The 69,217-nt window shown below is 56.8% G+C and overlaps 3 protein-coding genes across 10 annotated transcripts; all 3 read right to left on the reverse strand.

The window, feature by feature from the left end:
- Window positions 1-256: 256 nt before the first annotated feature.
- EFNA2 (ephrin A2) lies at window positions 257-39,729 on the reverse strand. The gene is made up of 4 exons (XM_039696043.1): window positions 39,567-39,729; window positions 5,697-5,986; window positions 2,541-2,606; window positions 257-1,429 (listed from the first exon to the last, which is right to left on the reverse strand). Exons 1-4 carry the CDS (start codon window positions 39,686-39,688, stop codon window positions 1,308-1,310), a joined length of 600 nt encoding a protein of 199 aa, XP_039551977.1. The 5' UTR covers window positions 39,689-39,729; the 3' UTR covers window positions 257-1,307.
- A 17,685-nt stretch (window positions 39,730-57,414) lies between these two features.
- Window positions 57,415-62,884, reverse strand: FAM174C (family with sequence similarity 174 member C). Of its 3 annotated transcripts, none has more exons than XM_039695832.1 (3): window positions 62,021-62,884; window positions 61,246-61,407; window positions 57,415-60,623 (listed from the first exon to the last, which is right to left on the reverse strand). In XM_039695832.1, the coding sequence occupies exons 1-3, from the start codon at window positions 62,530-62,532 to the stop codon at window positions 60,620-60,622; spliced, it is 678 nt and encodes a 225-aa protein (XP_039551766.1). In that variant the 5' UTR covers window positions 62,533-62,884; the 3' UTR covers window positions 57,415-60,619. The 3 variants fall into 3 exon arrangements, with proteins under 3 accessions (XP_039551766.1, XP_039551773.1, XP_039551784.1); XM_039695839.1 differs by having other exon boundaries at window positions 61,231-61,407; XM_039695850.1 differs by having other exon boundaries at window positions 61,246-61,362; window positions 62,021-62,874.
- A 1,467-nt stretch (window positions 62,885-64,351) lies between these two features.
- LOC120495717 (cold inducible RNA binding protein) lies at window positions 64,352-69,078 on the reverse strand. Of its 6 annotated transcripts, none has more exons than XM_039695563.1 (8): window positions 68,835-69,078; window positions 68,069-68,177; window positions 67,857-67,963; window positions 67,284-67,422; window positions 67,108-67,192; window positions 66,938-67,002; window positions 64,594-64,686; window positions 64,352-64,490 (listed from the first exon to the last, which is right to left on the reverse strand). In XM_039695563.1, the coding sequence occupies exons 2-7, from the start codon at window positions 68,169-68,171 to the stop codon at window positions 64,682-64,684; spliced, it is 504 nt and encodes a 167-aa protein (XP_039551497.1). In that variant the 5' UTR covers window positions 68,172-68,177; window positions 68,835-69,078; the 3' UTR covers window positions 64,352-64,490; window positions 64,594-64,681. The 6 variants fall into 6 exon arrangements, with proteins under 6 accessions (XP_039551497.1, XP_039551490.1, XP_039551483.1 ...); XM_039695556.1 differs by having other exon boundaries at window positions 64,594-64,689; XM_039695549.1 differs by having other exon boundaries at window positions 64,594-66,587.
- Window positions 69,079-69,217: the final 139 nt, after the last annotated feature.

Genomic DNA, 69,217 nt, shown 5'->3' on the forward strand with positions numbered 1-69,217 from the left:
ATCGGCCGTGCCAGCGCTGCCAGTGCCAGCGCCAGCCCTTCCCAGCACTCCCAGTGCCAGTGCCAGCCTTCCCAGCGCTGCCAGTGCCAGTGCCAGCCTTCCCAGTGCTGCCAGTGCCAGTGCCAGCCTTCCCAGCGCTGCCAGTGCCAATGCCAGCCTTCCCAGCGCTCCCAGTGCCAATGCCAGCCTTCCCAGCGCTCCCAGTGCCAGCCTTCCCAGCGCTCCCAGTGCCAGTGCCAGCCATCCCCAGCGCTGCCAGTGCCAGTGCCAGCCCTGCCCAGCGCTGCCAGTGCCAGTGCCAGCCTTCCCAGCGCTGCCAGTGCCAGTGCCAGCCTTCCCAGTGCCAGTGCCAGCCGTCCCCAGCGCTCTCCGTGCCGCCGGCGCTCCCGGTGCTGGCCGTTCCTCTGCTCCCCGTGCCAGTTGTCCCCGGTGCTCTCCTGGCTGGCCTCTCGCCGCTCTCCCAGTGCCATCCCCGGTGCTCCCGTGCTGGCCACGCACCCCCAGTGCTCTCCACGCCGGCCATGGCAGTGTCCCCAGGCTGTCCCCAGTGCTGTCCTTGCCCGCTGTCCGGTTTCCTTTGCTGCTCCGGTGTCCCATGGGGACGGCGGTGACACCCGCGGCCCGAGCGGAGGGGACAGGGTGACCCCCCGGTGCTCAGAGGGGGCTGTGTCCGTCCAGGCCCCCCGTGCCCGGGGCAGGGGGTGGCCGGGGGTGGCGGCTCCGGCCCCGTGACGTCCTGTGGCCGGGCTGGGAAGGGGTCCGTGCCCACGGAGCCGGTGGCACCATCGCTGTGTCCGGTGCTCCCGGTGGTCCCGGTGGCTCTGCCCACGGTGGGGACAACGAGGGCTCAGCGGGGACTCGAGCCCGGCCCGTGCGGGTCAGTCTGGCACCAGGGCGACCCGACGGGAGCAACTCAACAAATAAAAATAAAAATATTTTTTCTTTTAAAAAACCGAGCAAAAGCAAAACAGACCAAAAAAAACCAAAAAACAAACAAACAAACAAACAAAAAAAAAACCAACGAAGGAAAAAACACCCAGACGGACGAGGACTCTGTATTTGGTCTAGAAATGTAAAAAGCAACGCCCCACCGGGACAGCCGGAGCTGCGGGGCAGGGATGGAGACTCGGGACCCGCTCCCCGGGACAGCCCGGCTCCGCTCCCGGCGGGACAGCCGCGCCACGGCGGCGACTTCGGGCGGCGACAAAATCCTCGGCGGCAGCAGCGACCCTCCCTGGGCACCATCCAGGCCACGGGGGCGGGCGGGATCCGTCCCCGGAGCCGCTCCCGGTGCGTCGGGGTCGGTGCTACGAGAGCAGGAGCGTCCAGACCACCGGCACCACCGCCAGCGCCGCCGGCGGCACCCTGAGGCTGCAGCAGGAGTTGTTGCTGGTGAAAATGGGCTCCGGGGACTCGTACAGGGAATCGTCTGCGGAGAAGGAAGGGACAGAGGGGGGGTGAGCGCCTGGGATGGCGGCGATCCGGGCTGGCACCGGCAGAATTCCCGCGGGGGGAGCGGGGCGCTGAGCCCTCCCCAAATCCCGGCTTCCCCAAAGGAGCTGCCACCCCCCGGGGATGTGACACGGGGACATCCGGGTGGGGCGGTGAGGTGGGAACGCCGAGGGTGCTCCGGTTCCTGCCCTTTTCCCGGGATTGCGGAGCGCTGTGCCCCGTCCCCGTGTGCCACGGGCAGGTGGCATTGTCCCCGGGGTTCAGCCAGGGATGGGGGGCACGGTCACCCCTGGCACACTGCCCGGGGGTCCCGTGCACACGGGGGGACACACGGGACCCCATGTGGTCACTCCCCGGCTCATCTCACTCCAGTTTGTCGCTGGATTTTGGATTTTTATGCAGGAAAATCAGTCTGGTCCTGCCTGGGGATGCTCCACCCACCTGATCCCCCGTGCCCCCGGTTCCAGAGGGTCCCTCGTGCCAGGGGGAAGTTTCCAGACTCATTCCAAGGCCAGCCCCAGCCAAGGGGTGCCCCCTCAGGGACCCCCCCGGCCCAGCCTCTCTCCCCCTTCCCCTCCCCTCCCCTCCACAAGACAGAACAAAATCCCAATATTATTAAAACACTAAAAAATAATATCGGGAGAGATTTTTTCCCCCATCACCCTGAACGGAACATGATGAGTTTTTACAGATGGTTCTGTTCTGTTGGGTTTTATTTGAAAGCCACCAAAGGAAGGGAGGCGAGAGCCATCGGTTACCCGGTGACATTCCGCTGTCCCCGGGGAGAGCCGCTGCCATTTGCTAATTACACGTTAACAGGAGAAGAAAATTATTAATTTGTTTTTTTTAAATGGCTGATTTATGCGAGTTGGAAAAGTAGCCACTGAGCAGGGATGATTATTGTTATTCATTTTTATTTTTTTCCCTGCGTCTCTGTCTGGGCAGTGCTGAGATGGCTCCAGCACAGCTGAGGGGCCCTGTCCCCATCCCTGTCACCCTGGGGTGGCACCCAAAGGCCACCACTCGCCCCCAACGCACGGGGAAGGACTTGGGGACCCCCCCAGGGACCCCCCAAACCTCTCACTTACTTGTTGGCCGAACATAAACCTTCAGCTTCAGGCAGGGCCTGTCCACCGTGTTCGGGGGGGACGCGGCTGCAGGGGGAAAAGGGGACAAAGGGGGTGGATTGTGGGGACAGCAGCAAAACTGGGTCAAGGCACGGAATAAAAACAATAAACATTGGGAGAGAGGGAGGAATCAGTAATTGTTGGGGTGATTCTTCCTCTTGGGATGAGAAAATGGGATTATTTTATATATTATATATATATAAAGAGATTTAATTTTCTCTTTTTTTTTTAAATTAAATCAGGGTTTTTTTACCCATCCCTTTTGCATTTTGGCACTTCACCCCATGGGGGGAAGGAAAAGGTGCTGAGCTGAGCAGGACCATGAGCACCCCAACTCCTCCATCCCAGCCCCATCCCAGCTCCTCCAGAGCTGCTGCCAGCCTTCCATGGGGGTGGGGTTTTTTTTACCCTCCCATTTTCTTTTCCTTTTTGGCACTGCACCCCATGGGAGGGATGGAGAAAGTGCTGAACTGAGCAGGACCACAGGCATCCCACAGCATCCCATCCTACGGCATCCTAACCCACAGCATCCCATCCCAGAGAATCCCATCCCACAGGATTCCATCCTACAGCATCCCATCCTACGGCATCCTAATCTACAGCATCCCATCCCACAGCATCCTAACCCACAGAATTCCATCCCATAGCATCCTAATCCACAGAATCCCATCCCACAAAATTCCATCCCACAGCATCCCATCCCACAGCATCCTAACCCACAGAATTCCATCCAGCAGCATTCCATCCCACAGAATCTCATCCCACAATATCCCACCCCACAGAATCCCATCCAGCAGCATCCCATCCTGCAGAATTCCATCCCATCCTACAGCAATTCATCCCACAGCATCCTAACCCACAGAACCTCATCCCACAGCATCCTAACCCACAGAATCCCATCCCAGAGAATCCCAACCCACTGAATCCCATCCCACAGAATCCCATCCTACAGCATCCTAACCCACAGAATCCCATCCCAGAGAATCCCACCCCACAAAATCCCATCCCACAGCATCCTAACCCACAGAACCCCATCCCAGAGAATCCCACCCCACAGCATCCTAACCCACAGAATCCCATCCCACAGAATCCCATCCTGTCCTGCTGCAATTCATCCCACAGCATCCTAACCCACAGAATCCCATCCCAGAGAATCCCACCCCACAAAATCCCATCCTGCAGAATCCCATCCCAGGGAATCCAAGCCACAGAATCCCATCCCGCAGCATCCCACCCCACATAATCCCATCCAGCATCATTCCACCCCGCAGAATCCCATCCTGTCCTGCTGCAATTCATCCCACAGCATCCTAACCCACTGAATTCCATCCCACAGAATCCCAACCCACTGAATTCCATCCCACAGAATTCCATCCCACAGAATCCCACCCCACAAAATCCCATCCTGCAGAATCCCATCCCAGGGAATCCAAGCCACAGAATCCCACCCAGCATCATCCCACCCCGCAGAATCCCACCCCGCCCTGCTGCCCCCCAGCTCGGTGCCCAGGCCAGCTGGTGCCCTTGACCCGCTCCGGAGGCAGGAGCGTGTCCCGGTGCCCGCGGGTTAATGGATTCCAACCCGTGGGCTCGAGCAGGAGGTAATTTCTTTTCTTTCATGTCTGCTAAATACGGTTCCTCAAAGAGGCATAATTTCTAATGTTCCGCATGACGGGAATTCTAACCGGGTTAGCAATGATCAGCTTCCCATTTACTCCTGTGTAATCTCTCCCTAACGACATTAAAAAATAAAAAAAAATAAAATAAAATAAAAGCGGGGAGGGGGGTTGTTGGGGGGGAAGAGAGACAGAGAGAGTTGTGGCCGCAGTTATTGCGCCGGTGACATTTCACGGGGGGGAAGAGACAGGGGGAAATGGTAATTTAATATAGATAAAAGGAACAAATTAAGTGGGCTGAAAACAGCTGCTTTAGGAAAAAGAGGAGGAATGATAAGGAGCAGGAGCGTGGCCGTGGCTCCGGGGCTGGGGTCGCGCTGCCTCGCTTGGGTTTGGGTTTTATCCCAGCACCTGCTCCCAGCACTGCTGGATTATTCTTCCTGTGGGCTCCTCTGTCCCTGCAGATGTTCTGGAAGAGGAAATTCCCTGCCAGGATCCCTCGTCCTGCAGCCAGCACCGGAGTGTCCTCCAGAGCAGGCCGGGCAGCTCAGGTTTGGGTGAGAAAGGGAGCCCAGATTCAGGAGAGCAGGGGGATCCATGGGAGAGCACAGGAATTCCATGTGAGAACATGGGAATTACATGGGAGAGCACAGGGATCCGTGGGAGAGCACAGGAATTCCATGTGAGAACATGGGAATTACATAGGAGAGCTCACATGTATGTGGGAGAGCACAGGAATTACACAAGAGCACAGAAATACATAGGAGAGCATGGGAATAGATGGGAGAGCATAGGAATTCCATGTAAGAGCATGGAAATATATGTGAGAGGGTGTAAATTACATGGGAGAGCACAGGAATTCCATGTGAGAGCATGGGAATTACATGAGAGAGCACAGGCATTCCATGTGAGAACATGGCAATTACATGGGAGAACACAGGTGTATACGGGAGAGCACAGGAATTCCATGTGAGAGCATGGGAATTACATGAGAGAGCACAGGGATCCATGGGAGAGCACAGCAATTCCATTTGATAACATGGGAATTACATGGGAGAACACAGGTGTATACGGGAGAGCACAGGAATTCCACAAGAGCACAGAAATACATAGGAGAGCATAGGAATTACATAGGAAATTATAGGAAATATATAGAAATTATACAGGAATGATAGGAATTATATAGGAAATATATGTGAGAGGATGGAAATCACATGCGAGAGCACAGGAATTCCATGTGGCACCACGGGAATATTTTTGAGAGTGCCAAGAATACACAGGAGATTATGGGAACACTCTTGGGGCTGGGGCCATTCCCGGTGCCATTTCCACCGGGGTGACACCAGCACCTCTGGGCAATCCTGGTCATTCTCATGCCCAGAGCTGTGACAGTTCCTGTGGGATGTTTGCCTCGAGCTGGACATGGGGCTTTTTAGGGGGGATTCTGCAGCATTCTGTGTCACCACCAGAACCACCCCATGGATCCCCCCACCCCACTCACAGATGTAGTAGTACTCGTGGCCGGGCCGGAACTCGAAGCCCAGCGAGAAGGGGGTGAAGAGCTGGAACTTCTCGGAGAACTTGAGGGGCCCGTTGGGGGAGTCGGGGCGGTTGCACTCCCAGCGCTTGAAGCCGCGCTGCCGGTGGTCGCAGGACGCGTGGCCCTCGTAGTTGACCATGTAGAGGATGTACCTCTCCATGCGCTCCGGCAGCGGCTCCTCGTAGTGCGGGCAGTAGATGTCCAGGTAGTCGTTGATGCTCACCTCCACCGTGTAGTCCCCGCGGTGGAACCTGCGGAGACGTTGGGTCAGAGGGTCACGGACTTGTTGTCGCCCGTTTGGAGGTTTGGGTTGGAAGGGATCTTAAAGCCCATCCAGTCCCCGTGGGTGTTCTGTTTCTGTGCCCTGCTTGGTGTCCTGGAGCGGGAAAGGAGGGGCAGGTGAACACAGCACCATGGAATCCCAGGATGATTTGGGTGGGAAGGACCTTAAAGCTCATCCAGTCCCCGTGGGTGGTTCTGTTTCTGTGCCCTGCTTGGTGTCCTGGGCTGGGGCTCTGCCAAGCTGCTCTTTTTGGGATTGAAAATCCTCCTTGTGTTGCAGGAAGGAGCCAAGGAGAGCCACTCCCAGGAGATCAAGTGCTCCTCCAGCTGATCCGGGACTATCGGATACGAGTGGGAAAGGAGGGGCAGGTGAACACAGGACCATGGAATCCCAGGATGATTTGGGTGGGAAGGACCTGAAGCCCATCCAGTCCCCCCTGCCATGGCAGGGACACCTTCCACTGTCCCAGGGTGCTCCAAACCCCAATGTCCATCCTGGGCTTGGACCCTTCCAGGGCTGGGGCAGCCACAGCTTCTCCATGACAGGGCCTCACCTCTCCGTGATCCAAAGCCTGATCCAACCCCAACAGCCCCATTAGCCTCCAGACTAACCCAGATCCTCTTTGTTTCATGCCAGCAAGCCGGCACCGTTTGGCAGGAAACCACAGAGAAACGAAGATTCCCGGCGGCGCCGGCATCGCCGCAGCTCAGCAGCGATCCCGGTGTCACTGGTGTTCTTGGCACCGACCATTCCAGAGATTAAGGGATTAGCAGCACTGGAGAACTCCATGGCACATGCCAGCACCCCCCTCCAGCTCCTCAGGGCACCCCTGTGAGCCCCTCCCCAAATTCCAGGCCCCCCCAGCAGCACAGCTGGTGGAGCTCAAGGCCGAGTTCACCGTTCCCCCACGGCAGCTTGGCTTCCCCTCCTCACTGAGTGAGGATTTTTCCTATCAATTTAAGGTTCCCCCCATCTGGTAGCCCCCAAAAACCTCAGCACCACCAGGGACAGTGGTCACCCCACAGCTCCAGGGCTTGGCCAGTGGCTGGAGGGGTCAGCACAGCCCTGGTGGGCTGGGGACAGTGACCACAACCCCCTCAACCTCCCAAAGCAGCATTTTGGGGGTCCCAAACACCCCCTGAGGCTGTGGCAGCTGCTGAGATGGCTTCAGCTCACCCAAAACGCCCCAAAAGTGCACCCCCATCCCTGCAGCAGGATGGTGGTGGAGAGTGACCCCCAAAAGGGAAGGGGGGGAAGAAGGGAGGTGGTGTGGGGAGGGGGGGTCCTGCAGCCCCCCTCCAGCTCATTACCTGCCTCATAAGCTCTCTGATCACACAGGGAAGGCGCTAATTAAGGAGCAGGGTTTCTCCCTCTCCTTCCCTCTCCTTTCCCGAGCCAGTTGTGCCAACCCTGCCCCTGGCAAGGTAACATTGGAAAATGTAAAATTAATACAAAGGGCTGGAATTTACTGGGAAACAATTTTCAAATGCACGGAGAACAATAAAAAATATTTAAAGAAAAAACCAACAAAAAAACCTTCTTCTCGCTGCCTTTTATTTAAAAAAATTATTTATTTTAATGATCGTTACTAAAGCCCAAGCAAAGGCGGGGGGGCCCCCACCTATCAGGGGAATAATAGCAACAATAATTATTACATTTTTGGGGGAAAACTCACTTTGAGGGAGTGACAAATTGCTGAATTAAAGCTGATTAAAGCTGATTAATGGCCCGGACACAGATGGGTGTGGGGGGGCCACGGGGAGGGGGTCACCCTCTTTTGGGGGGCTGTGGGGAGGAGTCACCCTCCTTTGGGTGAGGGGGGCTGTGGGGACCCCCAGCATGGTGCTCCCCACTCTGCATGGGGTCCTGGGCTCCCCCAGTGCATCCCAGTGTGATGTTTTGGGACGGGGATGGTCCCAGCACCAGGGGTGTACCCAGGACACCCCCCAACCTGGCAGCCCCCACCCCATGCTCCCACCCTCTGGCATCACCCACCGAGCCTGGCTCCATCGGGTTTGGCTTTAATCAACAACTTCCCAGCACCGTCACACCCCTGCCCCTTCCACAACAGGAGCAAGAATCCATCGGAGGCAATTTAAATAAAATTCAATTGTCCAGAATTAAAATCTCGGAGCTGGTGAAGCCCCTTTGGCAGCTCCCAACCCCTGTGTCCCCACACCACGCCGGGCAGGGTGGCATCCCCATGCTGGAAACACGTTGGTTTCTCAAGTTTTTACCTCTTGGATATTCACTGTGGAGGGGAAAAACCCTTCCGAGAGGAGAGGCACCTGCAGATGGAGACCCCCTTGCAGGGCAGACCCAACCAGGAGAGCAAATCCCACACCCAAACTCTGGTCCTGGTCCCCCAAACCACAGCCAGTGCCTCAGTTTCCCCTCAGAGCTACAACAGCATCCTCCCAAAATTCCCAAATTCGGGCAGCGACCCAGCACAGGAACAAAGCAGATTTGTCTCTCTACACCCTGCGCGACCAGCCAGTGTCCCAAGGGTTAAATAATTCAGATTTTTCTTTCCTGAACAGCTTGAAAAGAGATATGATTGCGCCCACTGGAATACGGGGAGGGGGGGGATATTATGGATGGAAAAGAGCTATTTAAGCTGAGGAACGGTGTTGGCACATAAACAAATGGGTATGAACCGGCCATGAATAAATTGAGGCTGGAAATTAGGAGGTTTGGAACCACTGGGGGCCTGCTGGGGCTCACAGGGGCACAGGGGCGAGGGGGGGACTGGGGCAGGGGGCCAGGTATGGGGTCCCCCCCTCTCCAAGGGCACCCGTCCTTGCGGGGCCAGGCACTGAGAGATTTAAAATCTCCCTTCCGCTTTCATCTCCCGAAATCTCCTTCATTCAAATAGTCACAGCGTGATCAGGAGTAATAAGCCTATTACAGAGCAAAATAAAACACAGCAGCTCCCCCCTGCCCCCCATCCCAAACCAGCCCCCCCAGCCCTCCTGCCCTCTTTGGGGCTGTTAAACACAACCCAAGGGGAATTCAGCACTGCCAACCCCCCCAGCTCCCCCAGCCCTGCAAGGAAATGGGGACAAAGTGGCTCCCGAAGCTGGGGGGTGGCAGGGAAGGGCCCCCGGGGTGCAGGAGCCCACCGACCCCTTCCTGCAGCTCCTTTCTGCATTAATCCTGTTGCTCGGCCGGCTCCTGGCACGCCCGTGGCCGGCGATGGACTTCACGCCGGGAGCGTTTAAGGCGGTTTTCCATCTGCTTCTCCCTCCTTGGGCAGCCCGAATCGCTGCCGAGCCCGGCGTCATCCCTCGGGATGACAACGGGCAGGAGCCGGCCGGGGCCCCCAGGGGGAATTTGGGCCACGGGCCGGTCCCAGTGTCCCAGAGGCTGATCCCTGTTCCCTGCTCACGAGGCAGAAGTCACCACGGAGCCGGGAGGGGATGGAGCTGGAGCTGGATGCACCTGGACACCTGTGTGCACCCAGCTTTGGTCCAGTGGGTCTGGCCACCCCAGACCCCATCCCACCACCTCAGCAGTGCCAAAGTTGATTTTAACTGTGTTTCCAAATATTTTCCATGGCACAGAGCGAGCCACCACCCAAACTCCCTCCAGGCTGTGCCGGAGGATCCCAGCATCCCACCATGGCCAAGCCCGGCGCTGGCAGGGATGAGATGACATTCAGGGGATGCCCTGTCCCCATCGACCCCAACCCCCAGGAGGGTGGCAGTGACGAATTCCAGTCCCTAGAGATTCCAGTGTGTCCCTGGTGCCACGGTGGGACAGAGCGGGGACGGCGTCGTGGCTCACGGAGCGCCAGTAATGTGGTCCAGAGGGACCCCGCCGTACACACAGCACCTAAATTATTTAATTTCTCCAAACTGCTGCACCTTTATAAATCATTAAAAGCTCCTTTTGATCTGTGTTAATGAGGTTTCCTGAGTGCGGGGCTGGGAAATGCTTCGGCGCCAGAAAGCGACGCCTCTGATTAAAAAAATAAAGAGGGGGTGAGTGGGAGCGTGGGGGGCAGGAGGGGCACGGGCAGGGGCTGGGGGGCACGGGGAGGTGGGCACGGGACGGGGGGCACAGGGGCTCCCCTGGGCCCAGGCAGACAGTGGAGGGGCTTTAGGGATGCCCGTCATGTTTATGTTCTTTCCCTTCCCTTCCCTTTCTCTTCCCCTCCCTCGCCTTTCTCTTTCAGTTTCCCTTTCCTTTTCAGTTTTCCTTCCCTTTTCTCTCTCCTTTCCCCTTTCCCTTTCCTCTCCTCTTTCCCGGAGCTTTCCAGCCAGGGAATCCTGGGAACACGCTGGTCCCAGATGCGACCACATCCCTGGGGAATGCCGGGCAGGGCTGGGGCTCTTGGTGCTCCCGACGCTCTGGAAACAATTCCCTCCTTGGGGAGCAGCGGGATGGGATGGAACCCCCGGGGCTGCCACCGGGAGGGCCCGGTGCCAGCAGTGCCACCGTCGGTGACCCGCTGGGTGACCCCGGCGGCGCCGGCCCTGGCAGCTTTAATGCCGATATTTATCTCTGCTCCAACCTCCGGCTCCACGCTCAGGAGCTCAATCACCGGGATCGGGAATGACGGGGACGGCTCGCACCGACGGCAGCTGGGCTTGGGGCTAACACCGGCTGAGAGCCCCGAGCTGCTCGGGGGACAGGGTGGGACAGGGTGGGACAGGGTGGCCACGTGGATGGACACAAGGACGGGGACAAGGACAGGGATGGAGATAAGGATGTGGATAGAGACAGGGATGGGGAGAGAGACAAGGAGAGGGATGGGACAGGGATGGGAATGGAACAGAGACAGGGATGGGGACAGAGAGAGGGACAGAGATAGGGACAGGGATGGGGACAGGGATGGGGACAGGGATGGGGATGGGGACAGAGACAGGGATGGGGACAGGGGTGGCAGGGGGGAGAGACAGAGACTGATGGAGATGGAGATAAAATCTGGTATAGGGATGGGGAAGGGAATGGGGACAGGCATGGGAATGGCAGCAGAGACAGGGATGGGGTGGGGATGGAATGGGGATAGAGACAGGGACACTGATAGGGATGGAGATGGGCACAGGGATGGGATGAGGATTGGGGCAGGCATTGTGAGCAATGAAAACAAATTCCATGCAGACCCAAGGGGCACCTGCCCAGCCCTGGCAACCCTGGAGCTGGTCAGGGACCAGCACTGCCCCAGCTGGAGCAGGGGAGCAGCACCCCCAGCCTGGCTCAGCCTGGCACTGCCGCAGCTCACACCTCCACTGACGGATATTTCCCTTTCCCTCCTTTTAAGGTAAATGACAGAAAATCCCAGGACAGCCATCAGCCTCCGAGGTAACCTCGTCCCGCCTCGGCCGCGTTCCCACAGGATTCAGCGGCTCCTGTTACCTGGGGCAACGGCGGGGAAATGACGGCTGGCATCTAAATTGCCATCATTATGCTCCAGAGCCAACACTCCCCATTTACACTTTATTGTCATCTTTTGCTTTAGGGAGATGCTGAGATATTACAGGATGGGGTGACAGAGCGGGATGAGATGGGATGCACGAGGAGAGAGGCGCGGAGATAAATGGGGACCCCCGGAGCTGTTATTTCAGCCTGATTGCGGATCCGGAAGCAGAGCCGAGCCCGATCCCGCGGGCTGTGGGGAGGCTTTAGCACACAGAAGAAAATAAAATTTGTTTAAATGCAAGCGCCAGCCTGGCGGGGCCTGGGCACGTGGTAGCTGGGAGAGGATTCCCACCAAAGCGGCGCGGAAGCGGCTCAGCCTCCTCTGGCTGCAGGGATACTGATGGAAAAAGGGAAATGATCCTCCCCAACAGCTGGTACTGGGCTGTGCCTGGGACCACAATGTGGGGCTGGCACCCCTGGTACCCCACTGTGGGGCAGGCACCCCATTACATCTCCTGAACCCCCCTGCACCACTGTACCCCGTTCCAGGGCTGGGCACCCCATTGTGGGGCCACTCCAAGGATATTCCTGAGCACCCCAAAGCAAAACCTGCTCTTGGTTCTCCAAACTCCAAGTTAATCTCCCTCCCTGTTCCACTTTTTTGCCAAGCTGCACAAAGGAAATGCAGAGCTAAACTTGGGATGTCACCACCCCACAGGGTGACTGCAGTGAGGGCCAGGGGTGCTGATGGAGACAGTGGAGGAGGAATGGGGACTTTCAAGTGTTGGCAGTGAAAAAAGAGAGAAAAAAGCAAAGAGTTCAAAAACTGAGCAACTTTCCAAGGAAGAGCCAGGGTGGCTTCGCCCTCAGCCCCACAGGGCCGTGCATGGGAGTGGGATCAGGAGATTCCTCCCCTGAGTGGGACCCTGGAGCTCACAGTGCCTGGGATGAACCCAGCCAGAGCCACGACCCCACGGATGCACCAGGAGCTGGGAGTTCCACATGACCCAAGAGACACAGACAGGCTGGGTGGATGGACCCTGCCGTGATGTCAAGCATGGATCAGACAGTTTTTTCTCCCAGACTCATGACATCACCCTCTTCTCCAAAAAAACCACGTGTCAGCCGGAAATCATGTTTTTGGCACGCAAATATTCCATTTTCCACATGCCACAGCCCGTCCAGGGGGACAAACCCCCTCCCCAGGCAGGTGGAGGCTCTTTTTGGGGAGCTTTACCCTCGCCCCACAACCAAAGCTCCCAGGAATTGCTCCAGCTGCTGCAATTCCCACCATTCACCCCTCATTAGCATGGATGCTCGTTAGCCCAGCGCTGAGACTAATCAATACTGCCATTAACCGACTCCCTGGAATTAATGCGCTTGAACCTGGCAGGCCGCAGGATATTGGTCATTTTTCCACTTAACCTGGCAGGAGGAGTTTTTCCCTGTGCTGGTGGCAGTGGATGACGGAGGGAAGCTGGGACAGCTCATCCCTTCAGCTCCTGGCTGCTGCTTCACCACCAGCTTTGGGCTCACCACCGTTTTTTGGTCATCCTGAGGTTGTTGGATGCTCCCAAAGCTCAAGGAGCACCATCAACAACAGGAGAACAGCCCTGTCCCAAACCATTGGGTTGGAGACCCTAGAGAGGGGTCTGGGGTCTCCATCGCAGCACAGGGACACCCAGATCGTGACCCTGTGGTGCCACCCCATTCCTGCAGCTGCTCCATCCCTTCTGCCCCAGGTTGCTGGCCCCGGAGCCCCGGGCAGGCAGAGCCAGGCTGCTCTCCTGGGCACCCCAGAGCCACCCTCCCCTGCTGCTCCCGCCGCCTCGCAGCGCCTCTGGCTAAACAGAGATCAGAAATGTTAGATCTTTCTTAACATCTCCTGCCAGCACTGTCAGTGGCCCTCTCCAGAGTACCAGGGCCCTCTGTTATGTAAACACAGCACATTCTCTGTCAAAGATTAAAAAAAAAGCCTCATTTGCACATAAAAGCAGCCTCTGCACTAGTTACGGGCACTGTGGCATGTAAGGAAGACTGTAGGTTAAATTCAATAATAAAGTGGGGCGGTGCAGAGGTCCTGCTCCAGCTCCTTCTCCCTCAGCCCAGCCCCGGCTGAGGCCACCAAGTGGTGCCAGCCACGAGCCCCTGGGATGGGGACTGAGGGGGCACCCGGGCTGGGCTGTGGGTGAGTGACCCCCAGGCCCCTCAGTGCCCCATGCCAGGCCACCCTGAGACCCCACCCTGGCACTCCTCTGTGCCCCAGACTCCATCATCCTCATCTCCTCCCCTTGGCACCCCATCCAGCCAAAGGGAGGATGGGTCCTGCTGCCCTACGTCCCTCTCCACGCATTTTTGGGAGCTGGCACTGCCCTCACACCCCAGCACAGCTCTGCCACCACAGCAGAGCAGCTACCGAGGCACCAGGAGCCACACAGATCACGGATGTGACGCCGTGGATGTGACACCCCTTGCTGCCAGCCCTCGGTGACGCGCTGCCCACTGAGCTGGGACGGCACCGGGGGGGTCTCTGGCCACGGCTGCCCCTCGCAGGGAGTGCCAGCAGCCAGCAGGCCCCGGGGATGGCGGCAGCCAGCCGGGCCCGCGGCCGGCTCCGCGCAAATCGAATCAGAGCAGAAACTCAAACTGATGGAGAAACGAGGGCTGGGAAGTGTCACGGTAATTGTGTTAGTGCCAGCAGCGCCGGGAGACGGGGCACGGCCAGGTGGGCATGGTGGGATGGGCACAGCAGGGTGGCACAGAGCGATGGGCACACGGGGGTGGCCACCATGGGATGGGCACGATGGGATGGGCACGGCAATGCCAGCACTGGGGCTCGCTGGACACCCAGATCTGCCAGGCCCAGAGGAAGGAGTGAGGGTCCAAGAGGCATCAGGGCGAGGGCCAGCAGACCCAGACAGCTGCACAAGGGGCAGAGTAGGTGGCAGGAGGGGACACAAGGGGGGTTGACAGTGAGGTGACAGTGGCACCATCTCCAGAGGAAGGCGATCCATTCCCAAATCACCATCCAGCACGTCCCCATGGCCATCAGCCTGGCACAGGTGACCCCGCAGACACCAGGTGCCCCCGTGCACACTCAGCCCTGTGCACGCCAGCCCCGCTCACGTCCCTCGCAGCCGGGCGCCGGGCACGCGCCAGCCGCGCGCGGGATCACGCGTGCTCATCCGTGCGCCGGCGGCTCACGCTGAGCGCCCTAATTACCGCGTCTGGCCAGGCGGGCGGGCGCTGATAACGGGCACGGGACGGAGCTGCTGGGGGTTATCAGCCGGTGACAGCCGGGCCCCCCGCCGCCCGCAGGGACAGCCGGATCAAGGCGCCCTTTGGGGGTCTCCGGCGGGGGATGGGGTAAACAGCCCCCCAGGGGTGACCTCGTTAGCTCGGCCGAGCCCCAACATCGTTGTGGCATGATGCAGGCAGAGCCTGAGGATTGGGGTCACCAGCGGCACGGCGTCGGTGCCAGACTCGTGTCTCGTCTGCTGTCACGTCCCCGCTGTCCTGGGGGTGAGGGACAGCCCTGCCAGGGGCACCCACACTGCCAGTCCCACTGTCACCAGGCTGGAGGGGGATTTTGGGTGTTCCTGGTGCTGTGAGGGCTCGGGTGGCAGCAGGAAAGGCCACTAAGGAGATAGATCAGTGTCACACTCGGGTCTCTGAGCCAAACCAGCCACTGTCCTGGCACTCCCCAGAGCTGTTCCATTTGTCTCATCCCAGAGCCACAGCCAGGACATGGCACGGTTCTGCTGTGACATCACCACAGCATCCACTGCATCCGTGCCTCAGTTTCCCTGCCCCAGGGCTGGATCTTCCTGCACGGCGTGGGTCCAGCAGCAGGAGTGACAAAGAAGGAGTACATTCCCCATCCCAGCTGGCTGAAGACACACAAATTAACACAGATAAACACGGACTGGTGCATCATTTCACTTGCTGGCCACTATTTTTGGCTGGCGGCTGAATTCGGGGCAGTGGTGAGCTGGGTGGCAGCAGGGCGGGGGTTGGCAGGAGCACGGTGACTCTTTAACCTTGGAGCTCTTGGACTGGCAGGGAATTTGGGGCGAGAGGCAGCAGTAATTTGATCGGCGGGAGCCGGGCGAGCGCTGGCCCCGCAATCACCGGGAAAACGCCGACGCGGAGGAAATCGGCCGCCGTGCCCAGCAGGACACCACGGCTCAGAAGGACGGGCACAGCATGGCACGGGGCAGCCTGTCACCCCGCAGCCTCTGCTCAGTGCCACCCTGGCATTCCCGGGGCACTCCAGAGCGTGGTGACCCCCAGCCAAAGGACACCACTGTCCCCCGTCCCGGCAGCGCGGGGCTGCCGTCATTTATCACACCCGCCCCTGACAGCTCCCTTGGACAGGGTCTCCGGGGGGGCCGAGCGATGCCTTTTGTCTGCCCAACAATTAATTATTTCCTGGCTAATGATGAACTCCGACTTGCCAAGCAGGGAGCGGCTGCCTGTGGGAAGCAGCCAGCCCTCCCTCACCCTGCCGTGCCCCCCTCGCCACCACCTCTCCCACGGCAGGGTGGAATGTTGGGGTACCCAGGGATAAGGCTGGTGAGACCCCCCTGCATCTCACCATCCTTCTCACAGGCACGCTGCCCCCCAAAAAGGGGCTCCAGAAGCAGGAGGATGGTGCTGGGCTGGCAGGATGGGTCCCCGGTGGCGGTGCCAGCAGGTGGGCGCTGCGCTGTGCTGCGGCAGCAGGTGCTGGCAGCACTCTAAGTGCCACTGGCGGCAGCCCCGGAGCGCTCCAGGAGGGGATAACCGGCTGATGGGGCTGAGCTAATGGAGACAATCCATTTAGGATCACTCGATACTCTCCCCTGGGCTTTCATTACACCTCAGGGCTCCGCAGGGCACCGGGCCCTGAGCCGGCCTCTGCCAGCCCAGATCCCATCGCTGCCGGCTGGATGTCTGGGCAGAGGCACTGGCAGGATGTGGGGAGGGATGAGGGAAATAGTGGGGAGGGATGTGCATGGGAAGGGATGAGGGAAGAGATGTGGGAAGGGATGAAGGAAGGGATGTAGGAAGGGATGCAAGAAGGGAAATGCATGGGGAGGGATGCAGGAAGGGATTCAGGGAGGGATGCAAGAAGGGAAATGCATGGGGAGGGATGCAGGGAGGGATTCAGGGAGGGATGTGCATGGGGAGTGATGCAGAAAGAGATGCAGGGAGGGATGCAGGAAGAGATGTGCATGGGAAGTGATGCAGGAAGGGACACAGGGAGGCTTGTGCACAAAGCCTGCAGCCCTGAGCTTGTAGCTGCAGGTGACAAGAGCAACGCCAGCAATCCCTGCGAGGGACAGGGACAAACTGGGTGCCATGGGGCCTTGCCCTGGAGCAGCTCCCAAGGAGCCTGGCCTGGCTCAGTGCCACAGGCAGGAACAGCGACCCCCAGGGCTGCAGCCACTCAGGCCGGGCTCCCTGCAGTGGGAAAGGCGACAGAGCCATGAAAAGAAGTAAAATAATTATCAGGCGCTGGCGGCTCGAGCTCCCGCCCGGCGCATTCTGTTTAAGGCTAGTTAATAGCCAGTGTTCTCTGGTTAGGCCTGAATGACATTTCCAGAGTTATAATAACTGAGCTATTACTCGCCGTATTGATGCATTCCCCCCGCCGGCAGCGGCTCATCCCGCGCCGTGCCGCCCGGCCGCCGAAAGCTCCTTTAGTCAATAGCACTTCTATTTTTCATTACTCCCTGGAAATGTGGCTCTTGGAAGCTCATCCGTCATTCAATTACGCCCTGGTTCAGTCCTATCATACACGTGTCATAAAGTTCCTCAGATCTGAACTGCTGTTAATTTTCTGCGCCATCCCAAGGGGATGCCCGGGACGTGCCTGGAAAGCAACCAGGCAGCCGAGGGCATGCCGGGTACGGGCGCTCCCGGGAGCGGGGGCTGCGGCAGCGCCGGGGTGCCCGGGCGTGGGGGGCTCCAGTGCCCCAGGGGTCACCCCGGAGCTCGGACACTGTCCCTTCCCCACGGCAGCGGTAGCGGGCCTGGCGCCGCACGACCTTGGCAGCGCTGGGAATTTATTCCTCGGGCTGGTTTATTCTTTTATCAGGTGTTGGTTTAACAGGGTGAGCTCCCCCCCCCTTTCCCCTTTAATCCTATCGGCATCTGTGTTCGGCACGTCCGTACCCAGAATAATCACCTGCCTGGCAGATTTGTCACTTCACCAGATGTAATCGGGGAACTTTTCCTTTTTTTTTTTTCTTTTTTTTTTTTTCCTTTTTGAAACTCTCCGCATTTTCTGTTTCTTAGAAGCTGCAGCTCGCGGGCAGAGGCGGCTGCTGCAGGCAGTACCTGTTCCAGGTCATCCTCCCCAAACCCAAGGGTTTGCTGTGCTCAGAGCTGCTCTCCAGCTGGGGTTTGGCTGAGGGGAGGATGACAGGGCAGTGGCACCGAGGGTGGATGGCAAAAGCTGGGCTGTGATGGCTGCTCCTGCCATCCTCTGCTGCCAGGAGCGCAGCTGGATGGGCACAAACCCTGAGCCAGAGGGGAAAACGGGCACAGGAGGAGGCTGGGGATGTTGGGAATGGGGGATGCTGAGTCAGGGGGATGCCAGGCTGGGAGGATGCCAGGTCAGGGGGACACAGAGGTTGCTCACAACCTGTCCCTGCACAGATGCCAAGCACCATCAGGTCCTTCAGAGCCTTAAAAACTCACACCCAAGAGGTGATGATGGTCCTGCACCCCTTCACTCCCCTGCAGGCACCACTGCTGCTTTCCCACCATGGAGTGCCTGCCTGTGGCTCTCTCCCAGCCAGGGCTGCCCGGGGGTCCCTGTCCGTGCTCTCCCGTCCAGGACGTCCTGTCCAGTCCCCTCATCAGTGCCTGGGTGGTCTCAGCCACTCCACGTGGCCTCCCAGCAGGACAGTGACCTGGTCACCTTCCTGCTCCTCTGCACTCCGGTCCCACGGGGCCTCCCACGGCTGCTTTCCCTAAGCTGGGATGGACACACACCCGGGTGGGACGGACACACACCGGGGAGGGACAGACAGACACCCGGGTGGGACGGACACACACCCTGGTGTTTGAGAACACCCTGTCACTTGTCAGCCCCCAGGACAGCCATGCTCCTGCCAGGCTCCTTCCTGCTCCTTGGACAGCTCCGGCCACGGCTCTGCAGGGACTGCTAAACAAACATCCCCATCAGGAGGATGAGCCAGGAACAGCCCAGCCGCGAGGCTCTCACAGCCCCGGGACAATCAAGGGACTGTCAGTCACGCTGGAACAGCTTTTACCTCAGTTCCGATCTGGGAAACTGAGGCAGGGTGGATGCGCAGGGCGGGATGGGTGAGCTGGGCAGCATCCCGTGCCCAGCCTGGCATTTCCCTTCTCCCCTCCCAGCCCGGGCTCCCGCTGCGCTCCGGGCACGGCTAATGACCGCCCTAATTGATCTCTGACGAGGCACCAGAGATCGATGCCGGATCCCGCTCCAGGCTCTGTGAAAAGCCATTTCTCCTGCCCGGCCGGGCAGCACCGCCCCTCGCCCGCAGGGAAGCGCCCATCGATCGGGGCAAGGATCGATGGGCTGGAGAGGGGATGGAGGGAGGGGAGGCGGCCACCCCCGCCGAGGGGGCTGCGGGGAGCATCCCCCGGGAGCCCCGCGGGCTGCAGGAGCTCCCCGGCACCCAGCGGGTCCCTGTCGCCATTCCCGGTGGCACAGGGCACAGCGAGGGGGCAGGAGGTGCTCACGGGAAAAGGGAGATGCTGGCTCTGAGGTTGCTCGGTGCTTCCATGAGAATGCACGGCTTGAGGGTTTCTGCAGATTCCTAAAAAAAAAGCGGGTGGAAATGTGGTGTAGGGTCTTCTCATGGGGAGGAAGGAGGGGGAAACAGAGGCACAGAGCCCAGCGGTCCCTGTGAGGTCACAGTGCCACCAGATCCAGTGATTTCCTCGCCTGACTCTTCCCCCCTCCTTATTCCTTCCCCTTGTGTCCCACCGGCCAAATTTGACCTGATTTGGTGCAACCCGCCGGGGTCTTTACTTCTCCGTGGCCCCATCCTCCCCTCTCCTTTCAGCGGGGTTTAAGCCTTTTCGCTTCATCCATTCACTGCAAGACTAATCAGATTAAAGCCCTGCCCGGGGTGCTGCCTCCCCTCGCACAGATTCACCCCCTTATCCCCCCTCCCCTCCTTTTTCCCCTGCCAGGTTTTGGCAGCCAACTCCAAGGTCCAGGCATGGCCATGCCAGCGGGCAGCGGTGGCACCAGCTGCCCTTGTGTCCCCAGGGAAGGGCACAGAGAGGGGGCACACAAGGGGGAACATCCTTCTGGAATGACGAGGGTGCAAGACAGGGATGAAGAGGGATGGGGATGAAGGCAGCACCAGCCACAGGTCTCCAAAGCCATCCTGCTCTTTGAAGAATCCCTCCTCATCCTCAGCCTGGCTTCACATCCAGGCTGAGTTAAAGGAGCATTTCATTTAGGAGAAATTTAGGAAAAAAGGGTACTTTTTTTTTTTACTTCTCCCCCTCTTTTCACCCAGAATCATGAGTGGGTGAGGGGTGAAGCCAGGACCATGGTGCCCACCCTGGAGCCCCCCAGATGCACACAAAACCCAGAGCCTGGGGTCACCCAGCAGCCCCCACACCCCGGGACCCTCCACTTTGTGGCAGCTTTGGGAAAGGAACAATTCCCCACTAGAAACTTCCTGGCCTCATCCCACGCGCTCCAGCCCCAAAAAATCACCCAATCTAAACCTCAGCCATCGATTTCCACCCCCCCTGGCCCAGCCCTGCACACAAACGCATTCGCCACGGCCCTCTCCCCGGCAGGGATTGTATGCAAAGGCGGAGAGGGGGAATGAATAATTCATCTCTGCTGTCTTTCAGAATTACACTGTGGAAAAATAAATCTGAGACTACTATACCAAAAAAAAAAAAATTAAAAAAATAAAATAAAATAAAGGAGGAAGGAGCCGGGGGGGCAGCGCCCGGTCCGCGCCCCCGCGGCCCGAGCGGGATGCGGGATGCGGGGATGAAAAGCGCCGGCGCCTCGTGGCTCCTCTTCCATTGAGCGACTCCACATTCAGGTCCGTGCGGAAACCACCGGAATCCCTTCCTGTGCTTTGTTCTGCGGCCCTTTCAGCGGGGGCTTACGGGGCTGGGCAGGGGGCGGCGGGGAGGGGGGGCACAGGGCTTGGGGCGGTGGTCTTTGAAGGAACCCACTCATGCGTTCGGCTGGTTGGGTTCAAGGGGCTGCGAGGAAGGGATGGAATTGGGTCTGGGGGGGCTCTGCTGGGTGGGGGGGGGCTGCACTGAGGTGAGCAGGGGGCTGCCCTGGTCATGGGGCTGTGCTGAGGTGGGTCAGGGGCTGCCCCGGGTGAGTGAGGGGCTGCCCTGAGATGAGCAGGGGGTCTGCCCTGAGATGAGCAGGGGGGCTGCCCTGAGATGAGCAGGGGGTCTGCCCTGAGATGAGCAGGGGGCTGCCCTGGTTTGGGGTCCAGTGGGCCCCCCCTGCCTCAGCCAGAACCCCCTCAGCACCACCTCTGCAGGGAGGAGGGATGCTCTGCCCCGTCCCAGGGGGTCCCGGCCGGGTTTAGGGCAGTGCCTGACCCCTCCCGGTGCCCAGGACACCCTGAAGGGGACCAGCCGTGCCCGCAGCCCCCCTGGCAGCCGGCGGGGGCCACGTGCTGCCGCGCAAACGGGGAGGGGAGGAAGCGGGAGGCACTTTAATTTGGCTATTTAAAAATAAAGAAATAACGCAGGCTTTGAAAGCCCGGAGGGGTCCCAGCGGAGGGACCTCATCCCCCCTTCAAAGGCCGCCTCTGCTTTCTTCCCCCCGCTCGCAGCACACAAAGGTGCACGAGCACTTTCGTCTCTGTGGAAAGACCTTTTTAATTGGTTCCAGGCAGAAGGTTAAAATCTCTCCCCTTCCCTGTGCGCTTGGCTAAGAGGGGAAAGGGGGGGAAAAAGGGGGAGGCAGGGAGGAAAGGGTTGTGTGGAAGCAAAACAACTCTGCCCGGCGTGAAGGGGCTGAGCTGGGGGGCACCCAGGGCCAGGGTCCCCAACAGGCGTCCAGGGTCACCGAGGGTGAAGGGGATCCAGGTGGGAGCAGGGGAGGCCCAGGGGGCTGTGGTGGGGGCACTGAGGGGGCTGTGCCAGGCTCTGGGGCAGGAGGTGCTCACGGGAAAAGGGAGATGCTGGCTCTGAGGTTGCTCGGTGCTTCCATGAGAATGCAGGGCTTGAGGTTTCTGCAGATTCCTAAAAAATGCGGGTGGAAATGTGGTGTGGGGTCTTCTCATGGGGAGGAAGCTGGGCAGAGCAGGAGGGCACTCAAGGGGCTGCTCCCACCTCTGCGTGTCTGCCCATGACCACAGAGTACCCTTGGCACATCCCCATCCACACAGGGTGGCATCGAGAGCACCCACAGGGAACCCAGCCCCTCACCATCCCCACTCCCATCCCATGTCACTGCCACTGCCGTCCTCGTGGTCCTGCCATCCTTCCAAACTTCCATCCTGCTATTCCTGCCACCCTCCCAGCACTGCCACCCTCCCAAATCTTGCCACCCTCCCAGCGTTGCCATCCTCCCAGCACTGCCATTCCCCTATTCCTATCCCAATCCTCCATCCCAATACTGCCACCCTCTTGATCCTGCCATCCTCCCAGCCCTCCCTTGCCATCTTCCCAAATCTTGCCACCCTCTCTAGCCTGCCATTCTCCCAAATTTTGCCATCCTCCCAACACTGCCATCCTCCCAAATCTTGCCACCCTCCCAGCGTTGCCATCCTCCCAGCACTGCCATTCCCCTATTCCTATCCCAATCCTCCATCCCAATACTGCCACCCTCTTGATCCTGCCATCCTCCCAGCCCTGCCATCCTCTCAAATCTTGCCATCCTCCCAAATCTTGCCACCCTCCCAGCGTTGCCATCCTCCCAGCACTGCCATTCCCCTATTCCTATCCCAATCCTCCATCCCAATACTGCCACCCTCTTGATCCTGCCATCCTCCCAGCCCTGCCATCCTCTCAAATCTTGCCATCCTCCCAAATCTTGCCACCCTCCCAGCGTTGCCATCCTCCCAGCACTGCCATTCCCCTATTCCTATCCCAATCCTCCATCCCAATACTGCCACCCTCTTGATCCTGCCATCCTCCCAGCCCTGCCATCCTCTCAAATCTTGCCACCCTCCCAGTGTTGCCATCCTCCCAGCCCTGCCATCCTCCCAGCATTGCCACCCTCTCAAATCTTACCACCCTCCCAGCACTGCCATCCCCCTATTCCTATCCCAATCCTCCATTCTCCATCCCAATACTGCCACCCTCTTGATCCTGCCATCCTCCCAGCCCTCCCTTGCCATCTTCCCAAATCTTGCCATCCTCTCTAGCCTGCCATTCTCCCAAATTTTGCCATCCTCCCAACACTGCCATCCTCCCAAATCTTGCCACCCTCCCAGTGTTGCCATCCTCCCAGCCCTGCCATCCTCCCAGCCCTGCCATCCTCCCAGCATTGCCACCCTCTCAAATCTTACCACCCTCCCAGCACTGCCATCCCCCTATTCCTATCCCAATCCTCCATTCTCCATCCCAATACTGCCACCCTCTTGATCCTGCCATCCTCCCAGCCCTCCCTTGCCATCTTCCCAAATCTTGCCATCCTCTCTAGCCTGCCATTCTCCCAAATTTTGCCATCCTCCCAACACTGCCATCCTCCCAAATCTTGCCACCCTCCCAGTGTTGCCATCCTCCCAGCCCTGCCATCCTCCCAGCATTGCCATCCTCCCCAATCCTGCCATCCTCCCCAATCCTGCCATCCTCCCAGCCCTGCCATCCACCCAGCACTTGGGTTTCCTTTCACGGAAGGGGGAGCTGAGAAAAACGCATCAATTATTGAGCCGGGGCGGCGAGCCCGCCGCGTCCCCCTTGCTGATGCGGCTCAGGTAGAGCCGCGCGAGCCGCAGTCAGACACCTCTAACACGATTAAGCTGCAGGGCTCTGCCAGCGCGCTTCAAGGTCAACTTCTCTGAGGCTGACAAAAGGCACGGCGGGCAGCAGCTCCCCCCGCCCCCGCCCGGGGTGGCAGCACGCTGGGCACGGGCACCGGCAGCCCCCAGAGGTGGCAGCGGGACAGGGGGAGCTGCAGGGCAGGGTGGCAGGGGTGCCACGGGGAGGGGGTGCAGGGGTGGGGGTCCTGATGGGATGGGGATGCAGTGGTGGGGTTCCTGATGGGATCAGGGTGCAGTGGTGGGGTTCCCAGTGGGATGGGGATGCAGTGGTGGACAACCCCACTGGGATCAGGGTGCAGTGCTGGGGTTCCCACTAGGATGAGGGTGCAGTGGTCGGGCTCCCACTGGGATGTGGATGCAGTGGTGGGGTTCCCAGTGGGATCAAGGTGCAGTTGTGGGGTTCCTGCTGGGATCAGGTTGCAGTAGTGGGGTTCACACCGGGATCAGGGTGCAGTGGCCACGTTCCCAGTGGGATCAGGGTGCAGTGGCTGGGCTCCCACTGGGATGAGGGTGAAGTGCTGGGGTTCCCACTGGGATGGGAATGCAGTGGCCGGGCTCCCAGTGGGATGGGATGCAGTGGTGGGGTTCCCAGTGGGATCAGGGTGCAGTGGTGGAGCTCCTGCTGGGATAAGGATGCCATGCTGGCGATCCCACTAGGAAGGGGACTTGGTGTGGGGCTCCCAAGGCCAGGACAGGGACCCTCCGTGCCCCTCTGCAGCAGAGCTGCTCCTGTCATGCCGTGAGGCAGGAGTGGGTCCAGCCTGGCTGCTGCACGTGGAGAGGGAATTGGATCCAGATGTTTCCCCCAGCAGCCGGAAACCGCTTCCCCCATCTCAGCAGCCCTTCCACCGCCCCACAGGGCCCTGCTGGGGACCAGCTCTGGCCAGCATGGAGCAGTGCCAGCAGGGCCAGGATCCACCCCGGCATGGCACGGGCAGCAGAGGGACCAGGCAGCTCGGGAGGGGACGGGGTGGCAATGCCAGCTCTGCCGTGGTGCTCCTGCACTTGGCGTTTGGGTACTCACAGTGACAGGACGCCCGGGCTGGCACAGCCACACTCCACCCCGTACTCATCCCCTTCAAAAACCACCCTGCTCTCATGCACGGTGAAGGAGGGCCAGCCACCCCTCCCACAGTCCAGGAGAATTCCCTGCAGGAGAACAGGGGTGGGTGCCCACCAGGATGGGTGCTCTCTGGACTGGACACTCACCATGCCAGTCAGAAGGCAACAAAGCCATAAAAAACCCCAAACCCAAGCAAGGGAGGACCCAGCTCCAATATCTGGGTGCACATGGGAAGGGCTGACAGGCGGCTCCAACAATGGGGTGCACGACACAGGTCACCCCCAACACCATTCCTGAGGGGTCTCCCAAAGGACGCCACACCCACAGGTCCCTGTCACCACCTCAAGACATCTCCTGCTTTGGGGAGGGTTCCCAGGGCAGTGGGATGGGGATGCAGCTTTCTGGCCCTGCCACAAGAGTGAGGAAAACCACCTAAAAACCTCAAAAACCCATTTGAGAAGCCAGAACCCAAATTCCTCCCCTCTCCCATTCTTTAAAGCCCATCCAGCTCCCAAGTCCTCAAGGATGCAAGAATCTCAATTACCATTAAAAGAATGCGTTCCTGCTCCTCCATTACAGAGAAAAGCATGAAAACCAACCCCTGGGAATTCAACAACTCTAGAAAGAAGAAAAATAAAATATTCATGTAATTTAGATTATTTAAAACGTGGCAGTTGGTAAACCACTCTCTGCACTGGAGGGAACTGGGGGTGTTCACACCTTGTAGAAGGCCAGGACTGGGTCAGGGCTGGAAAACCCAGTCGTGGCCACGCAGATCCTGGTGCCACCCTGGGCACCCCACGCCCAGGATCCGGCGTTAAATGGGTTTTTAAACACCTCTGAGCTTGTGGGATGCAGCACTGCAGAAGGACAGTGGGTTATTTTTATCGTTGCATTAGTTCCAGTTTAATTGCCGGGATGTCATTAACGGCATGGAGCAGGGTCCTTGCTGATGTTGGTGTGTCCTGTCCCAAACCCCGTGGATTGAGACTGCATCTGCCTCTCCTCCCACCAACAGAGCTTGGTGACAATCAGGGACAGCAACCATTGAGCAGGGACAAGGCCAGGAGCTATCAGCCAGGGCTGGACCCGGCTCATCCTCTCCCAGCCCAGACACTCTTCCTCCTCCAGCTCCATGGAAGAGGATTGTGGCTCCCTCCAGACCTCCCTCCTCCTCTTCCTCTCTCCATGGCAGGTCCCAATTCCCTCCAGTGCTCCACAATTGGAATTCTCCTGTTGTCCCTGGTTCTCCAGCCCCGGGCTCCATCGTGTCCCCCCAGCCTGGGACCTTCCCCCCTCCTGCTCCCTTCACCAGCCCCTCTCGAAATTCCCACATCTCCAACAGGGCCAAACACCCCTGGTTTGTGCAGAGCCAGAGGCTGGGATCTCTTGGGTCACCCAGAGCTGGGACACACACTCAGCTCTTCCCTTGGCTGCTCCCAGCAGGAAACCTCCCACCAGTGCTGATCCGAGACCTTCCCAGCACTGAGCTGAGCCAACTGAGTTTCACACCCCAAGGGGCCGGGGGATGGCACTGCCATCGTGGGGACCCTCTGCTGTCCCCGTCTGCTCTGTGCTCACAGGGGGCAGGAGAGCACAGGGAAGCAGAGCCACGGCTGAAAAAACCACCTTGGAGGAACCCAAAGCTGCCCAAAATGGCACACGGGAATGGGGACACTGGAGCTGCCCTCCCACGCCTGCCAACCCTGTCCCAGCCAGGTGTGATCCCAGCGGCTTCTCCCCACCAGGAAAACCAGGATTGTGCTGCCCAGAGCTTTGGATCCTGCCCAGCACAGTGTCCCCAACCCACCAGGGACTGGCCACCCCCCAGCCAGGCCCTGCAGCCCCCAAAATGCCAGGTGGGATCAGACCAGGACCTGGGATTTGCCAGGAGTGGTCTCCCACAGAAGCCTCCGAGCAGGTCGAGGTTGCCAGAGGTGCCCAGGCAAGCAGGGCAGGGACGGGCAGTGCCACAGGAGGTGACAGTGGCCTAACCCCAAAATAGGAATGGCTGCTAGCAGGGAAAGCCTGGCCAAGGAGCATCAGGGCCAGGTGGACACGCTGGGGATGCAGAGCTGGGATGCAGAGCTGCACCCCACGCTCTGGGACACCCCCATAGCAGTGCCCCTCCACCAGTGCCTCCCAGTTCAGCACTGGGGAGGTGACTCCTGGCAGGGCCAGGCCCACATGGCTCCTGCAGAGAGCAGTGATGCTGTCGGGTGGATTTGCTTTATAGGGTCAGGGAGGAAGGAACCAACCCGGAGATATTTAAGTGGCGTTTCGCCATCGGAAAAAATTAGAGTCACAATATTAATTAATCCTCAAAGCACTTTACGAACATTAACTAATTAAGCCTCCCAACCCCTCTGCGAGGTGGGAAAGGTATCATTGTCCTCGTTTCACAGCTGCAGAAAACCAAGCACACGGAGGTGACGTGACTCGCCCAAGGTCGCTGCGAACCAGGCAAAGGTGGGAACAGGTTCCCAAAATCTGCACCTCGCTCCTCAGCAGGACAGCACCCAGCAGTGCTGGGCATCCTGCAGCCCAGGAATGCTGGATTCCAGCATCCTGAGCCAGATCCCAGCATCCTGACCCCCACCCAGGGCGGGGTGGAGAGGGACAAACCAGGACCCGCATCCCCGAAGGGACATCCTGGGGGAAAATCCACCAAACCCAGGGGCAGGGAGTTAAAACAGAAACCACCGAGGGGTTTTATGGAAAGCCCCACCGACCCTGCGTGGTTTAAAAGCGATTAGAGCCCTGCCTGGGTTATCAACCAGCGTCTCAATCCCGCGGCATCGATCCGGATAATAGCCGGCAATTGTTCAGATACAATATCATAAAGTCACTTTAACTACAGCCATAAAGCTTCCCCCGCCTGCAGCACCGCTGGGCTCCCCGCGTCGCGCCGGGGACAGCACCAGGGCCCTGGCACTGCCAGCACGTGCTCAGGGCTGAGGATGGTGGGGGGACCCCTCCAGGACCCCCTGAAAAGGGACAGGATCCTCAGGGATCGCCCCTCGTTTCCCCTGCTGGGAGTGGAGGGAACGTGGAGCCCCCCAGGGTTCCCTGTGGTGTCGCTCCTGGGAATCTGCAGTGCTGGGGCTGGGGAGCTCCAAGGCACCCGCTGAGATCTGATGTTTCAAGTTTTAATCCGTGGGATTGATGGGAATTGAGAGAAATGAGGGGTTCTCCCCAGTGTCCCTGTCCAGCAGCCCGGATCCCCCTGCTCCCCTGGTTTGTCATTGTCCCAACACACGGAGCTCCTGGCTGGGCAGTGTCGGGATCTGGCTCCTTCACCTCCTTCCCACCACCACCCCCATCCCAGGGTGCTCCCAGTCGGTGTTCCCTCCCCTGGGTCACCAGGGGTGCCACTGGAGAGCACGGCTTTGGGGGATATCAGTGGAGAGCCCCGCCAGAGAGCCCAGACTCCTCACCCGCCGCTTCCTCACCCACCGCTTCCCACTGCTTAATGAGCACAAAATATTTCCATGTTGCCAATTACTTGGTTCGTTTGTGCTGCTGCGGGCAGCGCCGGCGCAGGGAAAATCCCCCTTGGAGCTGGCCTGGCCCCCAGGGAGCAGGGAGAGCCCCGGCTGGGTCTCCCCAGGGCTGAGCATCCCCACCCTGAGACCCCCCAGCCCCTCACCCCGGGGTCACCATCATCAGCAGCCTCCTGTGGACATTCCCGTGTCCCCAGTGACATTCCCATGGCCCCAGCGTGACACAGGAGGAAAGCAAGCCCTTGCTTTAAACAAACCTTTGACGGACTTAGAAAAGGCTTTGGAAACCCTTTTTCAGTTGCCCCCCAGCAGCAGACAATGGTTTGGGGTCCAAGCTGTTGGTGCCACTTTCCAGCACGGAGAAAACCCCGAGCAGCACCAGAGATGTGCCAACCTCAGGCCATGCCAGCAGGGTCCATCCCTGCTCCCATCACATCCCCAGGCAGGATTCCCAGCTGGAGCCCTGTCCCCTGGCCAGAACTGCTGCTGTGACCATCACCACAAAACCATTCCAGCAGGTCGATCTTGAGAGCCGCGTTCCTCCCACCTGCACCCATAAATCCTCCCTCCAGCTGGAGCAAGTGATTTATAAGGTGGAATAAATATTACAACATTTAAGGAAAAATATAAAAAAGTCACAAAAATGCATCCAGCTGGATTCCCCTCCCATGGGAATGGGGTCTCGGTGACACCGGGATTTTGGGGCAGTGAGGGACATGCTGGTAAGAGGCCAGAATGAATGGGGCTCTGGCGCTGCCAAACCACCTGGACGTGGGATGCACACCAGAATCAGCTGCAGATGTGAGCCACCGTGTCCCCACACAGATCCCAAACCAGTGTGAAAAGAGCTGGGGGGCTCCAGTCCCTCCTCATGGAGCCCTGGGCTCTGTGGACACGAACAAGGGACTTCACTGCACATCCCTATCTCTGCTCCCACCTGAAATTCCCACATCCAGCCCCGGAGCGGGCGGACGCGCTGTGCAGCAGGACATGGCGCTGTGAGAGCCGTGTCCTTCTCCATCTCTCAATCACTCCACCAACATTAATTCCCTAATTTAGCCCCTGGCAGCAATCCTCACCTTACCCACGGAGAAACTGAGGCTGGGGGAGGGAGAAGCCATTTGTCTCCGGCTAATGAGCTGGAAACCGGATCCAGGATCACCCCCAGCTTGCAGGACGAGAATCCCTGCTCCCGATCCAAAGCTTTCTATCATAAAAGACAACATTATGATTTATGATTATCATTACTCAGCTTTGAAATGGAGTCCAGATTTTCCTGGAGTCCAGATCCCAGCTGCGACACTGGGCCCCGGACATTGCCCCGCTGCCGGCACTCTGCATCCCAATGTCGGGAAGAGCCAAGGAACAATGGAAAACTGCAGATGGCGGCAGGGTGAGCCAGGAGAGGCAGCGGTTGGGTGGCTGGAACTGAGGTCCACTGACCCCAGGAACCACCACAGAGAGGGGAAAGCTGGGAATGCCAGGAAGAGCAGGCAGGGAAAGCCGGGAGCTGGTCCGAGCCGAAGGTCGCTCGCGGCAATGAGCGTTAGGAAGGCCGGCACTGGTTGGGCTGGATGCTGCCTCCAGAGCACACGTCCTGCAAAAGCAATCCCTGTTCCCAAACCTGCTTCCAACTCTGCCAATTTAGCCTTAAATCCCACCTGAAAGGGTCGGGAGCAATGCCAGGGCCGTGGCAGGGCACACGATCCCGGTGTTCCACGGGACTCGGCACCGCGCAGCTCTGGCCAAACCAATCCCCGCGACCCTGTGTGATCCAACGGAGACGTGGATGGAGCTCAGAGCCAGAAGCCATTTCTATTTCAGACAGGCTTGGATTCTCTGTTGGAAACTACGCAGGAGCACCATTTTGACCAGCATTTACAGCCGGGAGAGGTGCCAGAATTCCCGTGTGCCGGTGCCGTACCCGACGGCGGTTCTCCAACAATGGGATGGTCACGGGGACAGTGACAGGCACAGCCCGGCAGGGCCACGGCTCCATCCCGAGTCCCTCAGCCAGAGCCAGAGAGCAGCAGATTCTCCCAACCACCCAGCATGAAAGATCTTGAAAAAGCCAAGGAGAGAGCCGGCAGCATTCGCAAGATCGACACCAAGCCCTGGAGCATGAGGCTGCTCCTGAGGGAAGAACCTTGCAAGGTTCAGGATAACAGTAACTTCCCAAATAAAGGATTTTGCAGCCGACCCAGCCCTCACCCAAATTCCCCAGCAGCAGCATGGGGAGGGGACGGGGGAGAGCCCCCACCCTAAAATGTGGATCCCAGGAGCTCACCCAGGGGTGAGAGAACGGCCGGACACACAGAGAGAGGGAATTCCAGTTACAGGATTTGTACACGTTTTTTAAAATGCAGAAAAATGGTGGAAAGGTAGGAAAAAGTGGAGCAGAGCAATAGGAAAATTGAAACATCCAAACACCAGGAGGGAGAGAAACGCTCCAGGAGAGAATCTCTTCCCAGTAGCATCTCACCCATCTCACTCCACTCCCCTGGATGCCCTGCTCGGTCGGTGCTGAGATTTGGGTAAAATTTGGAAAAAGCCCCGTTGGAAGGGTCGGCACATCAGCCCCGGCTCAGGCAGCTCCAGTGCAGTGTTGGGTAAAAATAAAACACAATTTGTGGGCACAATGTAAGAAGAAGGGGTCGGTGAGCAAACCAGGAAGGTTTGTGAAATTCCAGCAGAAAGACCTGGATTTGGAAAAAGCTGATATTCCTGAGGTGAAGGGGTAGAACGGTGACAAAAGATCCTTTAGATTTCAGGGAAAAGGGAAAATAACGGCTGTTGTATTGTATAAAAGCACCAACCATTCCAAAATAACCTTGGAATAAAAACGCCCATCCCAGAACAGGGCGGCTTCGCCAGCACAGGGTGAGGATGGAGGGACGGAAACGGACACACGGACACACGGACACAGCCCAGGCAGCTCCACCAACCCAGCCTGGCACCGCTCTGTGATCTGGGGCTGTGCCAGCATCTCCCAGCCCTTCGGAAGCCGGGTACCCCCGGCCCTCCCCGCCGTCCCGGGGGGCTCTGCCCCGCGTTTTTCCACTCAATTTCCTTCCCGCGTCGGCAGGAGATAAATCCCTCTGCTGAGGCAGGCGGCCGGAACGGCAAAGCCAGCGGTGCCAAGTTTAATAAGCAACCCTGATCGAGAATCCAGATAATAATTGGGATTATCGAGCTGGCTGGGAAAGAGCTTCCTCAGCTCCTGACGGCACCCGCGCCCGGCACCCGGGTGACAATGACACCCACGGGGTCCCCAGTGGGGCTGGGACATTGATGGGAGACTGGGATGTTCCTGAGGAGCAGCGGAAGCCCATCCATCGCTGAATATTAAAATAAAATCAAAATAAAATCAAAATAATACACCTCTTTTTGAGGGCTCCATGCGCAGTCAGACCCTGCGGCACAAGGAGCCTGTGCCCCCCAAAAATTCCATGGGAAGAACCTGGGGCCCCCAGCTCCGTCCCCACCTCTGCAGGAGCTTCCCTGCATCCCGATTTTTGGGGGAGCCGGCACCATCCCAGCACCTGCAGAGAAACTCAGCCGCTGAAATAATCCCGTCGCGGTTGAATTTTGTGCAGGGCACGAGGTCCAGGGGCTTTCTTTCCTCACTGGAAACAGGATTGGAAAAGGAAAGAATTGGGATTTTTCGAGTTCTCTACAGGGTCAGGCTGATTTTATTTTACTGCAAATATAAATAGGGGTTTTGATAAATAATAATAAAAAAAAAAAGACAGTCTAAATAAAACCCCCCTGGAAGACATGGCACGGAATCCGGAATCCTGGCAGGAATAGCTGTAGCCGGGCTGAGTGCTCTGGAATATTTGTATTTGCTGTCTAAACACTTTATCTCTTTCCCAGCACATGGGTGAGTTTTGCTCCCGTGTAATGTTCAAGGAAAAATAAACCGAGACGGATAATTCCTCCTCTTCTGCAGACAGAAAAAGAAAAATCCGACAAAACTTGGTTGCACTGGGAGAAACAGCAAAATATTTCCAGGGAAATTCGGCCGAACGCCAAGGAAATAGATGGAGGAGGCAATTTGGATGTGATGGGAGGAGGAAGCTGGGGATGGAATGGGGCTTCCCCATTCCCAGTCATTAAAAACCCCATAGTCATTTATTCCCCTTTTTCCCCAAAGTCAGCAGCGCTGGGAATTGAAGCCGAGAGAGGTTTGGGTTTGGCACAAAAGATCCGAAATCCAGAGCTGGATTCCTGGGGCTGGTGGAGAAGGAGCGGAAACAAAAAGTCCATTCCTGGTCAAACAAAAAAAAAAGATATCGAGTGATGGTGTAAAACTCTGCGGATCCTGGGAACGCTTCAGCAGCACAGTGGGAATACCAGGGGTGGGAATACTGGTGTTAGGAACACTGGTGGTGGGAATACTGGTGTGGGAATACCAGGGCTGGGAATACAGGTGGTGGGAATACTGGTGTGGGAATACCAGGGCTGGGAATAGGTACTGGCACCCACAGGGAGCAGTGGCTCCGGGTCCAGCACCGCGATGGTGTTTGGTGGGATCGACGTGGCACGGGCAGCTCCGGCGTTTGCACAGACACACGCGTGTGCTTGGAGGTTCACAGCTGCAGGGAAAATGGGAAAATCCCACAAAACAAGGCCGGAGAAGCTGGAAACATCAAGGGAAGAGGAAAACTGGGAGGTCGGGAAGAGGTGATGCGCTGAGGGAGCGTAGGGATGTATCCTACAGGATCCCACCGTATCACAAGTTTATCCCATGGGCTCCCACCCCAGCACAGGTGTATCCCAAAGGATCCCTCCATGGCACGTGTGTATCCCACCACAGCACAGCCCCACCAGGACAGGTTCAGCCCTGTGGCCATTCCTCTCCCAGCAGCATCACCCGCTGCTCCGCTGGGCCTTGGGAAGCAAACACGGGAAGAGGGAAAAAATTGAAAAGGGGAGGAATTAAAAAACATAATAATTTAAATCCCTGTTTCTGAATCCTTCTCCCACCATCCCGGCTCAAAATGAAGGTGACACCTGTCCCAGACAGGGCTGGCAGGGAGGTGTCACACCAAGGGAAATGCTGGGAATGCTCCCAGGCTCCGAGCACCAGCATCACCCCGCCTTGCCAAAATCCACAGGGCTTTGATTTCTCCACGGGTTTGGGGCTCAACAAGAAAATTTTGGCAAAACCACTTCCCAGCCGCCCTTTAGGACGAAGCTTCAGGCTGGCAGCTCCATGGCTGTGGATGTCCCCAGCAGCAGCCCCAATTCACACCGTCGGGCAGCACAGCTCGGGTGACCCCGGTGGTGACCCCAGCCCTGCCCTCTCCCCCTCCCAGCACAGCCCACTCACATCCCCCCACAGCCCCCGCTCCGCTCTTTTGAGCCGGGAGCCTCATTAGGAGGTAATTAGCTCCGGAACAATGGGAAGCTCTTTAGCAGCCCAGGCACAGCGGCAGCAACAAGCCAAGGGGGAAAGAGGGAGGAGAAATAAATAAATAACAACACTGTGACCACCCGGGAAGGAGCCAGGACGGAGCAGGACACGGCTGGAGCTGCCGGACGGGCTCCATCCGACTGCCCTGCTCTCAGTTTCATCCCTTCCCGCTTTTCCTGCCGGGATCAAAGCAGCCCTGGCGCATCCCACACCCCATGGGCGCCATTCCCCCAACACGGCTCCCGGCCAGCCCCTGGGAAGGTGGGAACAGCCATGGGGTCCCCAAATCCAGAAGGGTTGGGCTGGTGGCAAAGAGTTTGGAACCACAGATACCCCTAAACACAGCCCTGGTTTTGGGAAAGGCTTCAAAAATGCCTCTGGAATTCATCTGGCAAAGGCCAAAGTGGCCGCTGGCTAATCCCAGCACTTCTGCAGCTCCGGAGAATCATGGAATTGCTTGGACTGGGAAAGAGCTCCAAGATCTTGATTCCCAGCTATAATCCACCTTGGAAGCACGGTGCTTCCTCCTGGATTTGCAGAGACCAAACAGGGCCTGGTCCTGGTTTTGGGTTGGATCTCCAAGCAGAGGGAAGCGACCGGGTATCGGGATGAGCACTGGGTCATGGCAAAGGGGGAAAAGGGATTGAAACATCTCTTAGGGGCTGCAGGTAACAGTGCTCCGAGCTGCTCGCCTTCCATAAATCCCATTAAATCCAAGGAAGCGGGGCAGGATCTCTGCCCCAAGTGGGGAAAACCAGCTTGGATCAAAACGGAGCCTCAGAAATCACGATTAATACCTAACACAAAAGAACCGAAATTGTCACCATCAGGAACGAGGAGCTATTTAAGGAACAATTGCTGCAATTTTCCAGCCAACCCAGCAGCTGAACCTTGTCAGGCACAAGCAGGTATGGCTCCAGCCAGCTCCTGATGTGGCACTGGGATGGACACAGCCAGACAGCCCTGGAGCCAGGTAAACCCACAGCCAGGAAGATCCTGGAGCCCCCAGGTATGAATTCCAGGGGAATGTCACACAGGGGTGGCACAGCACTGCCAGACAGGGGAGGTTTTGGCATTGGATTATTTGTGTGTGTAAAGTGTATTTATGTGGGGGGGGGGTGTGTGTGTGAATAAACACCCACATATGTAAATAAACAGATAATTTATATAATAGATATAAACATATTTGTATGTAAATATATATATATATATATAAATACACGCGTCTTTCTTTATACAGCAGCACCTCCAAAGCTTTCCAAGGTACCCGAGGGCATCTCTCACCCCCTGGACTGCTCCCACTGCCCACCCTCTGCGTGTCCCCCCCGCCCAGGACACGCCAGGATCCAGGGGGGATCCCGGGCGCCGTGTGACCCTCCTGCAGCTCCGCACGCCCCCAGCCCATCCTCGCATTAGGATGCGGCGCATGGCCGGCATTTGGATACCAAATGTGCAACCAGCAGGGAATGTAATTGCGGTCCCTGGAAAGGGACAGGCGGAGACGGAGACGGGCACGGAGAGAGAATCCTGTCAGCGACGCCGGCCCGGTGGTGTCTGCTCTCCATTAACCACTCGCCGCAGCCCTGGGCTGGTGAGGAATTGCTAACACGGCTTAACGGGCTGGAAAAGAGGGGTGGGAAGGGCTGGGAGTGATCTCGGCACAAAGGGAGAACAGAAGGAGGAAAACTAAAAGAGCAGGAATTGCACAGGACGAGGCCGAGCGCTGGCACACCCAAACACCCCGAGAGGGGACTCGGGCTGATGGTGATACAGGAACAACCCGAGTGCCAGGGTGAAAATTCACATTAAAACAGCTCCAAGGGGGAAACAGGGCATGGTTGTTGCAGGGGCTGATGTGGGCCCCAGTATGATGTCCATGGGAGCAGGGAGGGGAGACGCAGAGAACTGGGGACACGTAGCAATGAGGGTGACCCCAAAAGTCTCAACCAAAGCCAGGACACAGAGGTTTTGGGATCCAGCCCCAATCCAACATGGAGACATGGGTGGGATCGCCCAAGCTGAGCCCTCTCACTCAGCCACCCCTCTGCAGCACCAAATTCCCCTGGAAAAAACAGATGTGGCATCCTCGTCACTCCCTTGATGGAGAAGTGGGACATGCAGCCACCAGCGGCCTGGCCACAGCCCCTCGTGACACACAGGTGGGCAAGTTGGCCCTGGCTTGGGTGGTCAGTGGGTCACAGTCACAGCCACACTTTCCTGGCCACGGCCACCGTGGCTCTTGGACAAAGCACCAGCGACCGGCAGGCGCCAGGGCTGCAGCTCCAGAGGATGGGAATGCAGGAAAAAGGGGCACAAAATCCAATGGGATTGGGAACATGATCTAAATCACCTCCAAGATGTGCCCCACTCACCTCAATTCCACCACCACTGTGGCAGAGGCACCTTTCCCCCCTAAAGTCCTGCTCTGCCACCACCGCCGGCCCTGAGCATCACCTGGCTCTGTAAATCCCCCAGCCAGAAACCATTTCTCTGGTTCTCGATCCCGGGATTGGGGAGTGCAGAGGAGCAGAACAGAAATCCCAGCTGTGCTCACAAACCACACCGAAAAATAATACAGAAATCAGCAAAAGAACCGCTCGGAGGCAGCGCCGTGACCTCGACGTTAAACCAGGCCACGGGCACGGTCCCGCCCGGTCCCGGGGATCCGGGCCACGAACAGAGGGAGGAGAACCCCTGTCACTCTGCACATTCCTGCCGTGGATCCAGGCACACGGCAGTGACCACGGGATTGCTGCAGGAACACCGACCAGCATTCAGGAACAACGATTCCCTGCCCGCCACCCGGCTGTCGGCAGAGCGGGGGACGGCAACAAATCCCAAACCCTTCATCCTTCCTTGGCCTCCCAGGGGTTTCCAGCACGGCCACGAGACCACGGGACAGGATCACAGGCCTGGGGACCTTCTGAGCACAGGTCACTCCTTCCCACAGACCCTTTCCCCCATAGCAGGGAGGTTTTCCCAGATCCCTGATTTTTTGTCGCACAGTGCCACGTGCCGAAACGTTCACCCTAAACCCCCTGTGCTGGGGGGGGGGGGAATGGGGGCCAAAACTGGACACCCCAACCCGCTGGTGATGCTGGACACTCCAGCACACCCAAATCCACCTGGTTGGCTCCCAAGGAAAATCCACCCTGGAATCCTACGGGTGAGCGGCTCCCGCACCACAGAAAACACGGAGTGACGGCGGGAAGAGCCCTGGGTGTCGTGGCAGACCCCTGCCCACAGTGCCAGACCCCTGCCCGCAGTGCCAGACCAGGGAGGAGCCCCAAGGTCCCCATCCACGGGCACATCACCCCGGACAAGACCAATGGATCCACCCATGACCGGCCCAGCCATGGCCAACAGATCCACACCCGGCGAGCGACCATCGGCAGCGCCCGTGCGTGCCACGGAGCAAAAACCCACACTTCCACATGGTAACAAAACTGCCCGTTATTATATAATTCTACCTTCATCATCCTTCATTTTTTTTTTCCTGGATAAGCCAGGAGTTCCATCCTGCCAAACGTTTTCCTAGCGCATCCTTACAAAATCATTTAAAAATAAAAATAAACCTTGTAAATCCACAGCGAGTGGTTAAATCTCTCCCCAGAACAGGGAAATTGCAGCATCCCGAGGTACCACTTATTTTTAATTTAGCCCCAATTATGAAATATAGAATTATTCTAATCTGGGCAAATCATATCGACCAGGAGATTTATTCCTGTCTTTTATAAAATATAGATTGCTGTATAAACCTGAGAAAAAATATTTAGCGGCAGAGAAGGTCTGTGGGTTCAAACAGGACATTTTAACCTTGGGTCTTTTCCCCTTTTTTTTTTTAAACCCCTTTTTATTTCCCCCTTACTAAATGAGGTGTTGGTGGGGGGAGAAAAGAATGAAAACAAGCGACCAGAACACACAGAAATACATTTTTCCCTTCATTTTTAAGAATGAGGCGGTCTTGTAGTAACTCCAGAGAAAAAATAAACCCACCGCTGGGTTCAAAAAGGGAATAAGCAGGAAACTCAATGGCAATTTCAATCTTTGCAACCCCTAATAAATTGCCTCGAATTCCGAGAGCCGAAGGCGCAGGCGGGGAGCGCTGGCGACACGGGGCGCTCCCACATTGGGGAAATTTGGGTCACATCCCGGAGCCAGGCGCTGCGGACGTGCCTGCTGAACCCACCAGCCATTGTCTGCTCTCCCCTCCCAGCCCCTCGCGCTTCCCTCCACTCCATTTTTATTTTCCCCCCACTCCTCGAAAATATTTTCCCTGCCAACAGCAGATTTAGAAATGTATAAATATATATGGAATAATGATCCACCGTGGATTTGTCGAGGAGAAATTCTCGGCGGGTTCTACGAGGGCGCGAAGGGGATGGAGCCGACGCCATCAGCGGTGCTGGGTCCCGGGACGCCCGTCACCAGTGGCCAAGGGGCTGCTTTTGCCTCTTGGCACCACCGTTGGAACCCTTGGGTGCCAAATCCCATCCCCAGGAACCCCTGGGTGCCAAACCCCAAATGTGAGAACCTTTGGGCGCCAAATCCCAGCCACCGGAACCTTTGGGTGCCAAATCCCAGCCACCGCCCCAGCCACCCTCATTTCCAGGATGTCAGAGTTGGACTGGGGGGACACCCCGCACACGTTTGGTATTTGGGAGAACAAAAATACAGAGTGAGGCAGCTTGGGGGGGAGCACCAAGAGCTGAAATCAAAAACTTCGCAATGGGCAAAAACAAAAAAAAAACAAAAAAACAAAAAAAAAAATAGGAGAAAAAAAAAATATAATTCCCTGGCTCTTACAATCCCCCACAAAAATGTGAGGGAGATAATAAAATCCATATGCACCGCAGGCGGCCCACGACGCAGGCACCACCGCCAAGGAACCACCACAAGGCACAAAGGCACGGGCTCACCCGATTTTGGGGCGGGCAGAGGGGCACAGGTGGGTCCCCCCAAAGGGACGTGTGGAGGTCGGATGGACACCAGGTGCTGCTGGGGGTCCTTGGCCCCACGCACGCCCCAGCGCCGAAACGCCGCCAGGAACTTCACCCAGCTGCACCGGTGTCACCGAGGGAGAGGAGGTGGCACCGAGGGTCCCCTCATGGATGGCAGCAGGGGATGAGGCACCCGGAGCTGCCTCATGTCCCTGGCAGCCTTGGGGACGAGGACCAGGCCACGCCGTGCCCCACAAGGCCACTTGTCACGCAGGGATTGAGGGGGACAAAGAACCCCCTGCTTGACCCAGAAAAGAGGAGAGCCCAAAGCCGGGGGCCACCGGGGCTGCACCCGCCAAGCTCGTCCCTCACCACTCACAGACACTGCCAGGCTTGGGAGAACTTTGAGGAATTTTGGGGGAAACGGGGATTTGATGGCTGGTGTTTGTTTTTACAGGAACCCCCACAAATAAACCCCAAAGAGTGTCCCCAACAGGGAGAGCGGGGGGTCCCAAGGGTCCCAACCACCTGAGCATTCCCAGAGTAGAATTCCTCCCGCTTCCAACTCACCAGCAGTTTTGGGTTCCTCAAAATCATGAACAAAGAAATACGACAGAAACAAAACTCTTGCCCCCAAAGAAAAAAAAACACTTGGTGGGGAGAAAAAAAAACACACAGAAAAATTGAAATTCCAACTGGAGTCTGGAAACGAAGCCAACTGTGGGGATTGCACTTCCAGGATGGGAATGACCCGGGAGCAGCAGGGCCGGCCACCCCCGGCTCCACACGCCCCGTGCCCCCCTCAGGCCCGTTTTTACCATTTCCCCCCCAAATCGTTCTTCCCGACTCCCCCGCAGCCGCACCCGCCGCTTTGGGCAGATTTCGGGTTTTTTTTCGCAGAACCTTCACCCCCGGAGAGGGACCGGGGGGAGGAACTCGAACTTTCCCGAAGTTGGGCGCGGAGGGGCCGGGGGGGCCGAGCCGCAGCCGCCGCCGCCCCCGGGAACGCGCCCCGCGCCCGGCGATGCTCCCGGCGCTGCCGCAGCCCCCGGGGACGCTCCGCCCGGGGCCCCGCGGGAACTTTCGGGGGGAGGGAGCCCCGGGGACCACCCCCCTCCCCGGGGCCGCCCAGCCCGTTCACCGGACCCCACCGGGGGCTCGAGGGGGCCCCGACAGCGGCGGCCGCTGTCACCGGGCGGCAGCGGGCGCTCGGCGGGTGTGTACACCGGGGGAAAACACCGACTGGAACTCGGGCGCCGAGGCCGCCCCCGCCGCCCCCCGCCTCACCTGGGATTGCTCCGGTTCCAGTAGACGGCGAACCGGTCCGAGATAACTTTCCCGGTCTCGTCGGTCCAGACGCAGACGCCGAGCAGCGCGGCGAGCAGCGCGGCCGCCCCGCAGCGCACCATCGTCCCGGCGGGCGGCGGGCGCGGCTCCGGCCGCTTCAGGGGGCGGCCAGCCGCATCCCGCGCTCGGGCGGCGGGGACCGGCCCGGTTCCCGCGGCGCCCCGGGATCGCCCCGGTACCGGGAACCTTCCCCCCCCACCACCACCACCACCACCACCAGCACCTCCTCCCGCGCCCAACTTCGGCCAAGTTCCTCCGAGCCCCGCGGCGCCGCCGCCGCCGCCCGGTGCCGAGCCCCCGGTGCTGCCGCCGCACCTACGGGCTCAGCCCCGAGCCCCGGGCCCATGGGGACAGGGACATGTCCTGCGACCTACAGGTGCCAGACAGACAGACAGTGACAGGAGAGTCCCACCCTCTGCAGGGACATTTTTTCACCTCTGACATAAGGATAAATTAAACAATAATTTGCATTAAGGGATCACTCTGCTTTGTCGAAATCTTGGAAAACAGCGATGGGAATAGCACAGAGCCCTGAAGCTGCTGCGGGGCCATGTCCATCTCTGGGGAGGACAGACTTTGGGGAGTACGCGGAAAACCCAGTGGGATTTTTGGTCACAGGTGTACCACCCAGCCACGTCCCTGAACAAGGACACCCCACGGAGCCAGAGCCACATCCCCAAGGCTGGACACCCCACGGTCCTGGAGTCACATCCCTGAGCAAGGACGCTCCTCTCGGGCTGTCCAGGGGAGATGGTCCTTGCTGGGCAGGACCTGCTCTGCTCCCAGAGTCCCCCCAAGTTCCAAATAACTGTTTCAGAAGGATGAGTGAACACAGAGAGACTCCTGACCCTCCTCCCCAGGGACCCTGGAATGTCCCCCTGGGTGTCCTGGAGTGATCTCCCAGGTCCCCCCTGAGCCCCTCAGAGCCAGAGCTGGCTGCCACCAGAATTCCTCAGGTGCCTCCATATGCAAAGGCACTTCCAGTTGGATTCACAGAGCACCAAGGTGCCCATTAAGTCCATCAGGAGGAGCAGTTCCAGCACATCCCGCTGCCTGTCCTTCTGCTCAGCATCCAAATATCCCTGCAAATCCATCTCCGTCTCACGAGCTCTTAGGAGTTTGTCCGTGCTAAAAGGGAGGGAGCGGCCCAGTGTAAAACACCTCCAGCGCCACACGGAGAGGTGGGATATAAATAAAATATGGATCCTCCTCATTATTTATTTAGCAAATCTGTTTAGGAAAAACTCCACGGACTGCGGGGCTCAGCATCCCTCCTCCCACCCCAAACCAAAACAAACAAAAACCAAATTATTTCGGAATAATGCTGCCGGCGCAGCCTCCCGCGCCGCAGCTCCATCAAGGTTATCCATCTCCCCACCCTGCTCCCATCAGGATCCGTCTCCATCAAGCCCCCGACAGCCAATCTCCCTCCTGTCAGCGGACGCTGCCGTAAACCCGGACACTTGTCTGTCAACTTCATTTGTTTCCATTTCTCCAGCCAAGCCACTAAAAGCCTTTCTGGGCTCTCCAGGAGGCTCGGCCGTGGTTCCCATGGTTTCTCCCAGCTCGGGGACAGCGGTGTGAGCTCTGGCAGAGCCACATTCCAGGGGCAGCTCCAGGGTCATGGCAAAATGCATAGGTGCACCCCACAGAGAAATCCTGTCAGTGTCTGTGGTTTGGGGAACGGGGATGATCCAAAGGGCACCGTGCTGGCCGAGGGGTCAGCCACGCCTTGGGGTGCCAGGTCTCCAATGGGCACTGGCTGGATGGAGATTCCCAGTTCATCCCAGCTCGGCCCAGGGCATCCCAGTTCAACCCAGTGCATCCCAGCTCAGCCCAGATCAGCCCAGCTCAGCCCAGTGCATCCCAGTTCAACCCAGCATATCCCAGTTCAACCCAGCATATCCCAGCTCAGCCCAGCTCAGCCCAGTGCATCCCAGTTCAACCCAGCCCAGTTCTACTGGAGCTGCGTGGGATCCCAGATGAAATTCCCTGGAAAACGGGGTGATCCATTGGGATCAGGCAGGAGCAGCCCCACACTCACTCCAGCGCCTTCCCTCCCAGCCAGGATCAGTCCCAGCCTGAGGGAGAGCCCAGCCCTGCTTTGCATGGAACGACTTCTCCTTCCCCACTCCTGGTAACGGGAAGGAAAACCTTTTCCAGGATTTTTCTGGCTTCTCCAAACAGCACCAGGTTGTTTTTCTAACCAAAGAAAACCAACGATTTGCCTTAATTACTGTAAATCCTACAATTTCCAGCCCCCAGCTCCATGCAGGGGGCAAGGCTGGATGCAGGGAGGGATAATTCACACCCGCCTTCCTCTGCATTAATTGGATCGGCCAGGAAATTATGGAAAATATTTGCTACTGATAGAAAAACCCTTCCCATTAAAAAGGTGAGGCGTTGCAGGGAAAGGGCCGGGAAGCACCAGCACAGAGCAGAGCCAGGCTGGGAATGGAGCTGCAGCAGGAAAAAAAGGGGCCTGGGCGGGTCCCTGAACTTCCTGAACTGGAAGGGATCGGTGTGATGGGAAATCCCAGCTGGCAGCAGGATCCAGATGCCCGGCATGGACACAAGAGGGTGGTGCTGATGCCCCAGCCAAGGGATCCTTGGCATTGGTGGCACCCACAGGCTCCAGTCCCCATCCATGGACTCTGATCCCATCCAAAGGCACCGACCCCCCAAAGGACAGGGAGGGGCCCATCCCTGGCTGGAGGGGCTGGGGGCAGCGCTGGGGACACCCATCTGTGTGGCCAGACTGGCACAGCTCTGGCTCCCAGGTTTTGCTCCCTGGAGCCTCCCACGTTCCTTGAGCTCCCAGTTTATTCAGGATACCAAGTGAGCTGCCACAGACATGCAAAACCCCAAAACCCCACAATCATACCCCAAATGTGGGTGCACCCGGAGCTCCTGCGTGACCCCCGGGACCTCGGGCAGTGTCTCCCATTCAGGGGGGTGGGAGTGAGCCAGAGCCCGCGGCTCAGGGTGGGAACCGGGAACACCCAAACCCCTCCCGCAGCCTGGGCACGGACACGCCTCGCCCGGGGCCGTTCACACCTTCCCCCAGCAGCACCGGGCGCGTTCCGCCGCCTCATCTGATGCTCGTTAAAACACCCAGCCCCAAATTCCAGCTGCGGATAAATCCTTCCCACGCCGGAGCCGCGCTGCCACGAGAGAGAGCGGCTCCCCTCGGCTCGGTGGCATTTGGTGACCGCTGTCCCTCGGCCATCGGTGGCACCGGAGCCCAGCAGCGTCCACAAAGCAATTTCCCAGCAGGAATTAACCCACAGTCCCCCTGCGAAGGGGGCGCGAACGCTGCAGGATGGCACCTGCGTAGCGGCGCGGTCGACACCTGGAAAACCAGCCGGGAAACCGTCAAGGGCCAAAATCCTGCGGTTTCGGCCCAAAGCTGAGGCGGCGGCGGCGGCGGCGGAGCGGCAGCACCGCATTGCTTAGGCAATACCCCCCTCTAGTGCCGGTGCCCCTCGCGGCCCCCCGGGGTTGTCACCGCGCACTCGGGTGGCCGCTGATGCGACACAGCCCCGAGCCCTGCTCGGATCGGGGAAAACACCCGGGAGAACAAAGCCCCCCGCAGATCGCAGCCCCCCCAAGTCCCGCAGCCCCTCAGCCCGCTGGGGACAAGCAGCCGAACAGCCGGGAGTTGGGGGGGGGGTCTGCAGCCCCTCGCCCCTCTGGGGTCCCTGCACAGACCGTTCCCAGTGCCATTAACGGCGCTAAAGGGACAAAACGCGGTGTCACCGTGTCCCACGGCCACCGTGTCCCCTTCCCACGGCCACCGTGTCCCCCTCCCACGGCCACCGGCCCTGCAGCCCCCGCTGCCATCCGGCTGCGCTCCGGGAGCTTTTTGAATATGGAAAGCGCTGGGGAAAAGCGTTTTCTGTTCGGCCAAAACCCACCCAAGTGGAATGGGGAGGGGCGGGGGGAGGGAGGGCAGCCCGAGGAGTTAATCCACTTTGAATTGCAGCGGCTCCAGCCCGCGCTCCGGGTTGACAGCTTGACAGAGAAGGATTGGCAGCTCCCGAGGTGAGACATCCCGGCCGAGCCACGGAGCCGCAGGAAAACCCGGCTTGGAAGGTGGCAGGTTCCACCGTGTGGTTTTCCACAAGGGGGGGAGAAAAATTATAAATTAAATAAATAAAGGTGAGAAGGAAGGGAGAGCAGGGAGCTGGAACAGGCCCTGGCAAGGGGAATGGCTCCCTGGAGCCTCCCTGTCACTGGGACCCCCGGTGGCTCCAGAGACCACCACAGCATCGTCCCCCAGCTTCCACCCAGTGGCTGAGGCACCTCTCAGCTCCCACAGGACTTGGGGCAGGGTTTTCCCATCGGGATCCTCCAGGAGCTGCTGGAATACAGATGAATAACAAGCCGGGGTGAAGGAGAATGGGCACCGTGGGGTGATGTCCTCAGAGCCACACCTGCTCGGGTGGGTGATAGGCGAGCACAGCCCCAGGCAGGGTGTTAAATCCCTTCGTTTGGCAGAAAAAGGCATTTTCCAGGCGGGAAAGAGCCGGGAAGGCGAGGCCCGGCTCTGCCTCCCAGGGCTGCTGCCTGTCAGCAGCCGGGAATCACTGAACTACGACGGATGTCTCGGAGGGATGATAGGGCAGCGACCCTCATATTTTCTGCGGCGAGCGCTCCTGTAAGCTCCCTTTGTGCTGGAATGATGGGAATTCATTACAGACCACCCCCCGCCGCGGGCTGGCTCCCAGGGGAGGGATCTGCCGGCTCTCTCCGAGGCTAAATGGGATTAGGTTATCTCCCGGCATGGATACCCAGACAAACACACCAGGAGCAGTCCCGGAGCATCCAGCTCGGGACTCAGCACACGATGGAGGCATCACTACCAGCTCCTCCAGGTGAGGATCCATGATCTGCTCCCAAATGGACACAGCCGGGAGATTTACTGGTGATGCTGATCCTGGAGGTGTTTGGTGCCGCTGTGTGTTTTGGGGGAAAAGTCACTCCATTGTGTGGCCGCCACCAAAGGACCCTCACCCTAATCCTGACCCTCTCAGCCTGTGATCAACTGCTCAGCAAAGTGTGGCACAGGCTCTGCCAGCCCTGTTCTGCCAGTTTTGGGGCCAGCAGCCCTGATGCCGCTCTCAGTTCTGGATCATGGCACAGGGCGTGGGGCTGAGCTGGGCTTCACCCTGGGAGAGGTGGGAGAAGCAGAGGGAGCATGGCTGTGCCCAGCCTGGCACTGCTGGTGCTGCTCCCAGAGGACCCACCGTGAGCTGCTGCAGGAGCAGGGATCCCCAAAACAGCTCAAAGCACCGAAAGCTCCATCTCAGGGGTTGGCAAAAGCAGAGGCTGAGTTGGGGTGGAAGCACCCTCACTCTGCCCTGCCCACAGCAGGGCTTGGCTGCTCCACTCTGGAGGCATCACTGCCCCTAAAGACCACCACAACCTCCCAAAGACCACCGTGATCTCCTGAAGCCCCCACCACCGTGACCACCTCTGTGCAGATCCCAGCAAATCCAGCCCCCCAAACTCTTCCAGTGCCCCTCCTCAGCACAAGCACCAGCTGAGGGTTGGTGTGAGCATGGCTGCATTTGCTCCACTCCCTCTCCCCGTGGCTGCTGGATTCCCTCAATCATGTCAAACAAACCCAGAGAAAAACACGTTTGACTGCATCAAAGTTCAAACCTCCACCTGGCCGCGTCCCCGAGCAGGGACCCTTTAAAGCTGCGAAGATGTAAACTCCCCCAGGTCTTCATTATGTCTTACAGGCCCGATATTATATCAGATTATGGAATCATTAAACAAAAAATTGTACTCGGCGCTGTCCGGAGGGGCCTCCAGTTACCTTGTCTAAATATAACAGCATCATTTTTAACTGAGGAGCTGGTACAGTCCCTTGGGCCTTCATTATATTTCATGGGTCTGGGCTGGAATCTCATCTCCCTCATCGGAGAACTCATCCTGCACTCGTGCCAAGGCCAAGGCCAGCAGTGCGGGACTCCGTGGGGCACCCCCTCACCCCGCACTGGCAGAGAATGGGCACCGAGAGGAGTGGGATGGGCTGGCAGGATTGAACAAAGGACGGAGAGGAGGAGATGAAGGGAGAGCAGCGTCGGGGAGGGGGGGATCAGAGCCAGGTACGCGCCCAATTATTTTAATTGCGTGTAGGTGCCCTTCCGGCTCGCTGATGCGACACATCAGTGTTTACTGCGCCGAGCAGAACCAATTATGTTTGAACATCGAGGGGCTGAGAGACAGCAAATAAACACGGCAGCGTGCGGGGGGCTCCGCCAGCCTCCGTTTGCACCCGTCTGTCAGCGCCCAGCCAGGCATGGACCGGGAAAGGGGGGGCTCTGGGATGGCTCTGGGCAGGGAGCCCCACGGCGCGGCACGGCCGCCAGCAGGAGCGCGGCGCCCGGAGGGGAGAGGGAATAGATCTGTTTGGGAAAAGGAAAAAAAAGGGGCAATAAATAAAGCTGTAAAGCGATAGTTTCTGGCGGGGCTTTGACACGAGTTGTCAGAGCCGGTGGTGCGTGTGCTCCTGTCTTTACAGTAAATAACTGTCAGCAATTAGGAAGTGGAGGTGGTTGGAGGGAGGCGGGCGGCTCTGCACGTCACTCACCGGGGTGGGGAGTGGGGACCACCGGCAGCGGCCCCAGGGCTGTGTCCCCTCAGGGAGGAGCTGCCTTTGCCCCCGGCCAAGGCTCAAACCCCCAGGCCTGCTTGAATTCCCAATCATCAGGGGCAGCAGCTGTGTGGGCAGGGGCACAGATCCTCAGGGTCTTTTCTGACCTAAATGATTCCATGAGTCACGAAATGCCAGGATGGTTTGGGATGGAAGGACCTTAAAGATCACCCAATCCCACACCCCTGCTGTGGGTGGGACACCTTCCACTATCCCAGGTTGCTCCAAGCCCCAAAGTCCAACCTGGCCTTGGACACTTCCAGGTATGGGGCAGCCACAGCTGCTCTGGGAAACCTGTGCCAGGGCCTCCCCACCCTCACAGGGACAGATTTCTTCCTTATACCTTGTCTAAATGCACCCTATTTTAATTGAAACCAACACCCCTGTCCTACTGCAATAGGTCCTCCAACACATCCCCAGGACCTGGCCTCGACGATCCTTGTGGATCCCTTCCCCCAGGATATTCAATGATTGCATGATCAGTAATGAACCGAGCCCTGACCCTCATCCTCCCCACCGCTGACATCTCCATCACCTTCCTCCTCTTCCTCCCACCCCGCTGGCAATAATTGGCTCTGGCTCCCAGCTCTCCCCTTCCCTCCTCCCGGTTTTCACTCCCCTCTGCTAAGAGCAGCTGCATCCACGGCTCAGCCTCCGGAGCCGCGAGCTCTTTGACACCAATAACCTCTGTCTTTGTGCTCCGGGGCTCGGCACAGCTCCCTCCCGGGCTGGCACAGCCCAGCTTCAGAGGCTCGCTGGAGCTCAGCCCCCGGGGGGACGGGACCCCCAGCTCCCGTTCCTATGGCGACCGAGGATGCCGATGTCGCAGCCCGAGGCGGTACCTTTGCTACTCACGGATCAAACCGCAGGGCAAGCGGTGCCGGGGAGGGGCACGGAGTGCAGGGAGTGCAGTGACGTGAATTAAGAGCAGGAGAGCCGGCAGCTCCCCTCGGAGCAGGGCCAAACTTTCCCTGGGTGGGTTAAAACTTGAATTTTTTTTATTTTTCCCCCGGTCCTTGGCCTCTCCCAAGCTTTGGGAAGCACAAACACGGTGAGGACAGCGGGCTGGGATCACCAGCATGGTGATCATCCAATCCCATGGATGTTGGCCCAGGGGAGCCAGAGGTCAGGAGGATCCTGACAAACCCCCTCAGGGTCCCCTCCAGTGGCCCAGGGACCATCTTCATCCCCCTCATGTGGCCATTGGTGCGGGACAGAGCCCAGGAAGGGCAGGGAGAGGGCGAGCAAAGCCCAGCTCTTCCCTGGGGGAGCAGCAGAAGCTGGGGGGACCCTCAACATCCAGCTGCCTTCACCACAGCCAGGACCAGGAATGTGAAAGAGAAAAGGTGACTTTTCCCTGGTTTTGTGTCTCCTCACAGCCTCGTTTCTTCTCTTTTCCATCACCCTCCTTCCTTGCTGCTCTTTCCGCTCCGGAGCATTCAGTGCTTTGCTGGGGCATTAAGAGGCGGCAGCTCAAACTGTTTAGTGAAGCATTAAAGGGGCATGAAAACACTCACAGAAAACACTCACATCACAGGAGCTGAGAGCCCTGGAGCATCCTCGGGAAAAAAAAAAAGCACCTCCCAGTTCTGGGAAATAAGACATATTTCTGTGCTCACAGCACCAGACAAAACCCAGCTCTTGCCAGCCCGGCCATCCGACATTCCTCTGCTCCTGAAGTCAATCCCTCCCCGTTCCCATCCAGGTCACTTGGGAGCAGCTGGGCCACCACCCTCCCAAGCCACCATCTGCCACCATGCAGTCACTCAGCAGCCCATTCCCATCCAGGTCACTTGGGAGCAGGCCACCACCCTCCCAAGCCACCATCTGCCACCATGCAGTCACTCAGCAGCCCCCCAGGATGCCTCAGACATGCCCAAACCCCGGGATTTGCATGATTTAGACACGTTAAAACCACCACAGCTTGAGCACATGAAAAGGAGCCAATTCCTCACTCCCTCCTTCCCATACCCAGCAGAAACCCGCAAACACCCCAGGGCTAAAAAGGGATTTTCCCCCTTTTAAGGGGTTCAGAACCCACTGGGCACACGCAGAGCTCAGGCATCCCCTGTGCCCCATCCCAGGCCCTGAATGCAGCTCCAGGAAAATCAGGAAAATCTGGAAATCAGAAACCTGACTGTTCTATGGAGGGGAAAGGGCTGCTCCACGAGCCCCTCAGCAGCTGGCTGAGAGTTTTTCCTTCTTCCTTTAACCAGCCACAGGGAAACTGGATTCCTTGGGAGGGGCTGCTGTCCTTGTCCCAACACCTGGAGGTGGGAGCAATGCCTGAGCCCCATCACCCAGCCCTGCTCCCTGTGGGAACCACGAGGAACATTGTGAAGCATCACAGCAGGAACGAGAGGATTTGGGCTCCCTCTGAGAGACCACCATCCCTTCAGAGCTCCGAAATCAATCCCAGAGCTCCCACTCCCACTCCTGCAAGGGCCCAGGGTGTCCCAAGCATTCCCAAACAGGGCACCCCTCAACTCCAAGGATTCCAGACAAGAAATGGGATGAGCTGGAGAAGTATCCCAGGGAAGCACCATTCCCTGTGACCACATGGAGTCAGAGGAACCAAGGTGCTCTGGCCAGGGCACAGGAGCTGGGTGTGCTGGTGGGTGCCCCCAGCTCAGAGAGGGTTTGGCACAGGCTCTGCTCCAGCCATGGCTCAGAGATCTGGACCAGCTCTCCCATTTCAGCAGGGTGAGGCACGACTGGTGCTGCTCCCAGGTCTATCTCCCCCTTCCCTTGTCATGGATTTGCATCTCTCCTTCGGGCAGCTCATTTCCAGCACAGAAAGGGCTCTGTTGGGGTCTCCCCCTTCCAAGGACTGAATTTAGGTTCCCCCCACCACGGGCTCCGTGCAGGGTCCCCCCTTCCTTCCCCGCAATTGTTATGTTAAAATCCCCAGGATATGTTTCTGCAAAGAATTAAAGGAGGGTGAGGAGGGGATTGTTTTCGTCAGTGTCTCACCGAGTCTCTGACCTTGAGCGTGAACAAAAACAAGAAAAAAGGAACTTTATGCAAATCTCCCGCACTCCGCACAAGGGGGAAAATAATAACGGAAAATGGAGATTAGGAATGCAAATCGACTTAATGAAGAGGCAGGGGCTGGGCAGGAGCTTGTTTTGCTCTTGTAGAGACGACTCACCCCGTCTGGTCCTGCTGCACCCCAGGTCTGATCGTTACAAATTATATCAGGGTGGGGAAAGAGAAGCACAGGAAAGGTTTAATTCCCTAATCACGACATTGTTCATCTCCCCTGCCCATGGCTGCTCCTCTCACACCTCCCTTGAGTCAACTCCCAGCATTCACCACCCAAAACTGACCCACCATCCTGCAGATCCCACGGTGGATCCCAGGCTCAGGTCCCCAGTCCCACATTTTGGGGGTGCAGCTGCTTCCAGGGGTCCGAGGGGATGTTGTGTCCCTGCTGCTGGAGCCACATCCCCAAAATGTCACCCCAGATGGGTCTGGCACTGTGGGACACCCCTGCTCTCCATCAGCCCCTTCACAAGGCTCAGCTTCACCATTTTGATTATTTTCCTCTCCTTTTCCATTCCCTCAGCAGCCTTCTCAGCCCTGGCTGCTGGCCCATGGAACAAAGTCCTGGTCCTGGCAGGGATCTCCAACCCTCCAAGCCCAACTTCACACCCCACAGTGAAGTTGTGACCAGCCACAGCCTGGAAAAAGGACATGGGATCACAAGGAGCAGCAAGAAGCCACTGGCACCTTTTGAGGGGGGATTTGTTCACACACAGAGAAGTTGGCATGGAAATGGCTCAGGGTGGCCCTCAGCACCACATTTCCAAGGTTGTGCAATGTAATTGCCTCTTCCCACTCAAAATGCACCTTAGAATCACAGAATATCCTGAGCTGGAAGGGATCCACAGGGATCATAATGTCCAATCCCAGCCCTCCACAGGACAATCCCCAAACCCCACCTTTGCCAGGGCACAATGCTCCTGTAAAGCTCTGCTTCACAAAACCCTGAGCTCAGAGCCACATCCACCATGAGCAGCCAGTGCTGCTCATGATGATCAAGATGATCCCAAAGCTGCTGCCGGGTCTGTCACTGCTGGATCACGTACCCCCAGGGGATGCTTCCTCACTGGAAGTTTGGAATGGTTTTCCTTTCTTCTACAAAAGAACTATCAAGGTCAGTGCTATTTAAATGAGTCTTGCACTGGCCTGAAGATGAAATCAGACCCTGATCCCTTTCCAAATTATGCTGGGAGCACAAGGAATCACCTGGGCTGGCTGAAACCCAGGCAGGATTAATTCCTGAGATGTCAGAGCCCCCAGCATCCCACTCAGCCTGGCCCCACTCTTCTTGGCAAGCAGAACAGATCCCACAGACCCGAGGCTGCCCTCAGGACACATTTAAACCTCAGCCCAAAGGTGCTGAAAAATTCCTGGAGTGTTTAAAACCCAGTGAGGCCCCAGGGGCAGCGACCTCACCAAGGCCTGGAAACCATCCCTGGGCTCCGGGTCACGCTGCTCCGCCAACGCCAGGGCTGGTGATGCTCCCACCCCACAAACACCCCCCTTCCCTCCCTCCCAAACAACATCCACGGGAGAGTTTGGCTGGGAACGCAGTGCTTTAATCTCCTGGAAGCCTTTGACAACCTGTCTCGTCCTGGCTTTTAGCTGCGTGAGAGCTGCTCGTTAATGGAGCATTAACCTTGGAGAGCTGCTGCAATTACTCCAACACTAATTCTGACAGTTTTTGGTGTATCTGTTTGTTCTTTTGACAGGCAAAAGGAATTTCTTTTTAAAAGCTGTTTGATACATTTGAGACCTTCTGTCCACATTCACATTTCCCTTTTTTTGGTTTTTTTTTTCCTTCTGCTGGAGATGGGAAGGTGGGGGGAACGTGCGGAGGGGGAGACGCTGCCTTCCCGCGACACCTCGTTCAGGCACCAGTCGGGATATTTCCCCCCTCCCAAGCCCTTCCTACCCCTGCTTTAAGTCACAGAAGCGTTTGGTCTCTCCTGACCTCATTAGGGTAATTAGGAAACCTTTTGAAGCTGGGAAAATGGCTCTGAGCACTGGGAAAGGAGGAGAGCAAAGAGGCTCTGAAGGAGAGGATGGAGAAAGAGGGAGAAAAACATCTTCAGCGGCGAGGAGGTGACCTGCAGCTCGGCTCCCCTGGAAAGCTCCTTAAATTGCCTCTTTTAAGAGGATGGAAATCCAAGTCCTGGTTATCCCATAAGACCTGGGCAGCCAGGGAGCAGGGAAGGAAAAGGGTGGTGAGGCAGGCACGGACTGAGCTGAGGATTCCACTTCCATCCCTGATCCATCACCACTTCCCCGGGTGCCCTTTGGCAAATCAGCTCTTGCTGTGCCTTAATCCTTCCTTCGTTTGAAAAAAACCATTCCCTACATGTTATTTTCTATGTGGGAAACACAGGCTTTGGAGGGAAAGGGCTCCTTCTGACTGTGCAGCTCCCAGGAAAAGCAGGCTGCTCCTGGCCATCATCCACCCTGGACGTGGTGCCAGCCAACACCTCCATCTGAAGTTTGAAAAAGCCACAGCCCACCTCGGATGGAGGCAGAAGGTGAAATTGGTTGAACTCAGCTGCTTTCCAAACCCACCTGAGCCACCAGGTAACTCCTGGGTGACAGGAGTGGGAACCTTCCTAAGAACACTCAGCCCTCTCTTCCTCTCATAAATGTGGGAAGCATTTTCCCTGCACTCATCCGAGCCAGCCGAGAAGGCCGAATGAAGACTGCGGCGCAGCTAAAGTTATCACAGGGATAAAACCTCCAGTTCTAAAGGAAAAACGCTATCACAGCCCTTTGCTACCAATCACAAAGGGCACAAACCCGATGCCTCTCTGTGTTCTGCAGAAAGAGGAGTTTGATGTGAGAGAAAAGCGGATTAAAATAACACTGGCAAGAAAAAGGATCAAAATACACCAACACACCCCGGCACGAGCGAGCCTGAGCCACCGCGCCCGAGGTCCCGCTGTGCCGCTGGCACACACGGAGATGGAAGCACTGCCACCATCCTGCTCAGCTGCTTTGAGGGTCCCCTTTGTAAGATGAAGCCCCCCCAGCCATCCCTGCAGGAAAACATCCCATCCAGAGCTGCTTCTCCAGCAGAGCCAGCCCTGCACTGCCAGCCTGAGTTTCAGCAATGTCATGGAGCACTGGAATGGTTTGGGTGGGAAGGGACCTTAAAAATCATCCAGTTCCACCCTCTGCCATGGGCAGGGACACCTTCTACTATCCCAGGTTGTTCCAAGCCCTGTCCAGCCCAGCCTTGAAGATTTCCAGGCATGGGGCAGCCACAGCTTCTCTGGGTAACCTGTACCAGAGCCTCTCCACCTCACAGGGAAGAATTTCCTCCTTTTATCCAGTCTAAATCAGCATTTTTGGTTTAAAACCATCACTCCTTGTCCTACTGCAACAGGCCCTGCCATACATCAGCTGGAATTGGACTTGGGATGTCCTGGAGAGGCACCATGGTCCCCCCAAAGCCTCAATCCCTCAGCTACTGCTCAGAGTTAATGCCCATCAGTTTTTCCCTGTCAGGAGCAGCCTTTCCAGCAGTTCTGCAGGAGCGGGGGTGGCTGGGCTCAGCTCGGGCTGAACAATGAAATAATTGGGATTATTTTAAGTACATGAGGTTTTATTCTTTTAAAGAGCAAGAGTAATTAACCACCTGAACGTAACAGCAGCGTAGTGGGGCAGAATGAATGCTCCAGGGAGGGGCTGGAGCCTCTCCAGGGAAACCTTCTGCCTTCACCTCACACGGAGCAGGACAAACCTCCTGCTACTCTGCAGGGGCTGAGCATAACCCTGGAATGGACTCTCCTGTCTGCAAACCTGACATCTCAACACCTCGTTTCCAGGCTCTGAATTATGTGGCACATGGAAGCATTTTGAGGATGCCCAGGTGCTGCCAACAGCAATTCCTGGGGATTCCAGCATGACAGGAGGGAATCACACCAGCACTGGGAGATGCTTCCAGTGGGAGAGGGAATGAGGAGGATGCCCACACACCAGTTCAGTGCCATTTCAGTGCCATCTCCCAGCACTGGATGTGGCACCACGAACCTCTTCACAGCCAGGAACCACAATGACTGGGTACAGGGTGACCACAAAACCCCAGCATGGTCTGGATGGGAACTGGAACTCCCACTCCTTGTTCCACCCCCTGCTCTAACCCATCACCCCCATATTCCCCACATGCCTCGTTAAGCAAAGCAGCTGCTAATTGTCTACAAACACCTCTCCATGTGCAGGGGCTCTCTAAGCCCTGCTGAAGCAGGATCCATTCAGACCCACAGCAATTCCACAACCCATGGAAGTGCTTCCAGCAAATCAGACCTAAAATCCTCTTTTTTCTGGCAATTTCAGCCCATGGGTGCATGGAAGTTCCATCCCCCCAAAAGGTATCCCTGGACATGAGCTTCAGCTCATGACTTTGATCCAGCATCGTGAGAAGCAAACATGGGATTGTAACATCCAAGACATCATCTCCAATTTAATTTTTGGGCTGTTCCCCCCCTTCCCACTGCAATCCCACGTTCAGGAGCACAGAGAGCCCCTTTCATGTTTATTTATCCTTAGATTGCAAAAATTGTCATGTGAATTCCTTTTCCAATTAGCTCTGGTACTCAAAAATAAAATATTGTTCTGTTGCCAGCACAGTTCTGATCATTCCTGTCCTTTATACTTTTATTCCCCAGAGTCACTTGAAAAGCGGACGCTCCTTCCTCCTCCCCTGCAAAGCCCCCTTGGAAAATTTTTAAAACAAAAAACAAGCAGCAATTCTAAAGGAAAGGCTTTGGTGGCTGAAGTGCCACTTCCATTCACCTTTCCATGATGGAAGGGAAAAAATAAAGATCAGAAGGAGGATTTAGACAAAAAGCCAACTAAGTAAAGGTAATTTCTGATACAGGAAAATCTGCTTGTTGTGTAGAGGTGCTTTGTTGAGTGGAACAGAAGAGACATCAGAGGCTCTGCAGCAGGTTTTGAAACATTCCCAGCTTCCTTCCCAATGTGCCACCTGATTCCACATCAACCCAGAGACACATTCTGGAATGCCAGTGTCCGTGGAATGAAGGTGAGGAAGACCACCCAGCCCCTGCCCACAATGAGAGGGACACAGCCACAGAATTGTGAGAGCAGCTGAAAACATTTATGGGGAAATTCCAAGAGCCACCCAAAGTCATGCCAAAGCACCCAGAGCCACCCAGTGAGTGTGTGAGCAACAAATGGGACAAAATTTGTGACACCCTCCCCTGACCATGCTCATCTGCTCACCCATCCAGGGCTTGGCCCCAATGGGACCAAGAGCCCAGTGTGCTCATGGGGACAATTTGTGACCCAGAGAGCTGCTCATGGAGATAATCCCAGGATAGTTGGGTTGGAAGGACCTTAAAGCTCATTCATTTCCACTCCTGCCATGGGCAGGGGCACCTTCCACTAGATCAGGTTCTTCCAAACCCCATCCAACCTGGTCTTGGTTAATGCCACCTAAAAACCCCTAAGGTTCATTTGGTACTGGAGAAATCCAGCGACAAAGAACTCCAAAATCCATGAATGGAGCATCCTTTACCCACTCTATATTTTTCTCTTTTTCCTCTTTGGGGGGCTGGGGGGACTTAGGACCATTTCTTCTCCCAGACAGTGACCAGAAAAATCACACAGAGACTGCTGTCACACAGAAAAACACCCAAAAAAACCCCAAAAAACAACAACAAAAAAAAAACAAACAGCAAAACCTAAAAACCCCCAACTTTAGACACAAACCCTGATTAAAAGCAGGGGACAGCGAGTGAGAGAAGAGGGAGCAGAGCTGTGTGTGCCAGCAGTGCTCCCTCCCCGGGCTGTGCCGCAGAGGTGATTTCGCACTCCGCGGAGCGAGGAGCCGCAGCAGCAAACAGGCTCTGGAATCAAAAGAGCTCCCTGGCACTCCACCGGCCCCGCAGCTCCCATTCCAGGGAAGGAAATTTGCATCCAAAGCATCGAGAGCACTTTACCTCGAGTTTAAAATAAATTCCGAGCAGATCCATGCCGCCAGCTTGTGTTTGTGACTGGAATCCCAGCCAGCCTGTCCCCGCTGAGAGCTCGGGAAGAGGGGATGGCACAGAGCAGGGAACAGGGATGAGGGGAGAACAGCACAGCTGCAGCTGGTCCAGCACCACGGGCCACAGCAATTAGTGCTAATTGGGGTAACAGCCCCCTGAGCCTGGAAAGGAACAAGCACTTGGTTCATATCCTGTGGCAGTTCCCAGCACCGCACACAGAGCTTGAAAGCACAGAATCATGGAATTTTTTTAGATTGGAAAAGACCCCCAAGATCATGAAGTCCAACTGTTCCCCCAGCACTGCCAAGAGCACCATTAAACCATGTCCCAGGTGCCACATCCAGGGGTTTTCTGAATATTTCCAGGGATGGTGACACCACTACTGCCCTGGGCAGCCTGAGCCAGGCTGGATCCCTTCCTTCTGGGGAAGGAATTTTCCCTCAAAATCTAACTGGACAGGGTGAGGATGTCCTGCCCATGCTGCTGCACAGGGAATGCTCTCTGTTAGTTCATTAGCACTGCAGTTAATTTGGCTCAGGAAAGCCGGGGTGCCCCCAGGCTGCTGCTGTTCATGTCTGTGCTGGAGCTGGTGGCATCACTCCATCAAACCAGGGCATCTTGAAACCTTGTCAGGCCCAGAATCATAAAAATCTTTCCCAAACAAGTCCTGACAGGGCCAGGTGGAACCTGGTTCAAGTGGAGCCAGGGCAAAACCCTCCCCTGCTCCTGAGAGAGACACTCCCCTGAGAGAGAAACCCCAAGAGCTCCCCAGGAGCCACCCCAAAACCTGCTGCTGCCCCACCCCGGTGCCAGGAAAGACACAACCCCCAAAAGGCACTTCCAGCTCATCCCAGACAGGCGCTGGAGGACGCAGATTTGCTTTTCAAGGCACCAGGATTTATTTGCAGCTTCCCCAGGTGCCGGCAGTGCCCTGGCAGCTGCAAGTCTGGTCTGTGAGTGCCACCTACAGGGATCCCCTGTGCCCCAGCTCCTGCTGTGCCCGACCCCGCTGCCCCCCAGAACCCCCCCAGTAACGAGGGGAAATCGTGGAGCAAACAAAACCCTCTCGGCTCCTCAGCTGCCCCAGGACATGAGCAGCCAGGACACAGGGACACGGGCAGGGTGCAGAGGGGGACAGGGGGAATGTGGCTTCTGTTTTCTCAGTGCCACTGATCCACACAACCCGATGAGAAGCAGGTGTGAGGCAGGGAACGCCCTTGGTTTCGTTCTGGAACGAATTCCTTGCAGGGAGGAGCCGGGACATTCCCATTTCAGCCTGGAGGAGACTCAGGGGAGACTCCCGAGGGGCAGCTCCCATCTCTGCTCTGTGGCACAAGGGGCAGGAGCTGAGGGAAGGGCTGGACCGGAGTCAGGGGAGGTTTGGGGTTGGATTTTAGGAAAAGATTCTTCTCCCCGAGGGTGCTGGGCACTGCCCAGGCTCCCCAGGGAATGGTCCCAGCCCCAAGGCTGCCAGAGCTGCAGGAGTGTTTGGACTCGATGATCCCTGTGGGTTCCTTCCAACTCAGGAGATTCCATGATTCTCTGATCCAGGGAACAACATCTCCTTCCTCACTTCCAAATAAGCAAAATGGAACTTGGTTCTGCTGCTGTGGAGAGGCTGGAATTGGCCTCACAGGGACTTTTATTTGGTCCTCTGTACAATAAAAGGATTAATGTGAGAACAGGGAAAAAAGAGACTTCAGAAAACTGAAATCAACCCAGAGATGATCATGAAGTCACAGAATGGTTTAAAAGGGACCTTAAAGCTCACCTCATTCCACCCCCTGACAAAGACAGGGACACCTTCCACAGACCAGACTGCTCCAAGCTCAATCCAACCTGGGCTTGGACACTTCCAGACAGGCCACAAGGTGAGCAGCAGCCCTGGGAGCAGGAGCAAGGCAGGGGGAAAACCCCAAGGACCCCATAAATCGATGAGCTCACCACAGCAGCTCATCCCATGGGCTCAGCAGCCCGTGCACACAGCAGGGAGGGCTGGGTGGGCTGGAATGCTTTATTCCAGTGGTTCCAGGTACAAGGGAGGGGATGCTGCAATGACAAGAAAACCAGGGATCGATACAGGGCCAGCAGCTGTTTAAAGACAGATCAGCAGTTCCAGGAGGAGGAAACAAGAGCTGCTCCTTGGGGAGTTCAGACAACAACGTGCTCAAGTGCTGTTTATTGACTCCCACCACAGGCACAGAACTTGGCAGGGCTGCAGGTCCCACCCCAGGCCCAGAACAAAACCACCAGAGCTGATCTCGCCCCGCTCCCACAGATCCCATTAACCCTGCAGATGGCCCAGTCAGTTTGGGCAGGGCAGCAGCAGCAGAGCATCCCAGAAAGGCTCCAAGACAACAGAGGGATTATGTAAACTTTGGAAAATTGGCTTTGGCTTAATTCAGAGTAGACTGTTGTAGTCAGTCATGCACACAGGGGGTGACTGTTACAGGTCATGGTCCATTGGCTGCTTTTGGTGAGATGAGCAGGAATCCTGCAGACCAACAGGCACATGGAACCTCCACCAACACCCTGATTCATCCAGGAGAAAGAAAAGTGCAGCAGTGGCTGGTGAGGCCTCAGCCTGCCCAGGAGCAGGCATGAGTGGGTCTCTTTGCATTCCTGTGTTTAGCCTGAAAAACTACAACTGGAAAGCTACTGAAGATCCAGCTGGGGCAAAGAGACCTGAAACGAGGGCATCAAATACACGTGGAGGAACTGGAAGAGTAATGGAAGGAACAGCTGAACTGCTCCTTTGTGGAAATGTCACATGAGGTGGTCAAAGCTGCTGTTATTTGCAGGATCCACCCCAAAACCCTCTGCCCTGGCACTGCTCACACTGCAGGAAGTGCCAGGTCCAGCTGATTCTTCCTGGAGAAATGGGATCATGCTGAGCATCCCAAGGAGTCTCAGATCTGTCACTTGGGTTTCTCCTCTTAGAAAAGGCCTCCAAGGACTCAGAGCAGAGCAGGGATGGAATGTCATGGCCTGCAAAGGGCAAATCCAGATGCCAACTGCTGCTGAGGGGCAGGATGGGAGTGGAATCAGCTTCACAGGTTCCCTGGTTACAGCTCCAACCTATCTTCAGCCCAAGACCAGGACAAGTGACAGCCCCAAAAGCACCTTTGTACCCTGCACCCTTTAGAGGTGGCCAGCAAGACTCTGAAAATATGGAAGTGGTGTACAAATTCCAGGCTGGCACCTCAATTTCCTTCCCTGGTACCTACACAGCACAGCCCAGGCACCACATCACCTGCTCCACACCTTTCCCTGCTCAAACACAAACATCTGTTCCAGCCAAAATCAATTCCAGCAGAATTATTTTCAAGGCAAGACCTACTGCTTGAGGTTCTCTCTGCTCTGAATAATTTAACATTAAACAAATGCTCCACTCCTGTGAGGTGAGGAAACTTGAGAATTGCAAACCCCACGTGCCCAACAAGAGAGGAGCCTAAGGAATGCTCAGGGTCATCACTCCAGGTAAAGGAAGGATGAGGAATGTGTTGGTCAAACACTGAACGTGGCAGTGGACTGGGACAGTCAGGCTCATACAGTTTCAACAGCACAAGGAACAACTTTCCAGAGGGAACAAAAGAGCCAGGGAATTAATTACCTGCAATGCAGCCCTGCAGGATGAAGAAAGATCCCTGACCATGGATCACAGAGCTCTGATCACCCCCAGGGAAGCTGCAGCCGGGTGGAGCCATCCCAGCAATTCCCACATGGAACCTCTGCCTGCTCCCATCTGCAGCAGCCACAAACAGGGAACACCCAAAACAGGCGTGAAAGGATCCAAAGGACAGAAAACGGGGCACATGCAAGCACTGTGTGCACATGGCAATGCTATTAAAAAAATATATATATGTATGTATTTTAAAATCCTTTGTGCACGTGAGAGACAGAGCTGCCACGGGGGTGGGATTTCTCCAGGAAACCTCACCTGTCCTGAACAGACAGAGGTGGCTGCTTGCACAGGAACGCGGCACTCCCTCGGGAGACCCTGCAGCATCTCCCCCTGACCAGCACATCTCTGTCCCTTCTCCAAGAGTCGTCATGCCCCTGATCCACAGGGGATTTGCAAGCCAAAGGAGCCAAAGACATTCCAAAGACATTCTAAATGTTCACCCTAAAGGTAGATATCCTAATTTTTCACCCTAAAGGTGCTACGGGGACCCTCCCTGCCCGCAGGGCAAATCCCTCGGGTTCTCCAAACAAAGGCACTACCAGCTTGGGGGCAAGTGGGATTTAAGGATGTGCTGCCAGTTTCCAAGGAAAGGCCACAGACAGAAGCACTTGGCGAGCAGTTTTCACCGATTTAGCAGCAGATCCACCCAACAACCACCGTCTGACACATTCACCTTTGGTCCTACACAATCAGATCCCAAAAATCCACTAACAACGGGCTGCAGGACAGATGCAGGCTGAGTACCAGCCAAGGGAATGGAACTCCAGGGTTCCTGAGGAGAGAATTCATCCAGGGCTGCCCTGAATCACAGTCAAGAGGGGTTGGGGTCCCCCTTTTCCAGTCATCAGCTGCTCCAAGACACTCCCTGGCTCACTTCTGGCTCTTCCTCGGGCATCACAAAATCCAGAGCTTGGCAGATGTCACAGTGTCCCTGGTGAAGTCACAGCTGGGGCTGGGCAGAGTCCAGGCATTCCCAGACCTTTTCTAGCTCGTTTGGAGAAAGATTCCTTTGGGTTGTGGCCCCTTTCATTCCTTAACACGTCTGTAAACCCGTGAACGACCTGGATTATCCCAGTAATTGCCAATCCTGGAAAATATAACTCGTTTAACTCCTTCCCAAAGCTGCTGTGCCTGAACTATCACCTTCCCACCCCCGTTTGTGTAACAGAGCCACAGCTCTCACTGCTCCTCCCAGAAGCTGATTACAGAGACACTTCCCAAAGAAGTAACCTGATATTGCATGAAGGAAAGAGGATCAGCCTGGAGAAGGAATCTGATGCTTCCAGGGCAAGGAGAGAGGGACATGAGGCACAGGGGCAGCTCTCGAGCTCCGATTTCAGGTGCTGAAAATCGTCCAAGAGCATCTCCTTTACCTCAGCCTTTCCCTGTGCAGTGAACAGCTCCCATCTTTCCCCAGAAATGTCCCCAAGAATGCACGTGAAGAAAACAGGTTTGGTCCCCTCTCCCCTGCCCCAGCTATGGAAGGGCTCAAACTGTTAGTTAAGTCACTGTAAGCAGATCTAAAACTTGAGTACTAGAGATTCCACTGGGACTGGACCCTCCATCATTCCAGGCAGCCAGCGCCGCTGGTCCCGAGTCACCTGGAAAAAAAAAAGGAGACACCCAAAATCAGGGGGAGCTGAGGTGACATTCCTTCAGGTGACATTCCTCCTCACTTAAAAGAACCTCCCCAGAAATCAAACTTGTGGGATGTGAACACAATGCTGGGAAAGCAGGAATGGATATCCCTGTGAGACTGGGAGTTTGAAGTGTGATGAGACCTGGAAGCAACTCCCAAAATGGAAAAAGAAAACCAAAACAAAGCAGGAATAACAGGAATGCACATCCTGATGGGACTGGGAGTTTGAACTGTGATATGAGTTGGAAGCAATTCCTAAGCTGAAGGGAAAAACCACAGAAATTTTTGTTTCCCTGTCTAACACAGGGAGGGAGGCCCAGACTGGGCACAGGGGCTGCCTCTCCCAACAGCTCTGTGACCCCACAGCAGTGTCCAAATAACCCTGTCAGCGAGACTTTCTGGGCCAGAAAATGAGGAAAAGTGAGATAAATCCGTGTGCCAACACACAGACCACACACAGGCGTTTTAATTTATGCAGATCTGGTTGCAGGAGCTGTGCCAGAGCTCCCACAGCTTTGGGAAAGGAGCCTCAGCCCCTAGTGAGGAAAAGAGCAACACAAAAAACACACCAAATGCTCCCTCACCGCCTCAGGTTGCGGCTTTCAAACACGGTGTCCTCGTCGCTGTCGAGGGAACCCAGCTCGATGTTCTCGTCCTGGCTCGACAGCAGCCCGTACTTCTTCCTCTGGGGCTTCTTCAACCTGAAATGAGTTTTGGGCTCGTTTCTGGGGCCCTCGGAGCTGGGGCTGAGGGACAGGGAGAGCACAGTGAGTGAGCCGCCCTCCCCGCCCCGCGGGGGGTTCAGCGGGAGATGCTTTAGCGCTAATTACCTCGGGTAATTAACAGTGTTAGGGATTTACAGCGACGTTTTGGACTCGCTGCCAAAGGGATGCGCGGGGAAGCAGAGCCCCGGCTGGGAAGGAAGGAGGGAGGGAGGGAAGGGGATTGAGGGAAAATGGGCACAAACCCAGGGATTAGGAGCGGAATTGGGGCAGGCAAGGGACAGGGGACACCGTGACCGGCTTCGGGGGAACCCAGAGCAAGACCGGGACGGGCAGGGGCACAGCCATGGGGGACAGGACCGGGACAACCGGGACAAGCAAGGACACTGCCACCAGCAAGGGGGACTGGGTCCAGGACCAGGACAATCAGGGTGACATCCCCGACCAGGGGGAGCCAGGACTAGCGGGGTAGATCTCCGAGAACCCCGGAACCGTGACAAAGCTGGGACACAGCCCGGGACAACGGGAACACGAACCAGCAGGGACACAGCCGCGGGCCAGGGCACACCGGGACGGGGACAAGACCAGGAGCGGGGCCAGCAGAACACAGACACAGCCGCGGTCGCCGTGCACTCACCGGAACGCCCTCAGCATGAAGTAGAAGGCGGCCAGCGCCGACAGAGCGCTCAGCACATAAACCGCGCGCCTCAGCACCGGCAGCCCCGACCCCACCGACAGCCTCGGCCCGGACTCGTGCTCCGGCTCCGTGTGCGTGTCGTTCCCCGTGGCCGCCCGCGGCGGCTCCGTGCTGTTCCCCGGGCTGGGGGCGGCGGCGCGGCCGAGGTGCGGGACGAGGAGGAAGAGGAGGAGGAGGAGGCGCGGCATGGCCGGGCCGGGGCGGCGGAGCGGGAGCGGCGGCCGCAGGAAGGCGCCGGGACGGTGCGCTCGGCGCAGGCCCCGCCCGGGCCCCGCGGATCCGCTCGCGGGTTCCGGGGCTGCGCCGTTCCGGCCGTGAGCCGCTCGCGGAGCCGCCGAGGGGCTCCGGCATTTTGCCCTCAGGGTTGTTGTTGTGCCCTCACGGGCTGCGCGCACCTCGGCGGGGCCGCCATTTCTCCCTCGCTGCAACACCCCGTCCGTCACAGACGCCATTTTCCGCTCAGGGTCATCCTTCCTCTCTCAGGGCTGCCATTGCCCCTTCAGGACTCTCATTCCTCCCTCAGAGCCGCCATTTCCCCCTCAGGGTTGTCTCTCCTCCCTCAAGGCCACCATTGCCCCCAGGGTCATAATTTCTCCCTCAGTGGCTCCACTTTTCCCTCATAGCAGGACTTTCCCCCCCAGAGCCGCCATTTCCCCCTCAGGGTTGTCCCTTTTCCCTCAAGGCCACCATTTCCCGAGGGTCATCATTTCACCCTCAGTGGCTCCACTTTTCCTTCATAACAGGACATTTCCCCCCAGAGCAGCCATTTCCCCCTCAGGGCTGTCCCTCCTGCCTCAAGGCCACCATTTCCCCCAGGGTCATCATTTCTCCCTCAGTGGCTCCACTTTTCCCTCATAGCAGGACTTTCCCCCCCAGAGCCGCCATTTCCCCCTCAGGGTTGTCTCTCCTCCCTCAAGGCCACCATTGCCCCCAGGGTCATAATTTCTCCCTCAGTGGCTCCACTTTTCCCTCATAGCAGGACTTTCCCCCCCAGAGCCACCATTTCCCCCTCAGGGTTCTCCTTCTCCCTTCAGGGTGGCCATTCCCGCCCCATGGTGAACACAGCTGGAAACAGGAGTATTTTGAGCATTTCAAGAATTTCTGTCCCCCATCTTTTCCCTCTGGAAATGCTTCCGGCTGCTCAGGGTTCAACCACCACCCTTCAGCCCTGCTCCACTTCCCCATTTTTCCTCAGTGAATGGCTCAAGCTGCCTGGACACACAGGGCTTACTTTAAAAAAAAAGGCATTTTGGCTAAAACTGGGTCACCCGAGCTCACGTCAGACCCACGACACCCAGACACCTTCCCCGTGACGCCGCTGGGTTCCACATCCAGCCCCTGGCTCCAGCGATTCCCTCACCCATGCCAGCAAGACATCATTAACTCAATGCCATAATTAGCAATGCCAAAAATAACAGCACCTTCAACCAGGCTATTTTTGCACCTGTTCATTATTTCTGCCTGTGTCTAAGCATCCTATTTAGGAAGGTCTTACAAAGCATTATTTGTAAGTATTTTCAGCCTGAATTCATTTCAACCTCACCTGACTGCATTTTTATCAGCAAAGACTTCACACACTCCTCAGCTTTCATTATATTTAATATCCTCCTGCATTAACATGCAAAAATCCTCACTGGTGAATTGCTCAATACAATCCCCAGAAGTGTGTCATGGCTGATTGCTTTTTTTAAATGCTCTTCACATAGATAATTTGAAAAAGGTTAAAGGAGGAAAAGCAGGTTTTGTGAAGTGAGCTCAGTAATCCCCTCCTGCAGGCAGGAATGTCTGGAGACTCCTGTATCAGTGGAAAATGGGGGACTGATAGCACTTGGGCAGCAAGTCCTCAGGGCTCCTGAATGAGCCCATCACCAAATTCTGAGTTTATCAGTTTGAAAAAGATGGGGAGAAAAGGACAGGAAGAAGCAATCAACAACTCTCCTCTAACACAAAAAAAAAAAGGGCAGGAGCAGCTGAGATCATCAAAAACTCTCACTGTTCTCACCCTGCCCTCTCCTGCCAGAAACACATTCAGTGTCAGCCTCTCCCAACATTATTATATTAATCCTCCTCATCACTGAGTTGCCACATTTTTGGGATTTAACCCGCAACAAGACCTCATTTTCCATGAGGATCACACACCAATCTGCTCGGAGCAGAGTGTGTCCACCTCCAAGCACCACAGCGGTGGTTTGCTCTGTGCTCTCTACTGGGCTGTAAACCAAATACTTTAGCCAAAAACATTCTGTTTCCCACAAAAAAGTACCACAGAGATTTGTTTTTTCCACATTTCAGTGTTTTATTCTGTCTTGACTGGTTTGGTTCATGTAAAAATGAGCAACACCACTGCTCTGAGTTCTTCATCTCCACACTCCAGTGTCTGTCCTTCTGTCTTCTCTGCCGTGTCTCAGTGCTGAAAGTAAATGGAGATGAGAATTGTAATGTGGATAAAGATACAGGAATGGAACAGGGTCACAGCCAAAGAGAAAGAAAAAACCTCAGGAAAGGGATGTTACCTGGCTGGCAAACTTGCTGCAGCACCCCTGGAACGCAGCTCTGGTCGCTCAGGATCCGCTGGGCCTCCGAGGCGTGTGCCGGGTCCCTTCAGCCTGCTAAAGCAGAGAGGCATTAACAAGAGCCCAGGGCAGAGGCTGCTCTTGCCCCCAACCTCCCCACACAGCTCACAGCGCACGAGGGTCTCACAAGCCATCGCTGAACCCATCACACCACAAAGCACAGTCTGGGAAAACTGTTCTGGGCCGGCTGCTGCCCGTGCTCAGCCAGCCATGGATTGGATCCCCTAAGCAGAGAGTTAACACTTGGACATGGCTGCTTAGGAAGTGTGGGCCATGGGAAAAAGTTAATGGCAACAAGTAGGATGGCAAAGAAAGCTACAATTAAAGTGAGCAACTTAATGAAGTCTAGGAAGAGTCTCAATAGATGAACACATATCGAGTCAGGGAGTTCGTTCCAATCTTGCTTCCGTACCTACAGCAAGACACGGCTGCATGCCCAACTCTGATCTGTGGAACTCAAGGTGTGCCACAAGCCAAAGGTTGCATACGGCATGGGTTAACGTTTTTCCAGCAGCTGACCAAAATTGTCAAAAGGAATATTTCACAGGTACATTAGACTTTCAAATGAGCTCTCAACAAGAGGAAGGATGCGGACATGAGCAAAAGGAGTTACCTCGAATTACAGGACTATTTCCACATATGAACTAGCCAAGAGAGCAGCTCTCGTCTCAGAGGTTTCTGTTGGAGGCACAACACTTCTTTTCTCCAAGGACACTGCAGTTTCCATTTGCTAGCAAAGAATTCTTAGAACTTGTAAGCAATGACACAGCTAAGCTAAGCCCGGCATTCCCCTACATCGCACACGCGCTCGGCACGCAGGGAACAGCCCAGGGACTACAGCACTTGGCTCTTCTCTACAGCTTCCCAGTGTAGCCTACAGCAGCTTTGGAGCAAACATCCTTTAGCCTTCCTAACACTCCAACTGCACTTCGCTCCTAGCACGCCCTCAGGTTTGTACTTCCAGCCTCTACAGACAAGTTTTGACTACTTTATGTGAAATTTCTTGGCCAATTCAGATGTCAAGACCGATTTTAGGATTTAAATTCCAGCGCCCGGGCAATCGTCCGGCCAGCTCTGCCACTGTCCCTAATCTCCTCCTCTCGCTCCCAAGACTGTTCTTCGTCTCCAAGGGTTGTGTTGTGCAATGAAATGTAAATGTCAGGAGCAGAGTTCATTTCAGACGGTCTTTTAATAGGCTTCGTAAAGCCAAAGAAAACTGTATACAGGAATCCTTTACCACTTCAAATACAACAGCAATGGAATATGCATATTTCTTCCAGTAAAAAAGGACAATATAAATAAACATTTTCAAGAACCTCTTTATGGTAAGTTTGCAAGTCTAGTTCTGGGTCATTTACATCATTACAACAGTAAAAATACCGTTATGCGGGTTGAACATACAAGCACGTTTCTCTTTAGATATATCAAGGTGGTTTGCCTTCCAACGGAACCCAAGCTGCATTCCTACCTTGCTACACTAAAGGAATGTTACAAAAGACGAAGGTAATGCACTTGAAAAAAAAAATAAAAGAAGAAAAAAAGTCCACAGCTTGTTCAGCTTCTAGTGAACATTGGTACAAGGTCCTTGCTAGCTCAAAAGAAACTGAATTGGGGCCCCAACTTAAAAAAAAAAACAACCAAAAACGAACACCTTGGCTCATTCATGGAGGATAAAATAAAATCTGAAGTGCTTTCAAAAAGATTAAAACCACTTGAAAGCAGAGCTTTCTCCAAGACAGTCTAATCAGACAGTCTTGTCTCAGAAGCTGCCAGGCTGTGTATGACAAGATCAGAACTGATAATACTACAAAAGTGAAAATAGAAGTAGATGTACTACACAATAACCATTTCAGCGAAGCTCCAAAAATCTTTATAAATACAGCCATTGGAAGGACGATCTTGAGTCAGGAAGGATTTTTACTCGTTGTGTGTAGCTGAGGACAAGAAGCAGGCACAATTGTAAAGGCACTGAAGCAAAGACAAGTTCCAGCATTTTACTCCCTTTGCATTATTCCAAGGCTACGGCTACTTGGCTACTGAGATCCCCCACCCGCGGGTCAGTGCGTTAGGGCAGCCGAGTTTGGGCTCCAGGAACACCTTTTTTTTTTTTTTAAACACTTGCTTTGCCTGAGATCCGAGCAACTCCTGCACATGCATTAAATTAGAATCTCCCGGCACCACCACGTCCACAGCCTGAGCCTGCCCCAGCTGCAGGCTCAGGCTCAGCAGGTTCAGAGCTCCTACAGCACACGGACTCAGCGCTCCCGCTCGAAGCAGGACTTACCATAACTGTCGTAGCTGTCTCTGTAGGAGCCTCCTGAGTTCCTGTCTCCATAGCCACCTTGACTCCTGCGGGACAAACAGCACCTGCTTTACAGCTGCTCAACTCCTCCTCTGCTGGTCTGAGCCCCACCAGAGCTTCCCCACGACCCCTGGTGTCCGCAGAGCCCTTACCTGCTATTATAGTAGTCTCTGGAGCCGTTATAGCCTCCACTTCTGGAATCGAATCTGCTGCCGCCATAGCCTCTGTCTCCACCTCCTTGGAAACACATGAAAACGAGGTTTATTTAACCATTCTGACAAATGACACACCCCCCCATCAGAATTGTAACTAACCCCCAGGCACTCACCTCTGGAGAAGCCACGGCCCCGGCCTCGGCCCCCGCGGAAGAAGCCCCGGCCCCCCGCGGACCCCCCTCTGTAGCCACGGGATCTGTTCTCTGAGGACTTGCCAGCCTGGTCAACTCGGATCTGACGCCCATCTACAGACTGAAACACAACCACAGTTAGCCAAATTGAAATAGTTCAATAGAAAGCACATGTAGAACGAGTTGCACGCCTTCACAGTTGGCTAAAGAGTGGCAGGACTCGCTGCTCCTCTTGAAATAAATGTCTACTTCATGCCACAATTAAATAAAGTAGGCAAAAAACGTGATATATTAATTGTATTTACAGGAATGGCTATAAAGTTATAGCTCAGTCATCCAGATTCCATAATGGAACTTTACAGTTTCATTCCCACTATATACATATATGCACATCCTTTTACATATTAATTCTTATAGTCCGATTTTTTACATTCCTGTAACCTCATGTAAGACAGGGGAACTAATCTGTTTTTCCACACAACCTGAACAGCAGCACACCTCTGATTCTCTTCCTCCACTACAGAAAATAAAGAATCAACTCCAAGGCCTCCTCACCTTTCCATTCATGGCCATCATTGCATCTTTTGCATCATCGATATTTTCAAAAGTAACAAAGCCAAAACCTCTGGATCTCTGAGTCTCTCTGTCTTTCACCACCACGACTGTGAAAAGGAGAGATAGGAAATAAAAACCCATCAGTGCCGGGGAAGTTTAACAGACTTAGGGAAACTTAGGGAAACTATCCCATCGCGGCTCTGCAGTCTCACCTTCAGAAATCTGTCCGTATTTAGAGAAGACTTGCTCCAATGACTGCTCATTGGTGTCGAAACTGAGCCCGCCGACAAAGAGCTTTCCCTCATCTGATGCCATTCTGACCTGCCAAACCAACAGAACCGAGTCAGCGACTCAAAAAAACCCACATAACCCCGTCGAGCTGCGAAACATTAAATCCTAACACCAGCACCGATGTGAGCTCACACTCCCCTCATGCGGCCCGGAGCCCACTCTTTACGCGGCCTCCCAGCCTTACAAGGGGTCTCCCTGAGGGTGGGCGGGAGCGAGGGCCAAACCGGGCTCCACGAGGCTCAGGGCCAAGCGCAGGGGAGCAGCACCGGGGCCGGGCCCGGCAGAACCCGGGGCCGGGCCGGGTCCCGCCAACGCCGCTGGGACCCCCGCTCCGGGCCCCTCCGTGCCCAGCGCGCATGCGCGCCCCGCCGCGCCCCCTACCGGCCTTCCCCGCACAGCGCGGCCCGCCGCCCCCTCCTTCCCGCCCGCCATTTTGCACGGCCGAGGCCCGTCGCCATTTTGTTTCCGCGCACGCCTTTCCCCCCGCCGCGGCCGCTTTCCCCCGCACGGCCCAGGCCGGCCCGCTCCGCCGCGCCCCCCGTGCCCGCAGAGGGCACCGAGCGGAGGGTCCGGAGACGCGGCGCGGCCTCCCGAAGGACCCGGCCCTCTGCCCCTGGCACACGGCTCCGCTCACCGCGGACCACCCGGCCCGGTGCGGCCGCGACCGCCCCGCGCGACTGCGCTCACCGATAGCCGGGCGGCGCGAGGTCCACACAACACTTCAAAGCTTCAGCGAAATGTACGGCGAGCCTGGCGGGGCGGCGCCTTATAAACGCCCGCGCCTCATCCCGCCTATCTTATGAATATGCAGATGAACCCCGCCGCAAGGAGGGGCGACACGTCACCAAAGCGCTGCCGCCGCTGCACCACCTGATTGGGCGGGACCTCATTAATATTAATGAACCACGGCGGGGGCGAAAGCAGGGGCGCGCAAACAAAACCACGGCGCGGCCCCGCCCCCTCCACCCACGCGGGGGCGGGGCGCGACGGACGAGCGCCCATTGGCTGCGCGCGCGGAGGCGGGCGGGAGTGCCCCTGTGAGAGGGAAGGAAGTGGAGGCCGCTGATTGG

This window comes from Passer montanus, unplaced genomic scaffold, assembly GCF_014805655.1.
Source record: "Passer montanus isolate IOZ18808 unplaced genomic scaffold, ASM1480565v1 scaffold112, whole genome shotgun sequence".
NCBI lineage: Eukaryota > Metazoa > Chordata > Aves > Passeriformes > Passeridae > Passer > Passer montanus.

Excerpts from the sequence above, each read along its gene's own strand:
- EFNA2 (XM_039696043.1), bottom strand. The coding sequence starts at position 39,688 with ATGGTGCGCTGCGGGGCGGCCGCGCTGCTCGCCGCGCTGCTCGGCGTC. Across the intron at positions 5,987-39,566 it reads TGGAACCGGAGCAATCCCAG|GTTCCACCGCGGGGACTACA; the intron begins GTGAGGCGGGGG and ends ACGTCTCCGCAG. Across the intron at positions 2,607-5,696 it reads CCACGAGTACTACTACATCT|CCGCGTCCCCCCCGAACACG; the intron begins GTGAGTGGGGTG and ends TTCCCCCTGCAG.
- FAM174C (XM_039695832.1), bottom strand. The coding sequence starts at position 62,532 with ATGGCGTCTGTGACGGACGGGGTGTTGCAGCGAGGGAGAAATGGCGGC. Across the intron at positions 61,408-62,020 it reads TTCATGCTGAGGGCGTTCCG|CCCCAGCTCCGAGGGCCCCA; the intron begins GTGAGTGCACGG and ends CCTGTCCCTCAG.
- LOC120495717 (XM_039695540.1), bottom strand. The coding sequence starts at position 68,171 with ATGGCATCAGATGAGGGAAAGCTCTTTGTCGGCGGGCTCAGTTTCGAC. Across the intron at positions 67,423-67,856 it reads TGATGGCCATGAATGGAAAG|TCTGTAGATGGGCGTCAGAT; the intron begins GTGAGGAGGCCT and ends GTTGTGTTTCAG. Across the intron at positions 67,193-67,283 it reads GGGCCGTGGCTTCTCCAGAG|GAGGTGGAGACAGAGGCTAT; the intron begins GTGAGTGCCTGG and ends TGTGTTTCCAAG.